Below are 72,089 nucleotides of genomic sequence, written 5' to 3' on the forward strand. Positions count from 1 at the left end.
TGCCTTCAACAAAAGCCCCAACCCACTGATTCCGATGTCGGTTCGGTAAACCGACACCACCAATGGACTCCCCTAGTTCAGGAGCACCTAACTCAGCCCTTCATCGATTGAAACGGACATGGCAAATAAAGACTCATTGATGACTCGATTTTGATGGGTATTAGAGATTTCGATTTGGGTTTTATTTGGATTTTCATGGGTATTTGAGATGTCGATTGGGGTTTTGTTTGGGTTTTCATGGGTATTTGAGATGAAACTATTGGTATGGTTTGAAATTTATTTTAGATGAAATTTTATGGGATTTTATGCTATGCGTTCATATTACATTTTGATTGTAATTAGTTATGTTGTCAATGTAATAACCCACTGATGAGTAAATTTGACATTGTTAGCTTATTTAATTTGGTAGGAGCTTATTACAATATCTATGTAAATGTTACGCTACCTATGTAATAAGACACTAATGATTAAACTTGGCATTGGTGGCTTAGTAAGTTTGGAAGGGACTTATTACAGTTTGAATATGATTAATTACATTGTCAATGTAATAAGTCATTAGTGAGTAAACTTGGCAATGTTGGCTTATTAGTTTGGTAGGGGTTTATTACAATTTATATGTAAATGTTACGCTATCAATGTAATAAAACTCTTGCGATTAAAAAACTTGGCATTGGTGGCTTAGTAAGCTTGACAGTGACTTATTACACTGTCAATGTAATAAGCCAATGGTGAACCAAATTCTTTCCAAATCAAAAGAATATTGTTTCTTTATTAAACAATAAAAAAGACAACCAAACATACTACAAGAACACCACAAAAAAATTGCGAACCCTAACTTGGCTGAACCATAATTTCTTCCACTGCCATTGCTATGGAATTTGATGCAGAATGGCCAAAAAATAGAACAAGGTCTACCAAACAAGAACAATACTCTATACGGAGCTCACAAAATAGAAAGAAGAAAGAGAAGAACATGAGAGAAGAAAGAGAGAGAGCAGAAAGAGAGAAAAAAGAGAGGAAAAGAGAGAAAAAAGATAGTGATGAAAGAGATTTTAAAGAGACAAAAAGAAAATCATGAGGCTAAAGAGGCGGGAAGAGGTTGAGAAAAGTGGGTATGATTTTAATTTTAATTTTTCAATTTCCTTATTTCAGTGTAGGTGGCATGTCACCTAGATTATGGACAATTATGTACACTAAAATTATGAACACGTATGATTTGATAACTTTAAAAGTTAAAAGTAAACCCTTCTAATAACTATATAATGTGTATTTTAATATAGAAATTATAGTTATTAATTGATAAAACGCTTATACAAGAGAACAATATTGATTGTACATAGTCATACATGATACTAGGTGATAGATGATTTCTATTCAATGAAAAATGTCTAACACAACTTAAATGATTTGTTTTTTGTCATCTTGAATATTTTTATATTTTAATTTGTGATGTGTAATTTAATGACTATCTAAATATTTACTTAATTTAATGAGTAAATAAATATTTACTTAATTTAATGATGATATAGATATGTACTTGTTTCCGGTCAATTTTCAATAAATAACCCTAAAAAACATTTTGGTGACGCTACTCCGAACCCTTGTCCACCTTTGGCCTCTCCTTATTAAATTACTCCATCATTAATCAAGCCCCTCAATTTATTTTCTGGATCCACCATTGCTTGTAGATGTAAGAATTTGGTTTATTCCTATGTGTCAGTTCAGTTTAATTCGACATTCTTTTTTTGCTTATTAGAAAAAAATGCAAAGAAACGATGAGAAGCTATGTTTATCAATTGCAATTGTAAAAAAAAAAGGCAAACAATTCGTGCAAGACATAAATCGCCTCAAATGTAGGTTCATCCTATATATAGGTTGTAACATGAGTAAGTAGTTGGGACATTAAACCACAATCTACAATGACAAACACCTCCCATGACAATCTGCAAGACTTTGTATAGAAACTATATATATAAAGAAGACAGAATTATATATTATTAGTATTAATTTGTTCCCTCCACGTAATTGCATGTGGACATGTCATGATCAATCCTCGACATATCAACAACAATTAAGTGTCATCTTGTTCACAACATTAAGTCATCCCAACTCCTTCGGCAACCACTTCAATATTGTTCTTTCTTATCCTTTCCACAATTGGCCTCAAATCCCTTGGATGCACATTCACTTTCAGACCATATTTCATGAACAATGCCAATGACATCTTCTGCTCCACACGGTGCCCCGGCACCACCGTTAGCCGGTGGCGGAGTAACACCGCCGCCACTATAGATTTCATCTGTAGGTAAGCTAAATCCTTGCCCAAACAGATCCTCGGACCGGCATTGAAAGCGACAAATTTGTAATTGACATCTTGTACCTCAATTTTTTTACCGTCTGGGGATATCCACCTATCTGGGTTGAATTCCTGGCAATCCTCTCCCCAGATTGATTTCATACGACCCATTGAATAAATTGAGTATGTGATCGAGGAGTTTGCCGGAACGAAAACTCCGGTGGGAAGAATATCGTCAGCGACAGCATGCTTAGAGTCTTGTGGGATTGAGGGGTAGAGCCTTAGGGTTTCTGTTAATGCTGCCTTCAAATATACCAAACGGTCAACTTCTTCGAACACTAGAGGTTCCTCCATCCACTTTGATGTGTCACTGCCACGTGTCTCCATCAAGACGGTACAAATTTCGATGAGGATTTTCTCCTCCACTCTTGGGCTCCGAATAACCAACCAGAAGAACCAGGTCAGCGCCACCGATGATGTGTCGCGTCCAGCTAGGATAAAATTGAGTGCCACGTGTTTCAAAAATTTGTCAGAATAACGCTCCTTTTTCTTCATGAACCTTGAAAGCAAGTCGTCGTGGGGGTTGGTTTTGACACCTGTCTGCTGACATAGCAACTCAAGCTTACGTGTATTGATGATGTCGGACAAGTACTGGTCTAAGTGTTCAAGGCTTCGGCTCATCTTGACTTCCATGCCAAGCCGAAGCCATTTCCTCAACTTCCATACAAATTCGGGCAAAATGAAGCGCTGGAGCGTGGCTTCAGTGGCTCGGTCAAAAGCCACCGCAAAGCCGTCCTCCGGTAAATCCGGGGAGAGCGTTTGCGGGTCCTTACCGAAAGTCAAGCCGCAAATATTATCGAAAGTGAGCCGAAGCATCAAGTCTTGGATATCAACCGGCTTGGCTTGGAGCTGAGCCGTTTGAAGAATCGGACAGAACCGATCCTTAATGGCGCGGCTAACCCATCGAGCCATGGCTTGGCGGAGAGTCCTGGTGGTGAATTCCAGTGCGGCAGTCTTACGCTGGAACAGCCACGTCTCACCGTCAGTGTTGAAGATTCCTTCACCGAGCAAATCATGGAACACAGATTGCCAATTAGGCCCCTTGGGGTAATTATCGAACCTGGTCTTGAGAATGTGCTCGACGTTCATGGGATCGCACGTGACAGTGGTCACGAGCCCGGAACCGCGGGACAGAAATGGAATTACACACGTAGAAGTCTGGTACGTGCCGCCGCAGGAGCGGAGATTCTCTGCAATCCAATCGTGCATGCGGTGGACATTCTGGACGAGACCAGGCAGACTACCCAATAGAGGCCAGACACGTGGACCGGTCAGTGACCGTCCGATGGATACAAACCAAATCAAATAAGCTATCAGAGCAGCTAACACCAACAACACCGTTGACACGTCCATTTGAAGAAAAGAAGAAGACCCAGATCAGATTTTGAGTGTTTGTGATGAGTGGAAGAGAAAGGGAAACAAAGGTGAATTTATACAGAGTGAATGATAGTGGAGGAAGCAAAAGCAATGAATGAATGAAGGGAAAGAGAAAGTGATCGATGTTGAAAATTTTAGTCTCTACAAAGTCTTATCTTATTAATGTGTGATTGCTTCATGGACTTAATAAGCCAGCTTATAATAAAACATTGCTCATTAATGCCTACATAGGTCGTTGGAGATTAAAGAAAAGGTAAAAATATATGTAGCTGTGGATGCCTATTTTAGCATATAGGTATATTGTCCACTTGGGGATACGGTGCTGGTTTTCTTACCCTCTCCTCACGGTTTTATCTCGAAAATATTCTTATTTTCCCATCATGTGCTCAGTCTCCATAACGAAAGAGATTATTGTTGACCATCGTTTTGGACGGCTGACCTACCGAACAAAGCTCTCAAACCTTTTCCGACCAACCAACGCTTGAATCACGTCGAAAAATGGATGAAAAATGAGCTTAAACCATGGCAGCATTGCCTCTTTCTGTCGTTGATCCGGCCAACTCCGACATCCTCTCTAGCCAATTATGGTACCATTCAACTCATCTCGACAAGGCACCTTCCCCAACCAATTTTCGAAAGAATAGTCATCAGAATTCGGAGACGCATGCACAACCTGACTGGGTAATTCTGTGAAATTTTAAAAAAAATTTCAACTTTCATCTTAGCCGTTGGTCAGATCCAACGGCTACGATTAGATACCCGTTAATTTCAATATATAGGGACATCCGAATGAGCGAATGTACGTACATTTATACAAACATACATACATATATACATACATTTATATATATATATATATATATATATATATGCTTAATTTGTGAGAAATTATATAACTGCATGTTGTGGGTAATTTAGCTACAGAATAAATAGTTGAAGGTGGATCCCTAATTAGAAAAATTTTATCGCCTGCCAACTCACTGAAATTGAACCAAACCAAAACCCATGAAGCATTAATACGAAGCTAATAACCATTAACCAACAAAACTAAATTAGGACTACAACGTTACATATATATATATATATATACACACACTATTTGCCTGCCTAAGTCGGTCCATGTAGCTCTCTCACTAGAAAGGGCAACCCAACCCTAAACAATCCCAACATTAAATGAAGAAGTGATTAGTTGAGGCTCTGTACCATTATATATAGTCATTCTCTCATACGGATTTTCATATTCATTGAAATTGACGGGTGTCTAATCTCAGTCATTGGATCTGACTAACAATTGAGATGAAAGTTGACAAAAAAAAAATTTCACATAAATCACCGCCAACATCCCGACACCAAAGATCGACGTTTGGCCATCGTTTCGGATGGCTAACCTACCGAACAAAGCTCTCAATTGCCACAAACCTTTTCCGACCAAACAATGCCTGACTCACGTCGAAAAATGGATGAAAAATGAGCTTAAACCATGGCGGCATTGCCTCTTTCCGTCATCAATCTGGCCAACTCCGACATCCTCTCGAACCAACAACGGTATCATTCAACTCATCTCGATAAGGCACATTTCCTAACCAGTTTTCAAAAGAATAGTCGTCGAAATTCGGAGACGTGTGCACAACCTAACCAGGTCATTCTTTGCAATTAAAAATAATCGATGTCCATTTTAACCGTTGGTCAGATCCAACGGTTACGTTTAGATACCTATTAATTTCAATTTATAGGGACGTCCGAATGAGAGAATTTACGTACATTTATATATATATATATATTTATTTATTTATTGAATATGCTTAATTTGTGAGAAATTATATAACTTCATGTTAACATACGCATCGTTTCACACTACTGAACGGTCTGGGTTTGTCTGGGTTTGGTGAGTGGCCGACCAGCCATTAAATATTTATATACTTCATACCTGTTTTTTACGGCACCGTTTTAATAATTCTTCTCCCACTTCTTCAAATGAAAACGATAGCATTTGTGACTTGTTTCTCAATATTTATACAATTTGTTTCTCAATGTATATGTAATATATATGTAGTTCATATATATAAATATATAAGTAGGAAGATATATAAGCGGCATATAGACTTATTATTAGCTATACAATGCAAGACAAAATGACACCCACTTCTAGACTCAAAACACATTTCAATTTTCAACCACATATTTATTGCACATGTCACACTTTTAATCTAACATATATTATTTAGCAAGAGTCAAATATATGTGTTTACTACGATAAAAAATAATTACGATAGGAATTCCAGCAACTGGTATTCTAGTTATTTCAGTTACTGAGTTGTATGTACGAGATTTTATGTGTATCATGTGGGATATGTGAAACCCGCGAATTCATTTGAATCTTCCAACTCAATAATTGGGATACTAATTACTGGAATCTTTATCATTTTCGTATAAAAATTACAAATGGTATCAAGCAACTCTTCATTATATAAATTAATTTAAATTGTCAAAAAATAATAAAAAAAAATGAATGATAGCCCTTGGAGTAATGCATGCATATAAGGCTCTAAATGGGAGGCTAGTAGGTGGGAATTAAGGAAATTAGGTTTCATAAAAGGAACATATCCTTGCATTTGGGTCTTTTCAAAGTGAATTAATTGATGGAGGAGAATTGAGGCTTGTCAACTTTATAAATATAACATTTTTTCCTAATATGAGAAAGGAAAATTTAAGGGACTAAATCATGTACTTGGGATATTGATTAATATATACTTTAAAAAGGATTACTTCCTTACCTTTCTTGTTGACTTTGTGAATTCTCACTTAATCAAAACTTTCACTAAGGGCAAGAACTTTAAAAGGAGAGAAAAAAAGAAGAGTAAGTTTTATTTTCTTCTTTCACATCCATTTATAGAGTAGTATTAAACTCTTGAGAAGTAGATCAAGTGCCAACATCAAGAAAATATATCTATGCATAGACAAGTTGGGTACTATAATTTAGAAGTTTACACATAAACTTGTGCATTTAATTACCCTCCACATATATATATATATATAGGAACTCTTTTATGAGATCTTAAAATGAGAAATTAAAATGAGGTCCTAACTTTTAATATTCACTTTTAGAGTTCAAAACTTTTTTTTTTGAAAATTTGAAAAAAATATATATTTGTATTTTAATTGGTTTTACGAATCCAGCGATATATTTGTTCAAAACGAAAATCAAATGCAACCTGAAAAGTGTATGAAATGTCTTTTGTTTTATATCCAACCACCCAAAATTATTTTGTACTTTTCACGTTGAATTTGAATTTTATTTTGAACAAAAAATATATCGTTGGATTCGTAAGACCGATCAAAATACAAATATATTTTTTCAAATAAAAAAATATATTTTGAAGCCTAAAAGTTAGGATTTCATGGGAGACTTCATATATATATATATATAGTAACCATTACCCAAATCCCATGTGAATGAAATTAATAAACGCATCAATCAAATAAACAATCTTGTACCATGCCTAACTCATGTAACGCTTCATATGTGCACATCTTATACAAGAAGGTGAATTATTTGCCGAAAATGCAAGGGGTGTAGTATAATCACGTCTTATTGAAAAAAAAAATCAAAGCGAAATTCTGTACAGAATCAATTTAGGGTTGGTCACATTACATCCACAAAACTAGTCGTTTTTGTTGTTGCTTTTCTTTTCCAGCATATATATATATAGAGGAATTATGAGATAAGAGTCTAAAGTAAGGATGTAAAGTAAGAGTTTTGAATGAGTGAGATGACAAGTGGAGTCCACTGCTTTGGTCTCACATGATTCAAATCAATGGTGTCACTTTTTAATGGTATAGATGAGTGAGATGACAAATGGGATCCACTATTTTGGGTCTCATATGTTTCAAATCAATGGTGTAAACATAAAACATTATCTTACACCCTTACATTGAACCCGAGAATTTGTGTGTGTATATATATGTTTGTGTGTGTGTGTTATATGACTTTATATCATATGTTTCAAATCAATGGTGTAAACATAAAAAAATATTTTACACCCTTACTTTGAACCCGAGAATTCATGTGTATATATATATATATAGGAATTCTCTCATGAGGTACAAAAATGAGGTCCTAACTTATAGAATTCACTTTTAAGGTTCAAAATATTTTTCAAAAATATGAAAAAAAATATATTTGTGTTTTGATCGATTTTACGAACCCAACGATATATTTTTTTGTTCGAAACAAAAATGAAATGCAATCTGAAAAGTGTATGAAATGTCTTTTGTTTTATATCCAACGATTCAAAATTATCATGTACTTTTCATGTTGAATTTGATTTTTGTTTCAAACAAAAAATATATCGTCGGGTTCGTAAGACCGATCAAAATACAAATATATTTTTTTCCAAATTTTTTTAAAAATGTTTTGATCTCTAAAATTTAGGACCTCATTTTAGGATCTCACTTTAGAATCTCACGAGAGAATTATATATATATGTCTGTGTGTGTTATATGACTTTATGTCATATAATGGTTGGTTGAAACTTAAATCCAACCAATTTAGTGGACACTAATTAGAGGTAGGCATGCTGTCTTATTCTTTCAAGATCGATAGATGAGAGAAAAAGATGGTGCAGTTGCTAACATTTGTAGACTTCCAAATAATTGGTCAATGGTACTTAAAGATAGAAAAAGAATCCACTTCTTCCTTTTTGTCTTCTTTCATGGAGCAATGAGTTTGACTACAGCTAATGCAAAAAGTCTTGTGGTATTAACACATTTAATTTACCGTTACGATAATGATCTCAATAACTGATATCCCAATTATCTTAATAATTGATATTTTAATTATCTCAATTGTAAAGTTATAAGCACAAAATTTTCATGTGCATCGTGTGAAACATTTGGAGCCCATAAATTCACTTAGATTCTATATGTTCAATACAATAACTGGGATAATTGAGATATACCAAAAATGTAAATAGAGAAATAATAAACCAAATCACTTAAGTATTTTAAGACACAAATAATTAGCAATAATGTAGAAATAATTAGAATCCTGTCAAACAAATTATCAATATATATATATATAATGGAGGATCCAAAAGGCTTCTCCTTGGTGCCACGTGGATACCTCTAAAAAAAGCCACAAAAAAACAAAAAATAACGGATAAAAGAAAAAATTAAATATATTGAATAACTTTAAGACCCACAAGCACATACAATTAATAATATACAAATAATTTTAAAATTATATTTAATAATACAACAAATAGTCATATCAATTATCACCTATTAATTGTATAAAAAACAAAAAGATAAAAGCTTAAATGAAATATATTCACAATATAGGTATAAAATAACACACAAAAACATACAAGATCACAATAAAGTTCTAAGAGATACTACAAAAACTTCATGGGAAAAATGAACAATTTCAATAAAATTCCTAACGATATGACCCTACAAATCATAGAATTAGTTGTCAAACAATAACCAAATTATATAATTCAATAAATTTTGATGATGAAAAAGATCAAGTTTAGGATGCATTCTTAGGAGATTTCATAGAGGATGATCCCAATGATCCCGTATAAGATAATCCCTTAGTGGATGATCGTACAAATGAGGAATTTAATCAAATGTGAGATACAGAGTACAACAAATTATATATTATATATGCTTATTGACATAGTATGAAAAATTGTGGTTTGCTGACATAAGAAGCAATAATAAATGAGATGTAAAAACTATGAGACAAAGGATATGCGCTATATTTTCTATAGAATTTAGAATTTATGAGATGTTTTTTAGTTATTTTACAACTTTGTTCAAAAAACCAACGCAAACAATAATTGTTAAACTCTGAGCATATTTTTTTCTTATACATCAAATTTTTAGCTCCCTCTTAGAAAATTATTTCTTAACATATTGAGAAAAATGTATTGTAGTTATTTGTTCATCTCACAATTATCTTCATTTTCTATAATTCAAGCTCTGTTGTTCATCATGGTAACAAAGTATGAAAAAATTATCAAAAATCTTCATTTTTTTAAATTAATTATGTGTGCGAGCATGCAACTAGTTATAGAAATAGATATGCTAACCAACAAAAAAGTTAGATTTTATTATATCATTTGTTCAATAAAGCCAAACTACTAAAGGAGACGACACCTCAATTAAAAAAAGACAAAAGTGGCTTAAGAGGATTTTCCATATAACCCAAACAGTGAACCTTTAAATTAGAAACACACTGCCATTCTCAGTGAAACACAAACAAAGACTAAAATTATTTCTTTATGATAACGTAATAACATAAATATAGATTCTTTACATGAACATTCTAATAGAATTTTGATCAAAAATTGGTGTAAAAGACAGAAGAAATTTGGACAGAGGTAACTCCGTCTGGACGGGCAGGGAAGTCGTTTAGACGACCTGATGTGAAACAGGAACAGGGGTAAATCCGTCCGAATGGGAGAGGTAGCCATCTGGATGGTTGATGGACATATGCAATTCTGGACGAGTTTTAATGCTATTAAGAGTCCGAGTTTTGACGAATCTCGATTTTCAAGTTGGTCTCTAGTTAGGAACGTGATTGTTGTCATATTTGTAACTAAAAAAATCTTGGGGAGGGGCTTCTAGGTAGAATTGAACTCTAAGTTTTTCTTCTACTATAAATACTAGTGGTTTATAAGTGCTTTTTGTAGAGAGAGAAACAAAGGGTTGTGTGCGGTGAGGATTGAGAGAGAGCAAAGGGGGATAACTTTGTGGTAAATCTCTCGGTTTTTCCTAGATTTCTTGGTGAGATATTTCAAGATATGGAGTGCTAAGGATATAAGCTGGAGTGGGGATATGATAATCTCTTGGGCTCTTCGGTTTCTTGAGTAGAGAGGTCACCAAGAATATGGTTGTACAAATTTTTCATAAAATGAGGTTTCTCTGGTTGTCTTTTGACAACACCCGTGTTTTTTTCTCTGGTTTTGGAGTTTTCCATGTAAATTGCTTGTGTTGTGATTATGTTGCTATTCTCAAGTTCAATTTCTCTTTTGTTCTTGATATTGTCGATGGAGGATCCTAGGGTAATTTCCCAACAACTTATATCAGAGCTTGATATCCTTGAGGCAGACATGTTAGGTGTTGAAATCGAAAAGTTTGATGGGAGATGGATCAATTTTGGCTTGTGGCAAGTTCAAGTCAAAGTTGTGAAAATTCAATCGGGGTTACAAAAGGGGCATTGGATGTAGGGAGTAAGCCGTGAATGGAAAATGTCGGGAGAGGTGCAATAAGAATGATGTGGTGCAACCAGAAAAGCACAGCAAGTTTGATGCTGTGAGACTATGGTGCTGAAAAATGTTGTACTAGTAGAGATAGTGGACAGGGTGTGCCAGAGATGGTGTGGAGGTGGAGCTCATGCATGGGTGGTAAAACTCATAAAGGAGATGTTGGTCAAATGTGATGTAGTCGTTATCAGGTAGAATTTTTTGGTGGTGAAGTTATCACCTGGAGGAGCTCTTATGGGGTAGCTAAAGTTGTCATCGGGACATGAGGTGTGGACACCTCAATCAAAAATATTCGAAGGAGCAGGTTTGGCTAAAAACTCCAAATCAATAGATGGAGATGTTGATATTGTCGTTGATGATAAGTATCTTTCCTCCATAAGAGGATGGTTATCCTTTTGGCATGTTGATTGATCTCTAGGTTGCCATGAAAGAGGATGAGTTACTACTAGCAGGTCCACAGGTTTACACCTAAGCATTGGTTTGGCGTTGATGCAAGGTGTGTGTTGGAAAAGGTATGTCGAGGATTGAGGAATTCTCAGGAAAGCCAAACATGGGGGGTTGCACCATAATTTTCAGCAGATTTTTTCGACATGAAACTGAAAAGGAAATCTTGGAATGATGAATTCTAAGTGCGTGTACTGTTGTGAATAATGATGGCTCAATTTGACGAAACGATAATGCGGAAACAAAATAGAGAAAAAGAGCAAGCACAAGTTTAACGAGGTTTGACAAATCATCTATTCCTCAGACGAAAACAATGAAAGTTCCACTAATATGAACGAAGGTTACAAAGAATTCCAAAAGAGACAAGCTCTCTATGCCAAGAATTACCCAAAATCTCACTCGGAACAATAATCAACTCTCTTACACTCTTCCCAAACAAAGCGAATCAACAAAATCCCAAAAATTGTCAAAGGGTTGCTGCAAAGAAAAGAATATGTCTAACTTTTGTTGTGTATCTAGGGTTTACAACATATAATCTATTTATACTATATGAGGAGTTCATTTTTCAACATGTACTTTTTATGGTGGAGTATGGTGATTCTTGGTGTAGAGAGTTGTGAAAGTCGATGAAGATAGCGTTATAGCGAAGGCCATGAAATTTTTTGATCAAGGTGGAGATTGTTAGGATTTTGATGAAAAATTGGTGTAAAAGACGGGAGAAATCTAGGCAAAGTTAAATTTGTTCGGACGGGCAGGAAAGTCGTCTGGACGGCCTGATGTGAAACAACAACTGAGGTAAATTCGTTCAGACATGCGGGGTAGCCGTCTAAATGGTTGACAAATAGATGTAATTCAGGACGAGTTTTGATGCTACGAAAAGTCCCAGTTTCGACAAATCTCATTTTTCAAATTGGTCTCTAGTTTGGAACGTAATTATTATCATATTTGTAACCAGAAACATCCTAGAAGGGACTCCTAGGTAGAATTGAACTCTAACTTTTTCTTCTACTATAAAAACTAGTAGTTCATGTGTTTTTTTGTAGAGAAAGAAACAAAGGGTTGTGTGCAATGAGCATTAAGAGAGATCAAAGGGGATAACTTTGCGGTAAATATCTCGAGTTTTGCCTTGGTTTCTTGGTGACAGATTTCAAGATGTAACGTGTTAGAGACATAAGATAGAGTGGGGCTTTATGACAACCTCTTGGGCTCTTGAGTATTCTTGGATTTCTTGTGTAGAGAGGTCACTGAGAATATGGTGGTATAAACTTTCCATATAGTGAAATTTCTTTGCTTGTCTTTTGACTACGCCCATAGTTTTTTTTCGACTTTGGAATTTTCCACGTAAATTGTTTGTGTTGTTATTCTCAAGTTTAATTTCTATTTTGTTCTTGATATTGTTGATGGAGAATCTTAGAGTAATTTCCTAACAAATTCAAATTAAAAGCTGATTAGACAAGGCACAAATTTAATCCAAGGTTGAATACTGCTGGTTAATGTTTGCAGAAGATACAAGCTTTAAATAAGGACTACTTCTAGGGGATTTCAAACTGATTGAAAGTTGGAATCCTCACACACTAAGGTCATGTTTGGTAGCACTTTCAAAAATAATGAAAACAAAAACAAAAAATAGAAAATAGAAAACAAAAACATAAATTTGACTACCTCTTTTGTTGCGTATTTAAAACATAAAATGAAACATAAATTTGATTTAATCTAAGATCGTCATGCGAGATGTCGTGAAGCTCTGCTCTTGATTCACAGAAAAAGTCAATCCTCCAAGCCCTGTCCGATACCCACTGGACCCCGAAGATCATCCCAAGATTGACCAGGGCCCATAGCCGGTTCCGAGCCATCCAACCCCGAAGACTGTCCCGATAACAACCTGACCCCCAAACCCACCTCGGGACACACTTGACCTCGAAGATCGTCCAAGGTTCGACCGAAGACTATCCGGGGATCGACCGAGGCCCAAAGCCAGTCCCGAACGATCCGACCCAGAAGATCTACCAGACCCCGAAGCTCGTCCCAGGATCGATCCTACCACAAAGCCCGTCCCTAGATCAACCTGACCTTGAAACCCGTCCAGAGCGATCTGACCCAGAAGATCGTCCCAAGATCTCCCCAACCCTGAAACCCATCCCGGGACTGACCCAACCTGACAGACCGATCAACCCCGTAGCCTGTCACGAGTGATCCGAACCCGAAGATTGTCTTGGCACCTACCCAACCCGAAAGACCGTCCCAGGATCGACCCAATCCTGAAGCCCGACCTAGGACCGACGGGACATCGAGTGTGTGGTGTTTTGAAAACCTTTTTTTTGTGTTTTTTAAAAATTTTGAAAACTTGTTGTAGGTTTTCATAAAAACAAGAACAAAAAATACAAACAAACACTACTTTTTATTTTTGTTTTCTATTTTTTGAAAACGAAAAACAAAAAACAGTAGTGATACCAAACAGGGCCTAAAAATCCAATTAATATAAAAAATGATATTATTCATTAAAAAAAAGTGTCCCAAATGACTTAAACCTCATAGTGCAATAAGGCAGTTCTCCTTTTATGTTGGGTTTATTTGAGGAGTTAATAGCACTTTTGGTCACTGAAAGATGACCAATGTTCCAACTCAGTCCCCCAATTTTAGATTATTTCAACTCAGTCACTGAAAGTTTCAAATTGTTTCAAATTGTTTCAAATCCATCACTCGGGTAGATTTAACCAAATCTGGGCAGTCAAACATCCTACATGGCACTTTGACCAGAGATGTCCAAAGCTGATGTGGACTTAAAATTGCTACATGAAAAAAAAAATGTAAAAATAAGGGGGATATACAGGGGACACCAAACTATAGTAGGTTTCATTACAATTTATCAAAATAAAAGTTCAGATTGTACCAAATTAGTCACTAAAAGTCCATATTTGTTCCAAAACCAAAAGAAAACATGTTAAAGGCATGGATTTTTGCAGCAGTTCATCAATCTTACATAAGGTCCAAAATGACAATGAAACCAAGACCTTTTGAAACAAAACCTATCAGATGCAATCCTACCTTATATCCAGAAGCTACTACTATATACTAACCTATTTATCAATACCAACATAGTAATAGCATGACTACTTCCTTGCATTGATCACTGACTCCTGGGTTGCATTCAATATTGCATTATACCTGGCGCTAGACGTCGCATGTTGAATTGTCGAGACTATGTTGGCATTCTTTTTGCACTTGATTTTGTCTGCTTCCCAGGAGTGATTGATCCATCAAAAGTTAACTCCATTGGCACTGGAATGCTCTCAGAAACGGCGCTATAGTCAGTGAGGTCTCGCGTTCTCGTCCTACACGCACAATCCATGAGGCAATTTCGTGATTTGAGTGGGTGAGTGATTAGGGAGAATTTTGAAGAAGCTAGGTTTAGGTTTTGTGTTTCGCGCAAGTGGTAAGGGTCGGGTAAGTGATTTTTTAGATTTTTGGGTTTACCACTAATGCCATGGTGTCACCGTTAGTTTGGTCAGTAAAACCGTCATGTCACATCATCACATTTAACGGATACTTAACGGTCAAAATGCCATGTAGAATGTTTGACTGCCCAGATTTGATTAAATATGACTAAGTGATGGATTTAAAACAATCTAAAACTTCCGATGACTGAGTTGAAATAATCTGAAATTGAGGGACTGAGTTGAAACATTGATCATCTTCCAATGGCCAAAAGTGCTATTAACTCTCAATTTGAGAGTACTATGTATCTTAGCCTTTCGAGGTGAGGTGAGATGAGGTACAAAAATGAGATGAGATAAGGTCAATTGAGCGGATAAAAAGTGTTTGGCAAGTCAATAAAAAAATTGTGGTTACATTGTATATTATTAAATACGATAGCACTTATCATCCATAAAATTACCATCCATAATCATCCATAAACATGTGGCATGCCACATATGAAAGCTAACATGGCTAATTCAACAAATTCAAAAATATTTGATAAAAAATCAGGCTCTCTCACAGATATCAAATAAATCGAAACATTTTATCTCACATGAATTGAAAATTAATGATATTTTATCTCTCAAAATTAATGTTAGATTTCGAACAAAATTATATATTCTGAATCAGCATGTAAAACTACAGCAATAAAGTGGTTCCATCAGCTTCCAAAAAACTCAGTTTCATCTTGGAAGAAGTTGGCACAGATCTTTGTGGCAAGGTTCATAGCAAACAGTAGAGATCTGACAACTTTGGATACTTTGTTTGCCTTGCACCTGAGGAAGGGAGAATCTCTCAGAGCCTACGCATCTAGGTACTCAAATACTTATGCAGATATTGAAGATTGTGATGAGAAGACTGTCATGACTACCTTCCGATTGGGGCTGCCACGGGATCATAAATTATGGGAGAGCTTGACTATGGTACCACCAAGGAATATGAGTGCAGTACAAGATAGGATAAAGCAGTATGTCAAGCTTGAGGAAGATAAGCAGGGGGTCATCAATTAGCCTACCCTTAGGGGTGTGAATCGGTCGGTTTGGTCGGTTATTTTACATTGGGACACCCGGGCCGAAATTTCGGTTTTTTTAGATATAGAAAACCGATAACTAACGATCACGCTTAACTTGACATGAAAACCACCCAACGGTTTTCGGTTATTATGGTCGGTTTTTCGGTTTTTTAGTTATTGGTCAAATATTTGGGCTTGATACACTAACTTAGTATACTAGCTAAATATGTGAAAAATTAAATAGTCATTTGGCCCTTGCCCATAAGGCATATGTTGCACATCCAATATCCATAATTCAAAGAAGTAAAGAAAGATTGAAAGACTAAAGTAAAAAACGAATTTAAGGTCTAAGGACCACACTTGGGCCATTGATTCAAAATTCAATGGTCCAAATTACAATTATCATTATAATATATTTAAGTCATTAGTAATAAGAAATTATTAAGAATAAAAGATTATAATTTTATAAGTAAACTTGTAAATTTGTACATTTGTAAAACTTTAACTTACTTAACTATATTATATATTTAATATTTATAAATATATAATTTCGGTCGGTTCGGTCGGTTCGGTCGGTTTGTCTTGATAAATAAAAAACCGACCGAATTTTCGGTTTTTTTAACCAAACATAACCGATCAATTCGGTTTTCACTTACATGTATTATATGAACCGCCCAATCGGTCGGTTCGGTCGGGCGGTTCGGCTTTTTCGGTTAATTTTCACAGCCCTACCTACCCTCAGGAAGGAGTCCAGAGAAATGATAACATAAAACCTGACAAAAGCGGACAAGGAAAGGAGTCATCCAAGGCGCCAAAACTTGATTCATATGAAGCTGGCAAAAATGTCCATGGAACTTGAAATATCTCCAACCTGAGGAAATTCTAAGTGTAATGCCTACTATGGCAATGCCTATGGGTTACGTATTTTCAATAAAATAATATGTTTTTCTTCATATGATCATGTTAATCTTTCTTTGATTGTCAAAGAGGTTTCAATTTACTAATTAAAGATATTTATAAAGGAAAAAGACTAAGTGGGTCTTAACTCTTGGTCAAATGGACTAATTTGTACTACTAATTAAAAAGACTAGTGTAAAAAGTCGAATAGGCTGAATCCTACTACTAGTTAAAGAGACTAGTACAAAAAGTCGAAGAGACTAAGTTCTACTAGTTAAAGAGACTAGTACAAAATGTCGAAGAGGCTAAGTTCTGCTACTAGTTAAACAGACTAGTACGAAATATCAAAGAGGCTAAATCCTACAAATACTGTATGAAAACAGAAAGACTACTTGCTGATAAACATGAAAAGCCTTTGAATTTATCCTAAAATTATTTAGGTAAATAAAATGCTGGGGGTATTTGTGGAGTAAATTATTACCTCCATATATATGTCAGTACGGTTATAGAATATTGGCAGCTCCCGGACAAAAGAGCTTTATCCAAAAGCAGTTCATCCGACAATTCAAACAGTTCCAAAACATATGTAACTGGAGGTCACCAGAGGCAGTTAAATTGTCTTAGGAACCGGCATAACTGCATCAACTGACAAACCCCCAAAGCCTATAAATACATATCGTTCCCACATTTATAAGGGGATATTGGACACTCTACTCTAATAAAAGATCAGACTCTGTGGACATAGGCAAATTGTTGAACCACGTAAATTTTGGGTCTTCAGTTTCTTAAAGCTTTCTACTTTATACGTATTTTATACTTCGGTGCAAATCTAGCATCGACAGTTATATTGTACCACATTGTTTCAAAAGAACAACCAATCACAATCAAAAGCCAATATTAAGAGAAGAGCCAATAAAAAAGAACAAACTATATACACTTGACGAAGTTAAAGCTCAAGGGAAACCCTACTAACAGAGTGTTGCAAAGCCCTTCCTCATTCACTATTCACTATAGGTTTGACATAGAATGTCCACAGATTATTCCATACTCTAATGGCAGTCAAAATCATCATCACTCGAAATGAACAAAAGAACGATACTTCCAACATACATAATCAATAAATAAATTAAATTGACTTCAGCTTTCAGAAACACAACAACAAATGTACGAGAGAGACTAAATAAGGTGTTGTTTAGGTTCCTACTACATGTTCCCTTGTTCGACAGACTGGGACAAACTCATGAGAGCTGGAGCTGAAATCTCTCATACATAATCTAGATCTGAGCCCACCGATGACGAGGGAGTGACTTTTCTTGCTACCTTCCTTTGTTCGCCAGACTGTGACAGATTCAAGAGAAGGGCTGGAACTGAACTCTCTCATAAATAGCCCAGATCTGAGCCCACCATACCATATCTACTCAAATACAGTTGTCATGAGCCAAACAATGGAGAAATCAACAATGGTGTTTCTGCAACGAAGAGAGGGTGGGGAGAGAGAGAGAGAGAAACGACGGGTAGAAGGAGTGATGGAGAGGATAGAGATAGGAGGGAGAGGGTAGAGAGCATAAAGAGATAGATTGGAGAGAGATACAATTCTAATAAAATTGAAACTTTTAAAATTGACATGTTGGAGAGTTGATGTGACTTGCCACATCAGTTATGGATAATTGTGTATATTTATTTTATGAAAGATAAAATTTTTAGTATTAAATATCATTCATTGTTAATTGTAATTAATTATTATCGTTAATACAAATAATAGCGTGACTCAGCTAGTCTAAACTATAAACTAAGGGCTAGTTTGGTAGAGCATTTATAAAGTAACAGATATGCCAGCAGAAATGGCGGTAACAGAAATGCTGGACAATTTTAGTAGCAGATATGCTGCTTGAATGCTGGTTAGGTGTTTGGTTGAATTTTTACTGTTAACATTTGTGTTGTGTAGCATATTTAAAAAATTACCTGCTAGGGTAGCATACATTTTAGTTGTATACCCTGTATCCAAACATACAAATTAATTCATAAAATTAATATAATGAATTTAAATTAATTAAAGATAATAATAAATTATAAATTAATTAATTAGTTAAAATTTTAATAACAGTTAATTAATTAATTAATTAGTTAATTATTTAATTTATTTAATAACAATTAATTAATTTATTAATTGATTTTTCGATGACATAACAGTGTAGAGTAGTGAGGATATAATCAAAATAAAGTAAAGACATGGGGACAATATCGACTTTTGTTACTGAAATGCTAGTGAGTGAAATTGTTCCAAAAAGTAACATCTCAAAACTAGTAAAAAATGTTGCATAAAATAGTCTCCGATTATGTGTCGAGAAAAGCTTATTTGGTTGGAAGTAGCATTTATACTACAAAGTAGTATAAATGCGACTAAAAAACCTCTACCAAACGAGACCTAAATAATTCCACTCCGATCATATTTTGTTAGGTCACCATCTCAATATCTTCACTAAAGTTTGACGGCTCCCAAACTTCAATCTCATTGGCACTGCCTTTGTTATTTACAATGATGACCAATTCGTGATGCATGCCCCAAATTAATCTGCATCCTCCCTTACGTACATTCACATAAAATTGGGCTAAACCGTACACGCCACTACAGTCTTCACTTGACTGGGAATAGGAGATGAGTACATCATCAATAGAATCAACCATTTTTTTTCCAATACAAATATACTTTGTGGAGATGAATATGCATCGTTGAATTCTTCCCGAGTACCGGAAATTTCCAGATCATTACAAAATACTTCAAGGTGATATCTCTCCACTTTATAGGGTTCAAGATATCCCCATTGATTTCGATAGCTGCATAGACCAAGTAATATTTCCTTACATGAAATGAAAATCGTAGTTAATAGTAAACAAACCATTGTTGGAAGTTTTTTATATTGACACGCCCAATAAAATGCTAACCTGATGGTGGGTGACGAAAATTACTATACTCATTTCCAAGAACCTCATGAAATACCCACGAATCATGAGCAAAACCTGCATCTTGATAATTTTAACTCCAGTTATCCTTCACTTTCACAGATGTTGAAATGAGGACACCTCCAAACATACGTAGGCAGAAACTAGAAGAACTTCTCCACGTGCTCAAGATGGCTAGAATATATTTAATGAGCATTCGGAAGGTACGAGCCTGAGCTGCACATTCTGTTTCAAAGATGCTTGTTCTGCCGTGCTGCTTTTCTTCTGAGTGCTCTTAGAAGTAGTTCTGCAACTCAAATTAATTATCAATCATTCTCTTATTGAAATAGGAAACATAAGTACCTTCCTTCGTAAAACTACAATTTAAAATATAAAAATTAAATCCTAACTTAAAAACAATAAAACTCCTCCTCTTCCGCAGCATTGTCCATCATTAAAAGAGCACAAGATATAAAGACATATGCTTGTTGAAGAAGATCCAGCAGGTAATTCTTAACACTTTCACATCTTGTGGATAATTTGGAGGTAAAGCAAATTCATGTTTCTCTTAAAATAACCTGGTTTAGAGAATTATACTCAAACAAAAGAGGGGAGATTCACTAATTTTAATAACCAAAATACATTCTGTTCACAAACAAGCTCCCTAAAATATAGCCGACTTTTTGGAAGAACAAAATCTCAATTATTTTCAAGGCTACGAGAATATAATTGAGAACACCCTGCTAATATAGCACGACATATTAGATCAATTTAGATTCAGGAAAATCTAGAAACAAAGTTTGATTAAATCAAGAAACATGATTGCCAGAATATTCATACTCTTTTACACTATCTTTTTTTGAATTTGAAAGAGGCAATTTATGAAAGGCGCGCCAAGGGGGTGCAACCCTTGCACAGAGGAAATAAAAGAAATTACACACATAAGGCTTCCAGGCAGTTGCTAATTCTCTAACTCTTAAGAATTAAGATTTGGGATCAAGAACTTTCGAAGAGCCCATTATTTTGCTCTTCAACTACCAGGGAAGCAAAGTATATGTAAAACTAGAAAGATAGAGATATAGCTACTCTGGCGAAACGTTATCATATCATGTAGCCATCAACGAAACAACTATGAATCATAATGGTCATCCCCAATGTTACTGTAAGATGTAGGTCTAGTAGAAAGGATAGTTACTAGCAAAAAGAAAAAAAAAAAAAAAAAGAGAATGTGATTAATAGATAACACATTGAGGTATAAAAATGAAACTAAGTAAAGTTATTTCGTCCCTAGAACGAAAAAGTTTCAATAACATGGCAAGTCCAGTGCAACTGTGCAAGGCAAGTCACTAATACAATTACTAAACCTGGGGCATGGATATGGAGAGTATGATAAATACTCTGAGAATTATGTCAAATCAAGTGAAAAAAAGAGCTAAGTTCATAGATGGACAGGCTGCAAATTGTGGTCGTAAATTACATCAAGCATTCTCTACATCAACCTCACTAATGTAGATCAAATGTAATCCACAATAGCATGATACATCTGATTTCCAGAACAAAAAAGAAAAGAAAAGAATAGGAAGTGAATTCATAGGAAAAGAAGTAAAATGTAGTAGTAAATTAAGCATTAAGTATACAAACAACATTGTACAAACTTGCATATCAACTTAGAAAGTTTTTATGACTATGATTAATGATTTAATATATCATAGGATAGGATATCCACTAACACGGCTTACTGCACGTATAGCTGAGAATCATTTACCAACCATTTTCCAAAGAAGTTGCTCTGCCATTGTTTTGAAGCTAACATTGTATTATTGTATTATAAGAGCACCTGCATAGTGGCATGCAACCATCGTCCTCCATTTGTCTGAAAAATTCATATGCTTCACTGCAGAACCCTTCCTTGCAAAGACCCTTAATCATTACTGCACATGCCTGAGCATTAGGCGGAAAACTTTGATAGAAAGGCTAGAGAAATACCTTCCTTGAAACATTAAGGGTATGTTTGATGTACTCGTTTTCCATGCATTTTCTATTTAAATAGAAAACAGTCCCAAAAACATGTTTGGTTGCCTATTTAAGAAAACACGGAAAAAAAATACTTGAAAACAGAAAATGAAATTACTTGAAAATGAAAATTATAAGAGCAACTCTCTGGCATGCAACCATCGTCTTTGATTTTCTGAACAGCTCATATGGTTCGCGGAAAAGCCCTTCCTTGCAAAGTCCTATAATTATCACTGAGTATGCACATGAATTAGGCCGTAAACCTTTGATAAAAGGTTAGAAAATACCTTCCTTGCAACATTAAGCTTCCTAATTCTGCTTCTTTATACCACTATCTTGCATTGTCTTGAATAGTGCAGTTGCCACATTCACACATTTAAACAAGCTATCAAGCAAAGCTGAGTAAGGAACCACATCAGGACACTGGCCAAGTGCAAACATCTCCTTATAAAGATCTTGGGCACGCCCAATTCTCTATTGTATGTAATGACATAAGCACATAATCCTCTTAAGTCATTTCATCAAAAAAGTTTGAATCCCTCATTACCTTTTTACTCTTACAATATCTAATAATTAGTATGTTATAGGCAAACACATCAATTGTTGGATATTGTAAGAGTAAAAAGGTTGTGTTTACAAGGGTATTGAGGGTTATGATATTGGGTGATAGACCGAGTTCAAAGATTTTACCTAAAACAGAGAAACCATAATCCACACATGTAAGCGACAGAAACAATTAATCAATATATTCAAACTATGAACATCATGTCAGATCCCAGGAGCTCCATATCTTTGGAAAGAGAAACTACAGTATTCCATTCTCACAATTGCACTCAATAGCTGACTAAACTCGACTATGGAAGGACGGGGATGAATATAAACCATTTGATTATACAAGGCAACAGCATCATCTCTAGTATTTAATTCAAGACATCGATTCTTTATAGCGGATTTGGGGGTGGAAGCTTGAAAAGAGGGAGAGAAAAATTTCATACAATTACCCGTTTCTCCAAGACAAAGAGCATGCTAACAAGAAACCATGGCGGCTTGACTGTCGTTTGTTTTTCTCTGATTCAAGCTTGCCATCGCATTCGTCTCTGTGCCCTATCTCAATTTCTCTAGTATACCTTTATCTTCTTTCATCCTGTTCTATTTGGGCTTTGGGTTAGTCACAAGTCAAGCTAGGCAGTGTTTGGGCTTTTTGGCTGTGGGTTTTGTTTGGGCTTTGCGGGTTGCGGTTGGGCTTTGGGGCCTTCTCTGCCTTTCTGGTTCGGAAAACTTTAGTCGCACCCTCAATATTTACTAAACAAACCTCTTGTTAAGTGCACCCTGAAAATTTTAAATTTTTATAAATACACTAAAATTACATAAAATCTTACATTTTACAAATGCACCCCAAACATAAAACAAAACAAAAAAATAGAGGATAGAGGGGATATGAGTTAGAACTGGGATTTCCACAACAACCATTTCTCCTTGCCCATTCAATAACCATTTCTTTACTATCAAACACCTCAGGCATCATGAACTAGCAAGATTTGTTCTATGAGTAAATGAAAGTAAACCTCTGCCTCACCATTTTATTGTTGAGTACAATGCATAGTAACTCCTAAGTTCTACATCACACACAGAGCACATGACAATATGACATTGCTAAACATTATCATCGAAGCTTTTTCCAAACCAACAAAACACTCAACAAGTGACGATATCCTTGCAATGATTCTCAAAATCCATAGCTCAAATGAAATTTTCAATAGTAGTGGAACAAAAAAAATGCATTTTCCCTCTTAGTTCTCAAGGAAAACAATTCCAATAGATTAGTACGAGCATTATTTATCAATGTGATTGAGATTCAGTGCCCCACACAGACTTTTGTCGATAACTCCAAAGTGAAATTGAACACAAACTTCAGTGCCCAACACAGATTCAGTACCCATTGAGTGCCTTTTAATAGTTAGAAGTAAAATTGAACTAACAAAAAACCTATAACAAGAAGGAGAAGATGCGGGTCACGTATTCTTGCTGCTCGCGAAACCGGCACTTAAGGTAGGACTCGAGAATGTCCATGACGGTGACGAAACGCTTCATCTCATCAAGGCGGTGGCTAAGCTCGACTTCCCGGGCCCTCGCAGGCTCGAGCCGAGTTTCAGTCCCGTAGATCCTCTACCATAGACGCATTGTCATTTAGGAACCGGTGGCTCTGTGATGGGCTCCTCCGCTTGTCAGGTGACAATGAACGATGGTTACCTCCTATGCACTCTGTTCTTTGAAGAGGTTGGGGTTGGGTGTTATAAGCCAAGATTTAAAAAATCCCAAAGTCAATGTAAGTCAGGGTGTGTTTAGTAAACATAGGGGAGTGACTAAAGTTTTCCCTCTGGTTTTTGATTTTCTTTTGTTGGTGATTCCATTTATGTTTGTAATGTATTTTTTTTGCGCTTTGACATTAAAAAACATTAAATTTTGAATTTGTTGTTGTGTAATATAAAAATAATTTTATTTTTATTAGCGTTCAGCCAGCGCGTTGCACATGTTTTATTGCAACTATAAACAAAGGTAAATATACTTGGGATAATTCCAAGCCGGTATTAACTTAGAGACTTTTGAATATCTAAGTTCACCAAAAAAACTTATGGACACTTAAGTACTCTGTACTCATAGAATGATCATTTTTACCGCCTATCATTATTTCTCTCACGAATCTCTTTTTTCTTCTTCTTCCCTTTCTTCTTTGTCTCTTTCTTCTCTCTCTAGATATGTGTATATAAATAAAACCATACAGGTATACATATGTAGTTATTTGTCATTTTCTATAGTTACATCGTTTAAACTTGGACTTGTGACCATAGATGGGCGTTCCAATGACTGGATGGACACTGAAGGGTTAGAGTTCTCTCTACTCTCCACCCTAGATCCTGATGAATGCTCTGTTTGGTGAAGCGCCCGCTTCACCAAACAACCCTATACCGTTGGACGTGGACCCGACCTGTTTTAAGTATTTTTTATTTTTCATGTGGGACCCATGTGGATCCCACATGCTTAAGGTTAAATTTTGTATTTTTTATTTAAAAATTGTGGGACCACCTGCTTTAAAGATCTAAATAATATTTATATAAATTAAATCATTAATAAACTACAAAATATACTATTATTGTATTTAATTTTTAATAAATGTTGTATTAAATTAATAACACTAATGAATTATTATTTCTTATAATAATTTATGTTTATCCATTTATAATTATATTAAACTATATTTATTCATTAATATATTTATATAATATATATTATATTACAATTTAAATATTAAATTAAAGTAATTATAATTTTTACTTAATAAATTATACTTATAAATTAATGATAATGCAAATAAATATACTTTACATAATCTAACCGCTAGCAATAGTTAACAGCTTCACCAAACACCTCACAACTTATTTTAAAGCTTTAAGCTCAGCATTTTTTTCACAGCTTAATAGTTAGTATTGAAAATCAATACAACCGCTCTCCCAAACATACACGAAAATAAAAGAGTACGAAGGCAGTACATTGATCGTTAAAGTACGTGTGGGAAATCTCGTGCAATTTCATTTGTATTTGATTGAATTTTAATTTATTGTGTATTTTATGACTCGTTGAGGTCATATTGTGTGGATGATGATTGTTGCAGGCTTTACATAACGGCAAGGATGTCTTCTTCTTGTTATTTTTAATTTTCCCTTCTAAGCGTCACTCTCCCGTCAAAGAATTTATTAATTTTTTTAACTTGTTAGAAGACAGTGCACCAAAGAGACAAGCAATCTAGAATACGCTACCAAAGATATTATAATGTTACACTTCAAAACAGTAACATTATAAATTTGTCACTCCATGTGTGTATAATATTAATATTTTACATTTTTATTGATATTGTGTGATACAGGTAAATATAGGGGATTTAATTAAGAACAACAAAATTTAGAGAAAGAAAGCAAGTCAAAATATTTGATTGTATAATGTTGTTGTTTCAAAATATTTGATTGTAGAATATTACAGCAACATCATAACAATACCATTGTCATATTTTCTATTGAAGTAAATGACTTTAAAAAACATAATGTTATCGTGTGATACAAGTTGTTCTAATTTTACTATTTCAAAACAGTACAATAGGTAAATGTTAGTCTAAAAATTCATGCATCTCTATCTCGCGAGTCTATACGTGAGTAAATAGTAGGCCCACTTTTTATTTTCACTTACCAAAAAAATTGTCACGCACGTGTCCCCCTAATATATATATATATCTTCTATATTAAGCACAAGTGGACCAAAAATATTGGATCAATTAATTTTCTAAAGTTTCAATTTAGATTAATAAAATTATCAAAAAAATTAGATTAATAAGAATACCAAATATTCTAAAATTATTAAGTCAATTAATTACCTAATTTTCTTCATTTCAATAATATCTATGGATATATAAATTCAAAAGAAAATGAAAATAAGTAAATAACCACTTCATGACTATAAGACTCAAGATTGAGAGTATTTGCTAACAGATCAAGCACTCTAAATTTTGGACCAAAAACTTTAAAAGAAAAGTTGAGCTTAAAAGAAATATATAAACGGTAAAAATTAAGTTAAGATTTGATTTATTATACGATTATTATTATTCATAGCTTAATTAAAAAATTATTCAAAAAATGTGCGATTTAATCCTTGACCCTTCGGGCTAATCGGTTCAATCTTCAAAAATAATTGTCACAATCGATGTGCGGTTCGGTTCTTCTTACCATAACTCATTTTTTAATTTTTGTTTTGTCTATTTTGTATCTCATAACTCTACTTTGTGTCCAATAACTCAAAGTCATTTTTTGTTTTTTATTTTGTCTCTTTTGTGTCTCATAAATCTATTTTGTGTTTTATAACTCATAATTCTTTTTTTTTTTTTTTTATCTTGTCTATTTTGTGTCTCATAACCCTAGCTTTGTTAGAGTACAAATTAATTAATTGAATCGTTAATCAGATGAAAAACAACTCACATTTTATCTTTAGAGTAGAGCAATCCTTGGGGGCCATGTGCTTTATGTGTGCATTTACAAGGTTGTATAGCATGAGCATATGTGCTTTTCGTTTTGTTTGCCTTGTGTAATACTCTTGAGGGTATTAATTAATAACTCCAAGAGCGACTATTGTAATAAATAATAGACAAAGATAAGGAAGATCTATGAGAACAATCTCAGGCTTTTATTACTTAAGAAGAAGAACTGGTGTATGTAACCAGTCAGTACAATCTAATTTATAGAAAATAGTTTCTAAACTATCTCAACAGACCAGAGTGTGTTGAGAATTTTATGCCTACAAATCTGGAAGAGAAATCCTCTCCTGAAGACTAGTTCAAACATAACAAATAACAAACTTAGACTCAATACGCCTAAGACTTATTCAGCAACTCCTAAAAGTAAAAAAAACACAATAAAGTAAGTTGCACTAATGTTGACAACTATGTGCATATGTTCTTCAGGAATATGCTCTGCTTCCTAAACTTTTTTGTATTGTGACATAAATTATGGTCTCAATGCTTCTCTCAATTACCCCACATAACGGCAAACATATCTTATATCATCCTTTGAGAAAAAAGAGTGATCACGGTCTTCATCTTCTTGCATATGTTTAGCACATAAGGGATCTTTAGAAACCTCCTACAAGCAGTTTATAATAACTCATTTTTAATTTTTAATTTTGACTATTTTGTGTCTCATAACTCATTTTTTAAAATTTAACCCAAATTAAGAGAAAAATAATAGTTCAATTAATTTCTTAATATTAAAAATAAATATTTTAAGGGAGAAACTGAATAAAAAATAGAAAAAGAAATAAGGGATTCAATTTAAAGTTTTTCAATCTTATCTAAACTGACAGTTATAAGATTTTTATTTATAGAATTGTTTTTTGAAATATACGATTGGGAGTAGTGCATAAAGACCATCCTCATAGGGCTGGTGAAGGCAGTGCCCCAATTGGTAGGAAAAAATTTGTTATCCCCTGGGGTTATCCCACACTTGGAAGAAGAAGTAGACAAAATGAATAAATATTGAGTCCAACAAACGTAAGTCACAATATTGAGTCCAACAAATCAAACTTAATCATTAGCAAACTTAACCACGTGCCTCATATTTTGGTATAGAGAAATTTTATTTGCACACCAATAAAATACTAAATTGACACCACTTTTAATTTTTTTTTCTTTTACATAAATATCCTTGTTTAAAATGACATATTAATCATTAACTAAAAATAAAAAATAAATTTTTAACATTCAATTTCAGTTTGAACAGATATCCTCCCCTAACTACAACCGCTCACGAATTCACCTGCTTTCCTTCTATTTCTTCCTTACATAGGGTAGAATCTTCTCCCTATTCATAGTGATATGGCGAGGTGAAAGGCTTTGCTCTCCTCTTTCGAGTTAGTGGATCAAACTGCCTATTATGATGAAAGAATTATGGCAAAACTTTGCCAGGGGGATTTCACCAAGAAGATCAACTCCTACTACTCGCCCATTAAGGGGAAAGACTCAACTTCAAAGATTAGGTTATCGAGGAGAGTAATTGAAACAATAAGTAAACTCTAATCATGACATATAGCAAACAACATTGGTTAGAAACAGAGAACAGCTTTCGATTCCTCCTCCTCTGCTTTTAATCCTCATAAGCCTACAAGTAATTTTGTTTCTCTTTTGTTTATGTAAAACTATTATTGAAATCGACGAGGACCGGAGCAAGGAGAGACGACTAGTTCGATAGATGGAGGAGATGAGAAACCATCATCAACCATTAGTCCAATACAATAACAAGGAAAGTGGATTTGTTCGTGAGTTACAAACCTTTTTGATGAACCTTATTTGCACCCCATTTAAGGATGTACATGAGGCCCGAAAACTCGATCCAACTTGGTTCTTATCTTATTGGCACGATAATAATTTAATTGGGTCAGGCCTAACCCGATCCGAAACCTATTTTATTGGACCAGGTCTCGGGTTTATTTTTTGTGACTTCCTGAGTTATTGGGTCCGGTTAAAAAATGAAAGTCAAAAATATCTCACTTCTTTCTGGATCTCACGAGTTCACTATGTTGTAGACTTAAAAGCAATCGATTAACTGATTAAGCTTCATGATTATGAGATTTCCATGGTTTGAAGATCCTCATCACCGATTAAAGCTTCATGATTCCTTGCTTGGCATGTAGTATACTATAACCTCTCTTTGTTTGATTGCTGGGACGCATCATTTCTGGATCTCGCGACTTCTCCTTATCCTTAATTGTTGCTTGATTTTCGTGTGTCTCTCTCAGGCTGCTAGATTTTCCGATTATCTTCGTGTTTTCTTCTCAAGTGTGTTTGCTTTGCTCTATTGGTTCTTCTTCTAAAGCTTGATAGTGGGATTCTGGTCAACATTAGTTCGTTGTGGTTTTGAAGAGAAGTGGGTTTCATCTTCTTTGTTATTTATTTTCTTTATTTTTATGGCAGAAAAATCTTCTTTGTCATCACATCAATCTTGTTTTTATCTTTTTGGGCCGTGAGGGTTTTGTGGGATGGTGCATGTTAAGGGTTATCCGATAACCCGGGATCCGAACCCGATAACCCGGTAATTCTTAACAAGGTTACCAGATCGGGTTTTCATCCCATAAAAAATACCGGGTCGAGTCGGACCCGGTTCGATAGCCTAGAACCCGACCCGATATTCACCCCTAACCCCATTATTTACCGAGGGCACTCCACTCTAAATAAACTCCACCTAAAAATGTAACAATTATGAGTTCACCCCATTTCTTGTTTTTTCTACAAAACACAATCTACACCCCTAGAACCCTAATTCCCAATTCATCTTGATCCAAAGCCTCTCACTCTTATCTCCCTCTCTCTGAAATCACAAGACACAAATCAACACAGAACACAAATCGATATATGCAGGTGGAAGCTGAGACCAGATCAGTCGGAATATGGTGTTGTGATGAAGTTGACAGTAGCTTCCTCTTGATTTGCTTTGTGTCGGGTCCCTCGCCAACAGGGCTTGATACAAGTTTGTAGGAATCTGGATAAGCATCTCCATCTGATCTTTCACAGTTGAGAGGCAAAGGAGTTGTTTCGTCTTCTAAATCGTTCCTTTCATTTCTTAAACCCATCAAAACTCCATTGTTTTTTCACGGATTTTGGTGCTTTCTCATCATTTCTGGTACCAGATCCACCCGCACCACCATCACCCTGTCCCTCTCTCTACTATCTTTGAAACAGAGTCTTACAAGGTTTCCTCTTAGCCCTGTTAGTGCTTCCACTCTCCTTCAAGATCTCCATTGGTGAGCTCTCTGGCATAAGAATTGAAGAGGGAGAGAAGGATTTGGGGCTGAGAATGGTAGGGTCAGTGGGGGTGCTGATAGATTAGGTTCTATTAAAGGGCAATTTTGTCTATTCATTAAAATTTACGTGTAAACTTATAAAATTTTGATGTAAACTTATCATGTTGATGTAAGTAGTGTAAACTTAATATTTTAATAATGTGTAAATAAAATTTCCCTTTGGCATATCATGTGGACTTGTGCAAAATGATGGGTTTTGTTGCATGATGGATCACGGTTGGGCTTGAAAAGGAACTTGCTTATTTGGCTTCACATGGGTTTAACAAAAGCTTTGAGGATGAGGACTGGAGATCTAAGCATGGTCTTTTTGGGCTTGAAAATATAATAAACTAGGTGTATTACATTAGTGTATACAACGGTATCACCGCCACTATGCGAGTCATGTATGAATGTTGAATAATAAGGTTTGAGATGGCGATTCATGTAAATACAAATATTTTAAAAAATATCACTTGCATTTGAGTATCTTTTACAGTTACAGTCTCTATGACTCAAAGAATAATCTTCAAACAACTGTGACAGAGAAGTGCATTTTAAAAAGAAGCATATATTCAGGTATTGGATGTCCCCGAAGGGACCATATATTCAGCTATGATTTTACTCGCACGGCATAATTTTCCCAAATTAAGATTGCAGTGTACCCTCATCGTTTCTTTCCAATGTGAGTAGGAAGAACTTTGAAAAAAATTATTTAATTATAATACATGGGAACAACCTACAACCACCACCAATGGTGAACTATTCCATCAAAGAATGCACAAAAACTTGATGGTAGGAAAAAAAAAATCCCTTCTGTGAGCCCAGCACTTGAACATTGATTGAACCGACAGAAACATTATTTAAAATCTTCTTTTCATTGAATATAAATGTGGAGCCAACAAACATGCACAGGGAGAAAGTCTTAAGTCTGAATCAGAAAGGGTCCACATTTTTACTGACATTGGAACACAGGAAAATTCCATATTTGATATTCCATCAAATGACATTCAAGACTTGTGTGCCCAAGAAATAATGCTATGAAACTCTCTTCAAAGACAGTGATGCAATACGGATACAGTTATTTTAACAAACCTCACCAAAACTACTTTTGCAATTAATTTTTAATCAATTAAAGCCCATAGATGCCAATGAAATTGTCAGACAGCGAATTCTCAAAATGAAGCAGACAGAAGTGAATACGGAATATGAATCTCATTGAGATGACATCTTCCACCCCTGGACAAAATCCGATGAAATCTTGTCCTAGTCTAGTAGTGTACTTCCCCTTATTTCCACCACCTTGAGCCTCTAGCACTTTCTGTTAATGGAATGTTAGAAGCTACATACAGGTCAATGGCTTTTTTCTTTGTATGTGCTCCAATATTAACATGGACCCTACTATTAATAATGCCTTCACTATTTTGCACTAAAACAAACCTATCATTCAGTTTCACCACATGACTAAAGAAGATTGCTGCTCTGACATTGCTTGGGGCTAACACAGTAACTGATGTAAACATCGTTCGTGAATCCCACATCGGTGGATTCAGGTTCCAAGTTGTAGTATATAAGTGGGCCAAACCTAACATTGGATAACCGGTTTTCTAGTGGCTAGTTAGGGTCTGTTTGTGGCTGGGCTTGGGCCTGGATTTACATCAGAGCAGGTTTCGAAAACACGTGTCAACCGGGGCCCGGAGGGGTAGCAGCGGCGTGTCGTAGAGGGTGTGAATGATGTAAACATCGTTCGTGAATCCCACATCGGTGGATTCAGGTTCCAAGTTGTAGTATATAAGTGGGCCAAACCTAACATTGGATAACCGGTTTTCTAGTGGCTAGTTAGGGTCTGCTTGTGGCTGGGCTTGGGCCTGGATTTACATCAGTAACACTCCAACCTCTGCTCATTTTCAGGGCATCCAAAGCCTTATGTATCTCCATAGTCATAGCACTATCCAAACTTCATGATGATAGCTTTTTTGTGCGGTTTTCGCAAATGAAGATTGAGAGAACTACCTCTCAAACCAGCATTCTTCCTATAAATGGGACAGGCCTTCATCACTGGCTTCCGCTGTTGCCAATACATGGACACCTTCCTATGTGGTCACTTGTCAAGATCGAACAGTATCCATGCAAATCCATCGTTGGGCTGGTGCTCGGCGGTGTAATCTTTTCAGTCTATTCCATGCTTCTAACAGAGTGAAGTTCCTACACCATAAACCAACTTTAGTAACAAACACCAAACATCACATACCTCTGTAATCATTTTCAACACCAGAAAGTTAAATGATCTTTAGTGTAGATGATATTATGATGCGAAAGTTGTATTCACCATGTAGCTAACTCAACGAATGTGGTGCAAGCTAGTTTTATTAGCATTTCGTAATTAATAATTCCCACTTACTACCTTAGCATTAGACAGGCAAGCACTATTGTTGCACTTCTACTCCTTCCCTCAAAGAAATGAACCAGAACCCCCTACCATCTATCTGTTCAACACGATCTATGAATTCCGAAGCTTCTTCAAAGATACTGCTGATGTTAGCGTCTTCAATGTCGCATATCTGTTCGAAAAGAACATATCTGCAGAGGCGCAGAGTTAAGAAAAAAAAATCCAACCTTTTCAATTGTGTCTAGTTATCGAATGCTTTGCAAAATGAGCATGAAAAAGCGATCAAGAACAACAATGAAGAGATATATCTTATTTCTAGTCATCCAATATCCGGGCCTCAAGTGTCCAAAACACATTATACATAGTCCCGGATATATCAATAATCCACCACCTCCACAATTAAAAGAAAGCAAAAGCATCTCCAAATGGTGGTTGTGTAAAACCAAGATCATTCGTCACAAAAGTTATTGAATGAATCATCAAAGTGCAAAGTTTTATTTAGGAGTGGAGCATTTCTGCTTGGCTCATATGGCTAACTCGAAACTTCACACGGATGGTTAGCTCGAAATCTCAAAAAGACACCATCTCTTTCCAGAGTATGTGTAGTCAGAGTGTTTGAGAGAGGAGAGCTACTCTCTGAGTGTAGAAGTATGTGATGTGGCTAAGAGGAGGGGGTATATATAGGTTATTGGTTATGTGATGTGGTTATGATGAGTGGTTATGATGAGTGGTTTAGGAGTGTAGAAATATTGGTTATGATGAGTGGGAATTGAATGAATTGCTCGTAATCTTCGTTCTTCAATCAAATTCAACTGTTCATATCGCATTCGAGTCCATTCTGACTCTTCCAATCCTGCCTCCAGAACTACTCGAAGGGATGGAATCTCCACTTCGATAGGCAAAACCGCTTCCATACCATACACCAAGGAGAAAGGAGTTTCCCCGGTAGATGTGCGCATTAATGTCCGATAACCATATAAAGCAAAAGGGATCTTCTCATGCCAATCTTTGTAATTCTCTGTCATCTTCCCAATGATCTTCTTGATATTCTTATTCGCCGCTTCGACAGCCCCATTCATCTTCGGACGGTAAGGAGCCGAATTATGGTGACTAATTTTGAACTGGTCACAAAAATCCTTCACCATTTTGCTATTGAAATTCGTGTCATTATCAGTGATAATTCTTTCTGGGACTCCATATCGACAAACAATCTCTTTTCTCAAGAACCGAACAACCACGCTACTTGTCACATTAGAATACGAAGCAGCCTCCACCCATTTGGTAAAATAATCAATAGCAACCAGAATAAACCGATGCCCATTAGAAGCCTTCGGCTCAATTGGACCGATGACATCTAATCCCCACATTGAGAAAGGCCATGGTGATGTCAACACATGCAATGGATTAACTGGAACATGTGTTCTGTCTGCATAAATCTGACACTTGTGGCATCTGTTTGCATAACTTATACAGTCCCTCTCCATGGTTAACCAATAATACCCTGCACGTATAATCTTCCGTGCCATTGCATATCCACTGGAATGAGTCCCACATATTTCTTCATGAATTTCCTCCATTATTTGTTTAGCCTCAGCAACATCAACACAACGCAAGAAAACTATCCCATCATTCCTTATATAAAGAACATTTCCACTCAAGAAGAAAGATCCCACCAATCTCCTGAAGGTGCGCTTATCATTCTCTGATGCCCCTGATGGATATGCTTTCTTTTCAATGTACTGTTGAATATCATGATACCACGGTTTACCATCAGGCTCTCTCTCCAAATTTGAACAGTAACCTCGAACTTCTCGTTTCTCAATTTTAATTAGCTGCACTTCCCCTTTTGGGTCTACATCAAACATTGCCGCCAAAGTTGCCAAAGCATCTGCTCTTTGATTTTCTTCCCTGGGGATATGATCAAACTCAACCCAATCAAAAAACTTGACTAACTTTTTGATATGTTGGTAAAATGGAATGAGCTTGTCATCTTTAGTTTCCCACTCATCATTCAATTGCCTAATCACCAACTGTGAGTCACCATAAACCTGTAGCCTCCTAATCCCCATATCGATAGCAGCTTGAATTCCCATCGTACATGCTTCATACTCAGCCACATTGTTAGTACATTCGAAATACAACTTAGCTGTAAACGGGATAATATTCTCATCAGGTGATATTAACACTGCACCAATTCCACATCCCATGATATTAGAAGCCCCATCGAACAACATAGTCCATTTTGCCAAATCCTTCTGATTCCCCTCTTCTATCGACACAGTCATGACATCAATGTCTGGAAACTTCAAATCCATAGACTGAGTATCATCAATTGCTCCATCTGCCAAATAATCTGCTATTGCACTCCCTTTGATTGCCTTCTGTGTGACATACAAAATATCATATTCTGATAACAACATCTGCCATTTAGCTATCCTCCCTGAAAGAGAAGGTTTCTCAAAAATGTATTTGATAGGATCCATCCTGGAAATCAACCACGTCGTATGATAAAGCATGTACTGTCTAAGTCGATGTGCAGCCCAAACCAAAGAGCAACAAGTCTTCTCCAACATCGAATAATTTGCTTCACAACTAGTAAACTTCTTGCTTAAGTAATAAATGGCATGCTCTATTCTTCCCGATGAATCATGTTGTCCAAGCACACATCCCATCGAACTATCTGAGACAATCAAATAGAGAATAAGCGGCCTGCCAGCCACGGGAGGCATCCACACTGGAGGACTTTTCAAATATTGCTTGATCTTTTCGAATGCTATCTGACAATCTTCGTTCCACTCAGTAGAGTTACTCTTACGCTATAATTTAAAGATAGGTTCACAAGTAGCCGTCAACTGTGAAATGAATCTGGCAATGTAATTCAACCTTCCCAAGAAACCCCTAACTTCCTTTTCTGTCCGAGGGGGTGGCATCTCCAAGATCGCTTTCACTTTATCAGGATCTACCTCAATTCCTTTCCTGCTTACAATAAAACCTAACAACTTCCCCAAGGTTGCCCCAAATGTGCACTTAGCTGGATTCAACTTCAATTGATGCCTCCTTAATCGATCAAACAACTTCTGGAGATTCACAATATGATCTTCACCTTCTTTAGATTTTGCTATCATATCATCGACATATACTTCAACTTCTCTATGCATCATGTCATGAAACAAAGTGACCATGGCTCGTTGATAAGTAGCACCGGCATTCTTCAGACCAAACGGCATGACTTTATAGCAAAAGGTTCCCCAGAGGGTAATAAAAGTCATTTTCTCACGATCCTCTGGTGCCATCTTGATCTGATTGTAACCCGAAAATTCATCCATGAAAGAGAAAGTTGAATGTCTAGCTGTATTATCCACTAAAACATCAATATGGGGAAGTGGAAAATTATCCTTCGGGCTTGCACGATTGAGATCTCTATAATCGACACACATCCGCACTTTCCCATCCTTCTTGGGAACAGGTACAATATTTGTCACCCATTCAGGGTATCTAGCCACTGCTAAAAGACCAGCATCGAACTGCTTCTTCACTTCATCTCTTATCTTCAAAAGCATATCTGCTTTCAAAATCTCCTTAGCTTTTGTTTCACTGGGGTACATTCTGGAATCAATGGCAACTTGTGAACAACAATACTTGTATCAAGACCGGGCATGTCCTGATAAGACCATGCAAAGACATCCTGGTAATTATGCAATAAATCTATCAACTTCTTCTTGTTTTCTCCTTCGAAGGCAGCTCCTACCTTAACCACCTTTTTCTCCGTTTCAGTTCCCAAATTAACAACTTCAGTTATCTCTTGGTGCGACTTTATTAGTTTCTCTTCTTGATTGACTTGTCTTAACATTTCAGGTAAAATCTCAATTTCTTCCTCTATTTCATAGTCAGATTCAACATTGCTAATGGGTGCATCAAAATCTGGTTCATTAAGTTCGTCATCTTCGTTATCATCATTTTCAATCCTGTGAAAGAAATGAATAAAAATGGTTTTGAGAAAGGAGAACAAAACTTAAATGAAAATGGAGAAACATGAATATGGATGACTGTCAAAAGATTTTCATTTTATGGAAAAGGGAATATGTACAAAGATTGAACATGCAATCGCCATACTATAAGATTTATTGAAAGCAAAGTAAAGCATGCTCATTACAAAAGACCCAAACGAAGGCCGTGAGCTGGGCCCACGATGGTAATGCACTCGGGAATACTCTTGCAGGTTCTTGAGAGATACTGGGAGCTCCAGAATGGTCCAATTGCCTAATTTGAAATTTGAAGGACGCGAGATGACAAAGCAAGGTCTAGCAGCCGAACTCTGTTCCTCTTCCACCACAGCAACTTGGAAGTCTTCAAACTGAACACATATATTTGCCAAAATTGCCCCAGTTTTATCTGTCGAGTTTCCAAATGGCAGTTTTCCAAAAACTGCCCCACTATCAGCCAAATTTATCTTGTTCTGCATCCCTCCATACACAAAACTGTCATAAAGCCAAGGAATCGGTTTCTTTTCAACTTCCAGCTCTTTTCCTTCCAGACGAGCAAACCTCTTCGCCTGCTTTTCTCCTTGTGCACGGTTCCTGTCAACCCTAGTTGGCTTATAACCCAAACCCCAACGTTCTGGATGTTTCACCATTTCTACTAGCTTCTTAATTCCTTGTCGATTCTTACCAAGTCCTTCTTCCGGGCGAAACCCATTTTTCAACATAAATTTTGCTACATTCTTCGTAACCTTGGATACTTATGGCTTTAAGGGAGAAAGTTCTTCCTTCACATAGCTAGCACTAGCAATTTCAAAAGATTGGAATGAACTCTCAATCCCTTCTGTCGGAGCATCAATAGGAGAATTATTAGACAAACTAGCAACCATCCATTCTGACTGGCCCTTTACTATATAAACCCTTCCATTATGAACAAACTTGAGCATCTGATGCAATGATGAGGGAACGGCTCCTGCAGTGTGAATCCAAGGTCGTCCCAACAGGCAACTATAGGTTGGTGAGATATCCTTTACCACAAATGGTACATTGAAAGTTACGCTTGCAACCTGTAAAGGTATTTCAATTTCTCCCATAATCTCTCTACGTGTTCCGTCGAATGCCCTTACTACCATCGGCACTGGTCTTAAATAAGATCTGTCAATCGGCAGCTTTTCAAAAGTCTCCTTTGGTAAAATATTGAGCGATGACCCATTATCCACCAAAATACTTGCTAATTCCTTTCCACGACACATGGCTGAAATATGCAAAGCTTAGTTGTGCCCCATCCCTTCAGGCGGAATATCATCCTCAGTAAAGGACAACAAATGGGACGCCAATACATTTCCCACAATGCCATTAAAATAGTCTGTAGGAATCTTGTCTGATACATACGCCTGATTTAACATTTTCATCAAGACTTGTCGATACGGTTCAGAACTCATTATCAACTCTAAGATCGAAATCTTTGCATGGGTTTTCTTCAATTGATCCACTATCATGTACTCACTCTGTCGAATAATTTTCAGGAACTTCTGGACTTCCACATCAGTTACAACTTTCTTTTTCTCCTCTGAGCGTACGAAAAGACCCTCTTCTGGAATAGAACCTGATCTTTCAACTTCAGGTATTGCTTTCCCTTTTCTTTTACGTTCAGCTTCAAGATCCACTACCGGATTCCCTTCTGGCTCATTTCTTATGTAATATCTCCCACTCCGGGTAACTCCACTGACACCAGAAATATTATCTACCATTTCTCCTTGCTTTCCCCTAACTTCAACCTCATAATTCCACGGCACAGCCTTGTCATTCTTGTACAAAGGATCTATCTTTGGTTTGAGTGGCCCAACTGGTGGCGCATCGTCCACATAATACTGCAAGACAAATTGCGGAGCGTGATTCGGCCTAGGCCCTTGATAATATCCTCCTATGACACTGACTTCATTTGATTGGCCTTTCACCTCAAACTTTATTATCTTCAAATCCATCAACTCTTGTACCTTCTCCTGAAAGCCACAACAATTCTCAATAGCATGTCCCCTTTGTCCTCTATGGAACTCACAAGTCTTCTTGTCATCAAAAAGTCCACGTTGAACGGGTGTATCCACTGCCACTTCCTCAACTAATCCTTCTTTCCTCAACACCATAAACAACTGGCCCAACGGCATTGCAATTTCTGATACCCATCTTTTTGTAGTACAAAATTCTTCAATGGCATTCACCCCCTCCTTCTCATGATTAGGCAATGGATTGTTGTTGACATTTGGTTTATTGATTGCACTAAGATCCAGCCATTTCGCTTCAATCATCCCCTGGACTATCCTTTTGAATTGTAAACATCCTTCAGTTGAGTGCCCGAGTGTACCTCCATGATATAAGCATGTGGCATTAGGATCATACCAATGGGATACGGAGGTTTGTGGACCCGTCCCGGAACAGGAGCCACTGCTCCTTGCGCTTGAAGTTTCGTGAAACATTCAGCATAGGTTATGGGCAAAGGATCGAAATGCTCAACGGGCCTTCTGGGTCTTTGGTTTTGGAAATTTGGACGAGGGTTTTGGTAAGTGTTTGGGTTTTGCGAGTATTGATTGGGTGATGGTGCATTGAATCGGGGTGGATAAGGATTTTGGGTGTGGTTATGATTATAGTAAGCCCCTGGGCTTGACATCCTTAGGGCATTGCTTCTAGGGCGATAATCTGAAGTAGGCGCACCATAAACAGCTGGATTTGAATCAAAATTCACAGAATGCACTTCAGCCTTCTTGCCTTTACTTGCTTTAGCTGGGTCTGATTTATCAAGGGTGGAATAATACAGAGTACCTCTCTTCATACACCGTTCAACTCGTTCTCCTGCCTGTATCATATCAGCTAAGTTATTATGGCCACCTCCCGCCAGATTGGAAGTATAAGGCTCCTGGAGAGCATTAATGAAAGTGTTCAGCAAATCCTTTTCTGAAAGGGGTGGAATTATCTGGGCTGCCAAATCCCTCCATCGATGGGCAAATTCCCTAAAGCTTTCCCCACTCTTCATTGTTGTGTTCTGCAGATCGTAAATGGTAGGGATCTTCTCTTCATTATGCTTATACTGCTTCATAAACATTTCAGCCAAATCCTCCCACGAAGCTACTGATGAAGGATTAAGGGTATTGAACCACCTTCGAGCTGCCCCAGTCAGACTATCTTGGAAATAATGCATCAATACTTTCTCATCGCTTCCATATGGCTGCATGCGCCGACAATACATCGTTAAATGATCCAAAGGGACTCCAGTGCCATCAAACAAACTGAATTTTGGTAGTACAAAGTCGTGTGGAACATTCAAACTCTTCACCAAGCATAAATTGGCTGGGTTCAGCATCCCTGCAGCATTGAAACCCTCCATGGCTCTTAATCTCTTCTCTAACTTCCTGATAGCATCCATTGAACTATTCTCTTCATACTGAACTCCCTCAGTCACTACTCCACCAGTGACAGCTCCTGCAATATCAACACCGACTGGGAAGGGATTCTCATGCCCATAAGGATCAACTTGATGAATGTACGTTGGGTTCTGAGTCGTTGCCTGTTGAGAAACATACTGATGCTGGTGCAAACCAAGCAAAGATTGGTTACGCGCATGAGTGAACCCGGGTGGGTAAACTGGTACTTCTTGGTGCAAATGATTCTCAGGAACCTCTGGTGTTTCAGAATTTTCAGCTACTCCCATTCCTTTCATTAGCAATGCCATATTCTTCATCAATAAGGTCATCTGCTCTTTCAATTCAGCTATATCTTGATTCTGACTATGCTCACCCATTTCCTGCTCCATATTCTCAATAATTCTTGATTGTCGGCGAGTCTGATAGGGGGTCGATGGTGCTTCTTGGACGCTATGATTATTTATGATTTTCTCTGCATTTTGAAAACAATGACATTAGTCATCATTTATTTTATTTTAAGAACATGCATGCATGTGGTTATTATTTGTGCAAATCCTAAGTACTCCTTACAATTAACAAGATGATTTAAAAAATTGATCTATTATATGTGCAATAGTTATGTATATGTATGGATGATTAATGCGTGTGCAAGCATATATGGACAAGTATGGATAATTAACAGGCATGCACATGGGTACAACCTAGGCTAACATATACATGACAAATGTATAAACATGTGTGGTTCAATAAATGTGTATATACAAGTGTAATCTAACTAATACATTAAGTACATATGAATATGTAAATAAGGGATAAAGATACATGGTATATAAATGTACAAGAATATAACATAATATAAGCATGTGAAATAAATAGTTAGGGATAGGAATGGCCCCTTTGTTCCTAAAATGGGTAATACCGCCTAAAAATTTCTGAAGGTCTAGAACCATGACTACGGTTTATCTATGGTACATATGGGTGGTTTAACTAACTAATCACGAGGTCTCTGGATCATGTGGCTTTTGCTCCATTGGATCATAAAAGCCCATCCCTTAATGTCATAAGAGGACGTCAATCCAGGAAGGTGTCTTCCCCCACCCATACAGGGAAGTGAATCCCATGAAAGTGGTAGGTCAACCTTCACTAATCACTAAGTAACCCGGGTATAGGGTTATGTGTGTGCAATGATAAGTGAATGTGTGTGCGGGGGGCATACAAACCAATATCCCTAACATTTAAATCTCACAAAGCCCATTTATGATGAAGATATCTACAACATTGAACAAATCCATCAAATTCTTCAAATTTAACATACAAATACAAATAGGAACTTACATAAAAACTATACAAGAAAACCACAAAATCAATCACATAGGCTCAACCCCTTTGGTATAAAAACCAATGTCCCCAGCAGAGTCGCCAATTGTCGCAACAGGGGTCACGACACGGACCGGCGATGAAAGGATAAAAAATGTTTAGAGTCGCCACCAATTGATTTAAGTGCAATTGGACACTAAAGAATGGTCTACGAACCAGAAAATGAGTAAGGAGGTCTATTGAGTGTGTGGAAGGTGTTAGGCACCCCACAACTCCTTAAAAGGTTACCTAGATTGATCTATGTGCTTTTTCTTGAAAAGTTGTTTGTCCAATATAAATAGTATTTTGATTTGAAAAGATAACATTAATTAAAGCATAGGCAGGAGCTGAATGTCATCAAGCCCTCCTCCTAATTAACTTTAATTTAGGTATCTATTATTTTTACGAGTACAAATGATTCCTTAATTTGAAGAGATAACATAATTAAAGCCTAGGCAGGAGCTGAATGTCATCAAATCCTCCTCCTAATGAACTTTAATTTAAGTATCTAGTAAATCAATTTATCATTGTGTTTAGAAGTACAAATGACACTTTAATTTGAAGAGATAACATAATTAAAGCCTAGGCAGGAGTTGAATGTCATCAAGTCCTCCTCCTAAGGAACTTTAATTTGGATATCTAATAAATTAATTTATCATTTGTTTTTCGTTTAAATAAAGATAACATAATTAAAGTCTAGACAGGAGCTGAATGTCATCAAGTCCTCCTCCTAATTGACGTGGTTGTTGAAAATGACGGATTTGCGGAAAATGATCTATGTATACAATTCTAATATACATTCTAAATATGCATCCTAAACTAATAACCCCTAACATGCATACTAATCAATTTAAATATGCATAAATATAAATTACACTACTCTACACTATTTTCATTATTTTTCCACTATCCTATAACATGGCTTACATTTACAAGGATATACATGCCAAATAAAAATAAGACAAAAAATATATACAAATAATAAAATATAAAGGTAAAAATACAAATATAAATATGGCCCATGGAGCCCATTAATTGCTCAAACCCGGTCTAATCTCCAAATGAACTCTCCGACCCCAAACAAAGTCAAGTCCGGCCCAAGTAGAGTCAAGCCCGATCCAAACCCAACAAACCAAACACAAAAATAATGGGGTCAAATGGGTACTCAAATGCCATAGAAATTCAAATTAAATTAAGCATACATACTCATATACATTATAAACATATAGACACACATATACAAACATACAAACAGGTATATATACAAACACATATACCACATACACCCTGCATGTATACATACGCACTGTACTGCACACATATACACACACACCTTGCACACATATACACACACACTATATATATATACACACACACATTATATATATATACACACCATATACTGTATATATATATATATATACACACACACAAAACCTATACATACAAGAACACATTGTACACACACACCGTATATACATATACAAACACATATGAACACATATATACAAGCACACATAAACCGGTATATATACAAACACATACATACAAATATCAAAAACCCAGTATATATACATATACATACACACACACACACATATATATACATAAACCCAAACCGTATATATATCACCCATATACACACATAGCACATATAAACACATATATCATATACTTATATACAATCCTAAACAGTGCTTATATACACACATACATATTCGGATCAAAGAATAACAAAGACCATATTTCATTTATAAACTTCGACACACTCAGACATAGTTAAGATCAAACTCAAATTAATATATCACAAACAGGAGGCAGAGTTTCAAACATTCATCATCACTAGATAACAAACACATACTCACGATATGAACCCGACTTAAGCACAAGGGCATAGAACGGCACACACGGGTATAGCAAATATATTTCCAGAAATTTACAGAAATGAACTCACAAATTTCCTCCGAAACATGAAGTCAAAGAAAGGATGGACATATGGGCAAGCTTTTTACTACCTCAGATATGAAAGCCAACCAGTGCAAACTAGAAGCAGGGCACAACAAAGAAATGAAATCAAATTCAGGGGAATGGATTACTACCTTCCCAGGGGATAAATCCCGATTTCCGTCTTAGCTCCTTCCGTCGGCCTTTTTCTCTCAGCGGTCTCTCTCTATGGCAGATTCCTTCTCTGCGATTTCTCTCCTTTTGTTTTGTTTCCCCGTTGTGCAGCTCCTCTGTTTTGCTCTCTCTTCTTTCTTTTTCCTCTCCTTTTCTTTTCCTTTGTTTTTCTTCTTTCTGGCCCTCTTGCGGCCACCTTAGTCTCTCCTTTTTGTTTTTGTGTTATGCGGCTGCTTCCCTCCTCCTATTGTTGGCTCCCCCTTTACAAAAATCTCTCACTTATCTTTATATAATGACCACATAAAACCCTACTCTCTCTTTTTACCAAAATGTCCCTACAAACCCTACTTCTTCTCTCCTTAAAAATACTAAGAAACTAATATTTTGATATTTTCCAATGTTTTTTTGCAAAACCCTAAAAAGGTGTCACCTTTCCTTTTTTAAGGTTTTATTTACTATTTATTTAATTTTCCTATTTTTTAGATATTTTCTAGGGTTTAGTTATATTGGGTTTGGGTTGGAATTTTTATGGGCTTATGGTCCAAGAAATAGGCTTTAGGATTTTTGCATGCTTGTGGGTCCAAGAAATAGGCTTTGAATTTTTTGTGAGCTTACAGGTTCTAGAACGGGCTTTTGAATTATTATTATTATTGTATTTTTTAATTTTTCTATTTTTTCTATTTTTTTTTTTTGGGGCGGACGAAAACCGGGTACTACAGGTGGGCTGGAGTAAATTGGCTTGTGCAGTTACAGCATAATGGGTTCATAACGGCCTTCCACCATAAACCCACGCAATTAGGTGTATGTGTAGTAAGAGTGTTTGCATCCGTGTAGGCAAACCATCCTACTGTGTGATCCTTATGCACGGAAATTGTTTACCTTTTATCAAATTGTTATTTGACTATAATTTTTAAATAGACACTTCAAATCAAAATGGTCAACTAGAATCTAATTAAGCATCAATTTGTGATTTGACTATATTTTTTAAATTCATTTTGAAAAACATTTGGTTCTGCCATTGGATTGACAGAAATAATCTAACAAAAGATTTGGGGAATTTATAGAAACACTAAGCTGTTTTCAAAAGCAGTGTAAAGGAAAGAAAAACCTCAATGCAAAGTCCTTGTTTTCACAAACTCCATTGAAATTCTTCTCCATTCAGCCCTTCCAAGTTGCTTCAAACCAGCCCAAAACGCTTGGTGTTTCTCCAGTTTCCATGGAATCCCTGTAATATTCATAACAAATAATCAGTACTTACAATAAGATTAAGCTATAGTGTAAATTGCATTACACAAAAGAAATTTTTCAAGAGTTTTATTAGCTAATAGCACCTCTAGATACATATTTGGATGTTGAAATCCATCAGAGATACAATTACCCCAGCATTGTCACTGTTGCTGCTGTTGTTGGTGCCTCTAGAGATGAACTGACACCAGAAAATCAAAATAACATATGGGGAATTTTTCTTTCTCCATTAAAGAGAACATACACCAAAATGAAAATTTTACTTCAAAAACCCTTGTTCTGATATTATCTTGTATACATAAGAAGACATTTGAAGAAATTCTCTAATACCTCAAAATCGTTCTGATATATGATGAGCTTCTCAGAAGTTCCGGCGATTGATTCAAACCAGCTGCCAAAAGGAATTTGATGCGCTTCAATAGTCCATGGTGTCCCTGTCAAAGGAAATTAACAGTTTGTATATATTTCAACTTTCAATACCTACTGCTTCCTTGCATATTGCCTCCTTGAATCATTTCGAATGGTAGCATTGTTCATACCCATGTTTACATAACCCACCAGGCACAAGTCTCCCTACCCCCATAATTTCTCTTGTAAGAGAAATGTATGTTACAATGTCAGCACATAATCCCTTTTATCATGCAAAACTTGTAAATAAATAAAGAATAATTAGAAATTTGATGAATAAGCAGCACATGCAACTAAGAACAGTTATAAACGAGCTTAATATTAGGCCCGAGCTCGGCCCCTTTTTCCTACGAGCCGAGCTCAGGCCGAGCCTAACTAGGGCCGCCCATGAGCTGCCCGCGGGCGGCCCGGCTCATTTTCATCCCTACAGTTATTTACTTATTTTTCTCCATAGTCCATACACCGATAAGATGCAATTGAAACAAGTTCAAAAATATTATAAATACTAGCCAACTATTGCTAAAGATTATCAACTTCTTCAGAATTTTGCATCAGCTAGAAAACTTGTAAGGATGGAATGCATAAAATAAGTAAAGTGATGTTCTTTTCTACAAAACCAATGAGAGAAGATCAGAAGAAACCCCCCTCCTTTTTTTCCTTTGCTCCAACTTCAACAACAAAGGCTAGTTTCTATTTCACATGCAAAATCAACAATGTAGGCTTCAGATTTTTGAAAAGCTAACTTTTCAGACTGTATAGAAAGAAAAAAATAATCAACAACTATTGACAGTAGATAAGAAAAGACCATAATGTGGCAATGTAGAAGGAAAAAGGAAACAAGTTTCCTTAAAGACATTTTTAATCAAAAGGGTCAACCAGAAGTAGAACTGTTTAACACAAACAGTATATCAATATGTTATTTGACTATAGTTTTTCAATTGATTTCTTATCATCTATGGCAAATATTTGCTGGCAGTGCCTTTGGATCAACAGAGGAATAATAATCCAAACACAGATAGGGGACTCGGTTGAATGTTTTCATAGCCTGCAAGTTTATCAATATGATCAATAACAATTTGAGCTCAAACTAACCAACAAAGTTCATTCAACTTTTGTTTTCATGCAGCAATCTAAGTGTTGGTTAGCCTCTATTTCAGAAGGAGCTACAGGCCTTAACATGGCTTAATTCTTGAAGAGCATGATTTCGGCCATGATTTTCTTATTGTGTTAGAATGATCAACATTCATATCAGAAACATTACTACAATTTCAATTAAATGGCCTTGTCTGCAATAACATTGCAAGTCCAGTGCAACTGCGCAAGGCCACATGGATAAGGAGAGTCTACGACTCAACGTTAAAGCAACGGACAATTACATTGAATCAAGTTAGAGAAAAGGAGCAAGGTTCATAGATAGAAAAGCTGCAAAATTTGTTGAAAATTACAGCAAGCATTCTGTACATAAGCGACACCAATGTCTGTCAGTTAATAGATACAATGAAATCCACAATAACAAGATACATTTGATTTCCAAAACAAAATAGGAATTGTGTACATAGATGGAAAAGATTTGAAACATACAAAGTGTTCATGACTATGATTCTAATATATCATTGGATAGGAGATCTACTAACATGGTTGCAGTACATGCATTAGCTGAGAATCCTTTACAAACCATTTCCCCCAAGAAGTTGCTTCGCCGTTGTGTCGTATCATTATTTCGGAGATAACGTTGATTTATTGTATTAATCTTATAACAACAACCAACCTCTTCCGTTTTTCTGAACAATTCATATTCTTCACAGCAAACCCTTGCTTACAAAATCCATTTAATCATTACTGCATATGCTTGTGCATTAGATTGCAAGCCTTTGATAAAAAGGATAGAAAATACCAAAATTGAGCTTTCCCATTCTTCACATGCCGTCATTAACGGTGGTATATATTGTGATATTAGGCTCTATACTACTTTCTTGCCTTGTCTTGAGTAGTGCAACTACCTCATTGAAATATCCATGTTTACACAAGCCATCGAGCAAAGCTGAGTAAGTAACCACATTAGGACTTCGGCCATGAGCAAGCATCTCCCTAACAAGAACTTGAACAAGCCCAAGTCTCCCTACTTGGCATAAGCCACTTATGCTAGTGTTGTACATAACAATTTCAGCACACAATCTTCTTCGAAATATTTCATCATTAAGTCTAAAAAGCCTCATCTACCTTTTTTACTCTTACAATATCCATTAATTAATATGTTGTAAGTAAATACGTCGGATTCACAACCTTCCGAATCATCAAATTGAACAATTTCAATGCCTCTTCAATTTTGCCTAAGAAAATATATCCATCCATCAAGCCACTGCAAACATCATGCAACCCAAAATCAATCATACTTTCAAATCAGCCTCGAAAGCCTTTCCTTTTTTACAAAGCATATCAACCAAAATACCCTACCCAACATATCATTCCACAATCTCATTGCCTCCTTCCAATGGCCTGAATTGCAGGCACCTTGAATTAAGGAGGTAAAATTCTTACTGCATCATTTTAAAATACAAATGTCAGTAATTGCACTATATGTAACAACATCAAGCAATGTATCCTCTGTTTTCCATCATCTCAAGCAAGCAAATAGCATCATTGTTCATTTAACGATTTTACTCGAGACAGAGAAACCATGATGTAGGCGGCAGAAACAATTAATCAACATACTCAAACTACCAACATCATGTCGGATTCACAGAAGTTCGATATCTTTGAAAAGAGAAACCACAGTACAATAATGTCTTATTCTCACAATTGCACTCAATAGCTGACTAAACTCGACTATGGAAGGACGAGGATGCATATCAACCATTTGACTATACAAAGCAACGGCATCATCTCTAGTTTTTAGTTCACAACTCTTTATAGCCGATTTGGGGGTTAAAATTTGAGAAGAGAAGTAGACAAATTTCGTACAATTACCAGTTTCTCTAAGGCGAAGAGCATGAAAATTACTTCTCCTTCGCATCATCGTCGCCGCGGTCAGCACTTCCCTTATCCTTGCTTGCACAATGGTGTTTATAGGGTTTGGGTGCTGGGCTGTGTTTGGGCTTTTAGGTTTTGAAGTGGCCGAATTATAGTACTATCTGTAGTTAGCTAATCCTTGTTTCGATTTTTTTTATTTAAAAAAAAAAGAGATTTTGAGGATTTAATAATTTTTTCATGAAATGGAATATTATTTGAAGCTTGTGCACAACAAATTGATATATCTTAAAGTGCAACCTTAACAAAGTTGAAGAGACATAGGAAACGAAAGCGTGAAGAGGGGTAGGATAAGAGGGGAAAACGCCGCCGTATTTGCAAGAATCGGCGTTGACGGGAAGCGCAAAGCAGCTGCACACCTGACTAATTATTTCTTAATATTAATCGGGGAAAAAAAGTAAGTAAGTTTTAACGGCGGGACTATATGGACCCCCTTTTTTACTTTCTTCACCCCCTATTATGTATAGGCCATAACTTTATAAGGATAATGCAGAAAATTAGATAAAAAAGGTATAAGTGATCATAACACAAATGACCTTCTTTCATTCAATTTTTCCCTTTTTTTGGGTCCTAATGTTGACTAAACGTCATCTAGTCATCTTTCACGTGGGTCTGCTGTTTGTAACTATTTACTAAAGATTGGGAGCATATACACCATTCATTTAAAAGATTTGAAATTTTTATAATTGTTAATGTATTTTTTCAATATAATAATTTTTTTATACATATATATGTTTTAATGCAGTCACTGATTTTCAATTGTTTCACTTATAGGCTAACTATATTTGTCAAATATTCAACTAAAATACAGACAAATAACATTTCAATACTCTTACAATTATGTAAATTATAATACAATGGTTTCAGAAGGAAATGTAGAACGTCTACTTTGAATGTATGATGCAAGTTGTTCCGTGTATGGTGTAACTCATGCAGCTGTGCAATCATATCTATATGTAAACCATTAAATCATAATGGGAGGCATTGGGTAACCATCTGTTAAGGCAATCTGGACAAAGTGATTACTATTAACAAACCCGATAGTGATAGTAACATGTTCATGCTGCGGGGGAGGCATTGTAATTAGACGATACTTAGTTGTTCCACGATTGAATTTCTAAGATAAATTAAATAATAAATAAATGAAATTCAAATAAATTGATAATTTATTAAGTAATTTATAATTTATTATTATCTTTAATTAATTTAAAAGTCATTATATTATTTTTAATAATTAAATTGTTTGTTTGGATACAGCGTATACAACAAATATGCATAATACCCCTGCACGTAATTTATCACAAAATGCTACACAGCACAAATGTTAATAGCAAAAGTACAACCAAACACCTACTCAGCATTCAGCCAGCATTTCTGTTACCACCATTTCTGCTGGCATATCTGCTACTTTATAAATGTTCTACCAAACTAGCCCAATGTATATGAATTAAGTTTTTAGATAATTTACATAGTGGATATTTCCAATTATATATATATGTATATATTAAACAATTGATAATTCCCTCTCTCTTGATCTTTCTCTCTCTTAGTCATTGTCTGTCAATCTCCAATCTTGTCTGTCTCCATAATTATTACCTTTACTTTATATTTCTAAATAACACACATAGATGAGACAATCAACCATCAACACGACTCCAATACTGAGAATTGTCTAATCAATGGGGGTCTGTTAAAACTTTGATGTGTCTTATTCTTCTTCTCACATGAGAAGGCATAATATATAGTTATAATAATTCCACAATTAGTGGGATACTGAATCATCGTCCACTATATCAAAGCAAGTACTAACAATTAGGAATATCAATTACATAATATAAATATTCTATTTCCTTAGTTAACATAAATAGCAAAAATAGGGGTCTAAATAGCAGCACCCAAGTTTTAATTAGAACAAATTCATTTGCTGCGGTTCACACTTGAAATAATATTAGAAGATAAACGTAACTTGAACCCAACAAATAATAGGCAAACTGATTGGCCTATTATTCAGACTTAAAGTCAATTAATCTGACCACCGTTCATAAAAATTCATTTTGTCTACCGCTCACACTTAAAAGTCTTAACGTCTTGCATTCTCATATAGTTAAATCCATTAATCTATATCATTAAAGTGTGTTTTGTAGAACATAAAATTGATATGTATAACCTCTGTTTGTGTTAATATTTATGAGCCCTTTCAGTTCTCCTGTTTTGAAGGCATATAAATGTTTTAGAATTTGAGAATGGGAGATAACCTGGTTGGTCAGGTTGTTTGTCCAAGACCCTAAGGTCCAGGGTTCCATTCTCACCAGGGGTTTGGGATTTGGGTAGTTTTTCATCCGCTGTAGTGACCTTCATGCCCCTCGGGTATGGTTTAGCGTGTGTGGCCTGTGAGCCTTTCAAAAAAAAAAATGTTTTAGAATTTAATATAAAAAAAATCTGCTATAATTAGAGACGCAAGACACTCTCAATGTTCCAGAAACAATTGAGTTATTTTATCTATGAGTGAACATGTGGTCAATAAAATGCTTCTTTCAATTTAAACACCAAAAGAATAAAGAATTTTTGGACTGCATGGATCTATACAAGAAAAAAAAATCAATGGTGTTTAAAGAAACTACGATATTAATTTTTAAAAAAATTGCAATTCACAGTTACTAAAACTGTCTAGGTGATCTTGCTTTAGAATATCTTTCATGCAAATTTGCGTTTAAAATCACTATTAAATTATATTTTTTAAAAAACAACGATAAGCATTAAAAGTTTCAAATTACAATTAGGATCATCAATTTGTAATATAAACTAACAATGCAAAATTATTAATCAATTGTTACTTTAAAAGCTTCATATTCAAAAAAAAGAATCTGCTGACGCAATGCACGGGTTCACCGCTAGTACATTCTTAAAATTTGAATAACGTTATGGAAGTAGTTTTACAATCTCTTTAAGTTTGGAGAGATCGATCTATGCTCATATAAACTTTCAACAAACAAATAAATCAAATTTCTCGTCTTGATTTTCTTCTGTTGATGGTTCCATTTTTTTTTTTTTGGAATATATATTTGTGTATGAAATAATAGAAACCTAAGGAAGTATAGAGTCGTTATAAGAATCAAGTTTTAACCTAATTTGTTGGAGGGAGTCTTACCCTCTTTGAGAACGTGGGCTTAATTCTTATCAAGCTCATACATGAAATTATTATGTGCTAACTTGATTTGCATCATTTGTAGGCTATTGCACAAGCCCGTGAGTTTACTCAATAGAACCAATGAATCAATGATAGTCGTTGCGGGTCCATTTTATTGTGAAGCTTAAAAAAAGAAGGTGTCAACAGAATAATAGTGATCATATATAATTGTGAAGCTTAAAAAAAAAAAAGAATAATCTAGCAATTGGAGATATTGTATAATAAGACAAAATAACAATTCTATTTTTCTCAAGTTTGATGATGACAAAAATAACAATGTGTTCATTGTGCCAAGAAAGCAAATGCCCAAGAGGACTGTATTTCATCAAACTATGTTGAAATGTTGCTTCACCAATAATGTTTCTTCCACAACAGTTTAAGCAATAGGTAAAAACAACAATTTGCAGAGACATGAATGTCAAACCAACTAGAAGATTTTCTTGACGTCAAACCACTCCATTGATGTAGTTACTCTAAAAGTCCTAAATCCAAGGTTTCTCTCCACTGCAGACTGCAGAGCCCTAACATTGACAAGCAAATTTGTTTTGCCTTCTTTTGTTGTCCATTCAACTACAACGACAAAAAAAAATTCCCAAAAGCAAATAATATTTCAGCAGTTCTGCATACCTCAACCTTTTGCATCGAGTGGGTAGTAGTAATCTGTGCATAGAAATAAATGAAACTACAGAAAACACTAGTCTCAGCTCATCTCCTTATCAATTTGCCGGTTGATTTGGCTAAAACAACTAAACTAACTGAAACTTCAATGGCAAACAGAGGATTATTGATCCACTGCCAACCTGCTTCTGGACATTCTCTTCTCTAAGTACACTTAACTTCTCCAAGTCCTTGTTTGCCTTTATGGTTCCTTCCAGCAACACTACAGTCATTCAACTAAAATGGCAGTTGGAGCTCAGATGACAACAAGATAGGAAAATTTCACCAAAGATCACATTCAACCAACGGTATACTAAAATTCACCTCCGCCACTAGTATCAACTAAATCTAAGAGCCACCAGGTAGGACTAACACCCATGACCAAACAAGTTTATAGATGTTTAAGCTTATGATAGCAAAAAGAACCAACATTTCTACCTTTACATTACCATACACTTTTTTTGATAACCGATAATTTCTCAGCCTAACATGCCCACCAGACAATTGGGCCAGCTCTAAACTCGGGCCACCAACCCAATCCACTCTACACCGACTGATAATAGAGTCTACGACTCTGCGCTTAAACAACGAAGAATTACATCGAATCAAGTTAGAAAAAGGAGCAAGGTTCATACATAGAAAAGCTGCAAAATTTGATGAAAATTACAGCAAGCATTCTATACATAAGCGACGTCAATATCTGTCAGTTCATAGATACAATGAAATCAACAATAACCAGATACATTTGATTTCCAAAACAAAATGGGAACTGTGTACATAGATGGAAAAAGATGTGAAACGTACAAAGTGTTCATGATCATGATTTTAATATATCATTGGATTAGGAGATCTACTAACATGGCTGCAGTACATGATTGGACCTTTATTTTGAGGTTCCAATGTCCTTTAATTAGGATGTTCTAGCACTTAGCTAATGTATTTGATTGCATTTTAGCTTAGTTTTACACTTACAAATGTTTCCCCTTGGTTTTGTAGGAATCGGACCTTGTTCGGGCAAGTTGGAGCACTTTTTGGGCACTTTTTGTTGTGAGGTGTCGGGACACCTCTCAAGGTGTCCGGACACTTAACTGTCTAATGTGGGTGTCCGGAAACTTCTTTTGAAAAATGAGACAGAGCCTATAACGAAGACTTGATGAAACCCAGGTGTCCGGACACCTTCCGAAGCCGTCCGGACACCTACCGCGGAACTGCAATTTTCTGCACCAAAATTTCAAGGGCATTTGGGGTAAATCATGTATGTAACCAATGGGGAACGATTTTATAAGGGTAGTTAGGTATTTTCTATTGTAAAAAGAGGGAAAAACCCTAAGATTGGGGTTTTCTTTCTCATTGATGGACTACACAACATCTAGCCTCCACAGTTTTTCTCTCTCTATTTCTCTCTAGGGTTTTACTTAGTTCTTGTGATCTTGCTTGGTAACATTGGTTTTCATCTATAAAATTGATGTTTCTTTTCATTATGATGAGTGACTAAGTTCCCTTTCTAGTTTCTAGTCCCAAACAGTGGATGCAAGGTTTCGATTACTCAAGGTATGTTCAAAGAATCGTAGCTTCGATTCTTCTCTTTTAATTTCGTGATAGTTGTGTGAGTGGATATATGAGAATGACATATTTGATTGTATTCTTGGATTGTCTAGTCTAGGGATTGCATCTAATGTGTTTGATTGAGAATTGTTAAATCCATTGCATGATTTCCTTAATTAATTGAGTTTTCCATTGCATAGCTATTAATTATGTGTATTGATGATGGGGTTTTTGGTTAATTTAGGAATGTGCATGGGAGAGTTATGGTTAATTGATCTTTGAGTGTGAAACTAGGGTGTTAGCCAAGCCGAGCCCCAAGGGGGAACATTAATCCATAATATTAGGTGCTTATCCCTTTGTGTTCATCGTAGATTAAGAGACCCGATGACCTACATGTATGAATTGAAGTCTTATATCCTAATTCTCTTTGCATATGCATGATTGATAGTATCACACAATGCATTGTGTATGGTTGTGTGTGTTTGCAATGATACCTTGAGTATGAGAACCGAGTAGCCACCGGGACGGATTAGAGACTAGGTTTTTAACTAATTGTTTTAAATCCATTTCGTGCTTACTTTGATTACAAAATCGCTCATGCTACCGAGTCATTCGGCCCATTTCATTTACTCGCTTTTATTTGACATTCATTGCGTTTATTAGTGTTAGCAAATCATTTGCATATCATTCACTTCAAATTTGCATTGCTTCCTCGTGGATCGATACCGGACTCACCGGTTTATTACTTGCCGATACCCTACACTTGGGGTAAGTACACACACACACTTTGGTGTCGGTCAGTACACACATCAGCTGAGAATCCTTTACAAACCATTTCCCCCAAGAAGTTGCTTTGTTGTTGTGTTGTATCATTGTTTCGGAGAAAACCATGATTTATTGTATTAATATTATAACAGCAACCAACCTCTTCCATTTTTCTGAACAATTCATATTCTTCACAACAATGCTTACAAAACACATTTAATCATTACTATAACTGCATATGCTTGTGCATTAGACTGCAAGCCTTCGATAAAAAGGCTAGAAAATACCAAAATTAAGCTTTCCCATTCAGCACATACCGTCAATAACGATGGTATATATTGTGATATCAGGCTCTCTACTACTTTCTTGCCTTGTCTTGAGTAGTGCAACTGCCTCATCAAAATATCAATGTTTACACAAGCCCTCGAGCAAGGATGAGTAAGTAACCACATTAGGACTTTGGCCATGGGCAAGCATATCCCTAACAAGATCTTGAACAAGCCCAAGTCTCCCTACTTGGCATAATCCACTTATGCTAGTGTTGTCATAACGATTTCAGCACACGATCACCTTTGAAATATTTCATCATTAAGTCTAAAAAGCCTCATCTACCATTTTACTCTTACAATATCCATTAATTAATAAATTGTAGATAAATACATCGGGTTCACAACCTTTCCAGATCATCAAGTTGAACCATTTCAATGCCTCCTCAATTTTGTCTAAGAAAATATATCCATCCATCAAGTCATTATAAACACCATGACCATGTAACCCAAAATCAATCATACTTTCAAATGAGCCTCGAAAGTCTTTCCTTTTTTACAAAGCATATCAACCAAAATACTAAAGGTCACCGTGTTTGGACTAATGTCCCTACCCAACATTTCATTCCATAATCTCGCAGCTCCTTCCAATGGCCTGAATTGCAGGCAAGGAGTTGTTACAATTATAGGTAAAATTCCTTATGCATCATTTTAAAATACAAATTCAAAGCTTTATATGAAATTTATCCTTGCACAAGGTGTTCGTGATTGCACTATATGTAACAACATCAGGCAATATATCCTCTATCTTCCATCGTCTCAAGCAAGCGAATAGCATCGTTGTTCATTTAACGATTTTACTCAAGACAGAGAAATCACGATGTAGGCGGCAGAAACAATTAATCAATATACTCAAGCTAGCAACATCATGTTGGATTCGCAGAAGTTCCATATCTTTGAAAAGAGAAACCACAGTACAATAATGTCTTATTCTCACAATTGCACTCAATAGCTGACAAAACTCAACTACGGAAGGACGGGAATGCATATCAACCATTTGACTATACAAAGCAATGACATCATCTCTAGTTTTTAATTAACGATTCTTTATAGCCGACTCGGGGGCTAAAGCTTGAGAAGAGAAATAGAAAATTTTCGTAGAATTACCAGTTTCTCCGAGGCGAAGAGCATCAGAAATACATCTCCTCCTTCGCATCGTCATCACCACTGTCGACACTTCCCCCTTCTTGCTTTGCACTTGTTTTCAGTAACAGTAACAGCGGTGTTTTCTAGGGTTTGGGCGTTGGGGCTTTGTTTGGGCTTTTAGACTTTGTGGCCTTTTTTCTTTGTACAGTCGATCTTCCAACTTCCAAGCAGATTGAACGGGCCAAATTATAGTATTATCTCTTATTTCCTTGTTCTGCTTAATACGTAGTTAATACTAGCTAATTCCTTTCCTTGTTTGGATTTTTTTTTAAGAGACAGATTTTGAGTTTTAATCATTTTTACATGAAATGGAATATTATTTTCATTTTGTGATAAATACATTGTTACCAAACTCTGTCCTCACATCATCTCTTCAAGAATGGAGAGAGAGATATATCATATATGTATAAATGAACTAAATAAAATAAAATCAAATTTCTCTTGTCTTTTACTTTCTTTTGTTGATGGTTCTAATTTATGTTTGGAATGTATATAAATATATGTGTGTATAATGTAAGTATTGAAACCAGAAGAACAAGTATAGACATCAACTTTTAGTCTAACTGGTTAGTGTTGTTTTGAGACTTAAGTCTTGCTCTTTATTGTGTTTGACTTGGTCTTTGGCTAACCAAGAGTTATATTTTGTATTACTAAAGTTGACTGCCATGTTACTTGTTTTTACTATTATTTTTATCTTGTGTAAGTTGTGTTGCCAGGTAAGCTACTAGGAATATATTTAGTTTGTCTTGATCTGGTTGTTGTACTGAAAATCGTATGAACTAAGAAAAAAGCTCTCTTTTGTCTAGTTTTTCTCTCTTATGTCTTTGTCTGATGTATGAGACTTGAAAAGCTTCTGTGTACGATCTGTGTTATTGAAGGAGCTTTCAGTTTATTGGTTTGGTAATGGAATAAGCTGCTTGTGTACTGAGTTGTGTTGGTTTCAGTTTTTTATCTCTTTGTCTCAAGGTCAGATCAAGACAAGTTATGTGTTGCTACAGTAAGGAGGGAGTCTTATCTCTTTAGAAGACATGGGCTCCATACATGAAATTACCATGTTTTAACTTGATATGTGTGATTTGTGACTAATTGTGTGCGAACCCGTGAGTTTACCCAATACAAAACACCAATCATAGTAAATGTCCCCATGTTAATAAAAATAATAATAATATTGATTGATCATATATAATTGTGAAGCTTTAAAAAAAAAAGAGATTTATAGCTATTTCATCGTTTCTTTTTTTTGAAAACAGATATTTATAGGCATTTCATAGTTATTTTTTTTTTGAAATACTACCGATTATAGCCATTTCATAGATACAATGAAATCCACAATAACAAGATACATTTGATTTCCAAAACAAAATATTAATTGTGTACATAGATGGAAAAGATGTTAGACATACAAAGTGTTCATGACTATGATTTTAATATATCATTGGATAGGAGATCTACTAACATGTCAGTTTTACTAATAATATTACTAAGTATATATTTTTTTTAAAAATTTCAAGGTGGGCTCAAGCCCACACTGAGATGACTGTAGACCCACGACTACCTAAAACGGACATCCAAGGCCTAGGTTATGGCCATTTCAGTGAGCATAGGTCAAAGACCCTTGCTTTTGCAAGCCTTATAGAACACATCCGCAATCTGTTCTACATCAGAAGTATAGGAGCTTGTGGGTTTAGGTTGTACGTTTTTTGAGGAAGAAGTTGAGAGTTTTAGGAGACAATATAGGATTTCTTTCCCTTGCAGAGCCCTTTTTGTTGGAGAATCTCCCTTTTATCCTCGGCATGGAGAATTTAATATTTCAGTCCCCGTGCTTAGTACGGTGCTCAGATTCCTTTTCCAGGTGCTTTGACTAGCTTCTTCCATCATTTTGACATGAATCCTTCTGTCTTAGCCCCAAATTCGTGGATTTTCCTCGACCAATTATGTATCTCTATGACCGAGATAACATTAACTTTTATTCGACTGTTATTCCTCATCTTCTTTCTCTTTGTCACTTACTCAATTTTCCCGAGTCATGTTATTTGAAATTCAAAAAGGGGTATGTGTCCTCGATATATGCATCTTCCAATCATGATTGTAAAAAAAGCTATATTTTTGTTCAGATTCCTCTTAAGAAGGGTGAGCACATTCCTTTTCGTACCAATTGGCGCCTAGCCAAGTTTACTAAGTTTTCTCGGATGCCCGCGATGAGTGTTTATGACATGGATATTTTTACTGCGCTTAAGAGAGTTTCAAAGCTTCTGACATTCCTCAAATCTGTTCCCCAGAGAATTTTACCCAGGCTTCTCGATCTGCGAAGGTTGTCCAAAGTGTGCATGGTCTTATTTGAAATATTAAGTTCTTCGTCTTTTTTCTCGGAGATTCTTAACTTGGTTTTTATTTATCTTTGCAGCCAACGGGGATGAATATTTGGATATGCAGGTGGCTCATCCTCGGGCACCGAAGAGAAAGACCATTGCTGCTGCTGGGACGAGCAAGAGGGCTCGTGGTGGTAAGAAGAACACTACTTCCACTCGAGCTGAGGTTGTTCCTGTTGATGACGTGAGGTTATGTGGCCCCGGCCGCCATAACCTTTACATTTACAATTGTTCAAACTAAACAATACACTACAAGAATTTCACTGATTATCAATCGATATTTTCCAACCGACGTTTCAACCGATCATGCGCGGTTGGAAAAAAAAATGTTTTGTTTATTTTCTTAAAAACATTTCCTACCGATTATTCTGTTGGAAAATAAACTTTTTTATTTTTTTAACTAAAGGATTATCTTCTAACCGATTATTTCGGTGGGAAAATAATTTTTTTATTTTTTTAACTAGTGGATTATATTCCAACCGATTATTTCGGTTGGAAAATAATTTTTTCTTTTCATAGTTTTTGGATTATTTTCCAACCAATGTCATCAGTTGGAAATTGGTTTATATTTTATTTTATTTTATGTTTCCTACCAAATATTCGATTGAAAATTACTTTTTTTTTTATTTTTTTAACATTCAGTTGGAAACTAAATTTTTTATGTTTCTATATTTTATTTTCCAACCGATGTTATCAATGGAAATTGATTTGTTATTTGGTTAAAAATAAATTAATATCAACCCTTGATTTGCTTATGAAATCCATTTCAACCATTAGATTAAACACTTAAAATTAAAACAGAAATCCCTACAAGCCTAAAACACATCTGCATCTCTGTGCTTCTCACTGGCCTTTCGAGTTTAGTACAAATCGATAGTGCTATTTCATGTGCAGTAGTGCATCTCTTTCATCGTCATCATCTTCTTCTCAGACACCAAAAGCCCTTCCTCTTCCTTCGCCTTTGCCCCACACCCACTTCGCAATCACTATCAAAATTCCTCTTTCCTTATTCTCAGACATTAAAAATCAATAATCAATTTGTCATCTCTTTGTGTTTGCACCAAACCCACTTCCAACGTCAGTTTGCATAGATCGTCTGGTAAGCTTTCTTATATACTTCGTTTGTAGTTATCTTCATATTTGCGAACTAAAAGCTTATTTTAGGGTTTGTGTTTTTGATACCTTCAATTCAAAATCAAACTCTGCGAGTTTCTGTTTAGCCCACAAGATTGTCATCTTCAACGCATCGCGCATTGCCAGCATGCCTTTCCAACCGCTATTTCGATTGGTAAATATCTCTACCTACCGATTAAGTTGTAGCTCATTTTTCCAGTAATCTAATTTTCCAACTGTTTTTTCAATTGGTAATGAATATTTTCAGAATATAAATATTTACCAACCGATATAGTGGATGGTATTAATTACTGTAAGAAAATAATTCTGACCGAAAATAAAATTGTTAAAACCGATTTTTCGATTTCAAATTACCAACCGATTGTGAAACAGTTGGAAAAAAATATTTCCAACGAAATATTTTCCTTACCCACCAAAAAATTCTAACGGCATGTAAAACGTTTGCAACGAAAATATCGGTTGTAAATTACCGACCGATTTAAGCAACAGTTCGAAAAAAAATTCCCGACGAGGGATTTACCAACCGATAAATATCGGTTGAAAAATAAGATTTCCAACTGATTTTCCCCCAATTTCCAACCGGTGCAGCGGTTGAAAAATCGCTAATTTCTTGTAGTGATAACAGTTCATTCAACTTTTCTTAGTGCAGTAATATAATCCTGAAAATAATGGCAGTTAGCTTGCGTTTCAGGAGCTACAAAGTGGTAGTTACCTTGTGTTTCAGAAGGAGCTACCTGCTTTAACCATGGTTGCAAAAATCGCTAGTCGGCTACTAGGCGGTTCGCAGGGACTAGGGATTAATCGGGGACTAGTCGGAGATTAATCGGATTAATCGTTTTGAGTTTTTTTAATTATATATATATATATATATATATATATATATATATATATATGTAAAAACACAATATAAATGAAAGTAATACCTTGAACACATATAGATTAATGACAAATTCTTACATACAATTATATATATACAATATATAATTTATTCATCATTTTTAGAAAATGAATTGCAATTGAATATATACAAAACATTTTCGTGGTTGGAATTCATGTAATGCCAGTAATGGAACCGGGACTACTAAACAATATTAGATTTTGTGGTTGGAATTCATGTTAGAACAAGTGGCAGTGTATGTTAAAAAAACATTTTTGTTTGGTTGTTCTGTAAGCACGAGGATATCACACTGCACATATATTAATATATTATTATATCACAATTCACAAACATTAATTAAACAGAGGCGTCAACCTGTGACTAGCTATAGAGACGCGCGTCATCGACAAACTAGAGAGACAAGTCGTCGACGAGAGAACCCAGAGAGACGCGCATCATCGACAAACCAGAGAGGCAGAGTCGTCGACGAGAGAGAACCCAGAGAGGCAAAAAGCCGACGACGAGAGAGAACCCAGAGAGGAGAGAGCCGTCGACGAGTGAGAACCCATAGAGGAGAGAGCTATCGACAGGACCAGATTCATTTATATCATTAGGTTTTCTTCATCAGAAAAGGTGTCATACTGATACAAGGAAGACAAAATCTCAATTGGTATTTTACAAGGCTAAGAAATTTTTCAAGAGTTTGATTAACTAATAGCACCTCTAGAGACATTTGGATGTTGAAATCCATCAGAGACAATTACCCCAGCATTGTCACTGTCGCTGTTGTGGTTGTTGGTCCCTCTAGAGATGAACTTACACCAGAAAATCAAAATTTGACTCATTTTAGCCATAATAACATAGGGAGAATTTTGCTTTCTCCATTAAAGATTAACATACACCAGACTGATATTAACTTATATACATAAGAAGACATTTGAATTACTTCTCTAATACCTCAAAACTCGTTCTGATATATGATGAGCTTCTCAGAAGTTACGGCGATTGATTCAAACCAGCTGCCAAAAGGAATTTGACGCGCTTCAATAGTCCATGGTGTCCCTGTCAAAGGAAATTAACAGTTTGTATATGTTTCAACTTTCAACACCTACTGCTTCCTTGTACACTACCTCCTAGAATCGTTTCGAATAGTATCATTGCTCATACCCATGTTTACATAACCCATCAAGTGATGTCAACTAGACTCCAGTGATGCATGCACAACTACTTAACAAGATCTTAAGCAGACACAAGTCTCCCCCTACCCCTACCCCTATAATTTCTCTTGTAAGAGAAATGCAAGTGACAAATGTCAGCACATAATCCCTTTGATCAAGCAAAACTTGTCAATAAATAAATAAAAATAATTAGAAATTTTGATGAATAAGCAGCACATGCAACTAAGTACACTTATTTACTTATTTTCTCTATACACCGAAAAATATAATAAATACTAGCCAACTCTTGATCATTGGAAAGTGCCTTTGGATCAAAAGAGGAGTAACAATCCAAACACAGATAGGGAACTCAGATTGAATGTTTTCATAGCCTCAAAGTTAAACTTGAAATCAATATGACCCATAATAATTTGAGCCCAAACTAACCAACAAAGTTCATTCATTCATGCAACAATCTAACTGTTGGTTAGCCTCTGTTTCAGAAGGAGCTACAGGCCTTAACATGCCTTAATTCTTGAAGAGCATGATTTCGTCCATGATTTTCTTATTGTGTCAGAATGATCAACTTTAATATCTGGAAAATTACTACAATTTCAATAAGATGACCTTGTCTGCAATAACATTGCAAGTCCAGTGCAACTGCGCAAGGCATGTCACTAATCCAATCACTAAACCCGGGGCATGGATAAGGAGAGTCTAATCAAGTTAGAAAAAGGAGCAAGGTCCATAGATAGAAAAGCTGCAAAATTTGTTGAAAATTACAGCAAGCATTTCGTACATAAGCGACAATATTGTCTGACAGTTCATAGATGCAATGAAATCTACAATAACAAGATACATTTGATCTCCAAAACAAAATAGAAATTGTGTACATAGATTGAAAAGATGCGAAACATACAAAGTGTTCATGACTATGATTTTAATATATCATTGGATAGAAAATCTACTAACATGGCCGCAGTGCACGCATCAGTTGAGATAACAAGCCTAACAACAACCAACCTCTTCCATTTTTCTGAACAATTCATATTCTTCACAGCAAACCCTTGCTTACAAAACCCATTTAATCATTACTGTACGTGCATAAGCTTTTGCATTAGACTGCATATCTTTGATAAAAAGGCTAGAAAATACCAAAATAAGCTTTCCCATTCGGCACATACCGTCAATAATGATAGTACATATTGTGATATCAAGCTCTATACTGCTTTCTTGCCTTGTCTTGAGTAGTGCAACTGCCTCACTGAAATATCCATGTTTACACAAGCTATCGAGTAAAGTTGAGTAAGTGACCACATTAGAACTTTGGCCATGAGCAAGCATCTCCCTAACAAGTCTCCCTACTTGGCATAATCCACTTATGCTAGTATTGTACATAACGATTAAGCACACGATCACCTTTGAAAACCTCCTCAACCCTTTTACTCTTACAATATCCATTAATTAATATGTTGCAGGTAAATATGTCAGGTTCACAACCTTTCCGAATCATCAAATTGAACAATTTCAATGCCTCTTCAATTTTGCCTAGGAAAATATATGCATCCATCAAGCCATTGTACACATCATGCAACCCAAAATCCATCATACTTTCAAATGAGCCTCCAAAGCCTTTCCTTTTTTACAAAGCATATCAACCAAATTACCAAAATACTAAAAGTCACCATGTTTGGGCTAATGTCCCTACCAAACATTTCATTCCACAATCTCGCAGTCTCCTTCCAATGGCTTAAATTGCAAGCACCTTGAATTAAGGAGTTGTAAACAATTATAGGTAAAATTCTTTATGCATCATTTTAAAATACATATCCAAAGCTTCCATACGGAATTTATCCTTGCACAAGGTGTCAGTGATTGCACTATATGTAGCAACATCAGGCAATATATCATATATCTTCCATCGTCTCAAGCAAACCAATAGCATCATTGTTCATTTAACGATTTTACTCAAGATAGAGAATCCACAATGTAGGCGGCAGAAACAATTAATCAACATACTCAAACTACAAACATCGTGTTGGATTCCCAGAAGCTCGATATCTTTGTAAAGAGAAACCACAGTACAATAATGTCTTATTTTCACAATTGCACTCAATAGCTGACTAAACTCAACTACGGAAGGACGGGAATGCATATCAACCATTTGACTATACAGAGCAATGGCATCATCTCTAGTTTTTAATCGACGATTCTTCATAGCCGATTCGGGGGTTAAAACTTGACAAGAAGAGTAGAAAAATTTCGTAGGATTGCCAATTTCTCCAAGGCGAAGAGCATGAGAAATACATCTCCAACTTCGCATCTTTGTCGTCGCGGTCGCTGCTTCTCGCTTTTCTTGCTTTGCACTTATTTTCAGGGACAGTAACAACGGTGTTTTCAAGGGTTTGGGTGTTGGGGCTTTGTTTGGGCTTTTAGGCTTTTGTGGCCTTTTTTCTTTATACAGTTGATCTTCCAACTACCAATCAGATTGAATGGGCCGAATTACACTATTCTCTCTTATTTCCTTGTCCTGCTTAATTAATACTAGCTAATCCTTGTTTGGAATTTTTTTTTTAAAAAAAAGACAGGTTTTGAGTTTTTAATAATTTTTATATAGATACATTGTTAAATCCATAGTTTTACCAAACTTTATCTTCACGAATGGAGTGATCGATATATCATATATGTATATATGAACTTTCAATCAACAAATAAATAAAATCAAATCAAATTTCTCTCGTCTTTTACTGTCTTTTGTTGATGGCTCTATTTTATGTTTGGAATGTATTAAAAGACTCGATAATACAGTAATGATTTGTATTATATTTCATAGAGTTACAATGCTCACTCTTTATACAGTGAGAAGTCAATGCTAAATATACACAACATTTAATGAGAATAATACAAATGAATATTACACATCAATGCTAGGCTATTGACTTGTGTCTGTCTCATGATATTCGTGAAGACTATATCAAGCATAAATGCGGATCAATCAGATGGAGATTTGTGCTTGATTGGTGGAGAGGATATTGCTGCTGACTTGTCTGATTTGTGCATGATTCTTGGAGGAGAAGATAGAAATGACTTATCATGACCCCGCAAGATTGACTGTCCGTTAAGGACACCAATCTTGGTTCGATGAGTAATGAAGTGTTGTCGAGAGAGTGGTTTGGTGAGAGAGTCCGCAAGCTGGTCTGAAGTGTGGACATGGGATACTCGTAGGCGCTTGGTAGCAATTTGATCACGAACAAAGTGGAAGTCGATTGCAATATGCTTCATGCGAGAGTGAAAAACTGGGTTAGTGCAGACATAAGTGGCACTTACATTGTCACAATAAATGACTGGTGTGGTCTTTTGAGGAACACAAAGTTCTTGAAGGAGGTTCATAATCCAATTAACTTCAGCTGCTGTGGAAGCAATGGCCCGATACTCTGCTTCGGTGGAAGAGCGAGCCACTGTCTTTTGCTTTTTGGAGCTCCAAGAGATGGGATTTGAGCCAAGAAAAATGACATAAGCAGAGGTGGATGTGCGATCGTTTGGGTCTCCTGCCCAATCAGCATCGACAAATGCATGAAGATTGGGAGAAGTATTTTTACGTATCATTAAGCCATAGTCGATAGTGCCCACAAGATATCTTTGAGGAGTCGTTTGACAGCAGACCAATGATTTATGGAGGGACAATGCATGAACTGGGAGAGTTTGTTGATGGCAAAGGACATATCTGGACGAGTGAGGGACAAATACTGGAGTGAGCCGAGTGTTTGGCGGTATAGAGTGGCATCAGCTGGTGCAAATCCATCATGTAGTCGAAGTGGGCTAGTAGTAGCTAGTGGTGTGGAAACTGACTTGGCAGTGGCCATGTTAACACGATTTAAGAGATCACCAATATACTTCTTCTGAGATAAGAACAAACCAGTAGAGACCATTGTGGCTTCTACTCCAAGGAAATAGGAGAGGTTGTCGAGGTCTTTGAGTGAGAACCGCCTGGAGAGTATAGAGATAAATCGCGTAACGGACAATGAAGAATATCCGGTGATGATGATGTCGTCGACATAAACCAAAAGATAGATGACCGAGTTGTTTGCGTAATGCAATGAATAGTGATGTATCCGAGTGAGAAGCCATGAAGCCTTCTGATATAAGGAAGTTATGGAGTTCATGGTACCATGCACGGGGAGCTTGACGAAGACCATATATGGCTTTGCGCAATTTGCAAACATGTGTGGGATGGTCTGTATTAGAAAATCCTGGTGGTTGATCCATGAAGACTTCATCTGTGAGAGACCCTTGTAAAAAGGCATTATTCACATCGAGTTGACGCAATGACCAATCATTAGTGACAGCAAGAGTGAGTAATAAGCGAACTGTAGCGGGCTTAACCACGGGACTGTATGTTTCTTTGAAATCAATGCCCGATCGTTAATGAAAACCTTTGGCCACTAGACGAGCTTTGTAACGAGCAATGGATCCATCTGAATGTCTCTTTATCCTATAAACCCATTTACAATCAATAACATTTTGTGTGGAGGTTTTGGGAACAAGGGTCCATGTATGGTTAGCAAGGAGAGCGTCATACTCATCACTCATGGCTTTTCGCCATTCCTGATGATGTTGAGCTTGTTTAAAGGTTGAAGGTTCAATGATAGCAGGAGAGTTTTTAGTGGCATGAAGATCAAGAATTTGTCTGGGTTTGACAATATTATTGTGGAGGCGTGTGTTATATGGATGAGTGTTTGGGTTTTACGAGGGAGATGGAGCTGATAAGTGTACTGGGGATGAGAGATGTACCTGTGAGGATGAAGAGGCATCATGGCGGAGCTGCTGAGAGTGAGAGCCCGATAATGAGGAGTCCAAGTTCAGTGATTCAGAACTGCATGAAGGAGGTAAATTGGCATCTGGAGAGGTGGAAGGTGAGGTTTGGACATTGTCGGAGATTGGTGTTGTAGGAGCAGTGTGTGGAATGGGTAGTTGCTGGTGGATAGGTGTGGGTACGGTGGAAGAGGGAGAACATGTGTCTAAAGAGGATTTAGAAGACCAGTTGGTAATAGTAGGGACAAAAGATTGAGGAGATGTGATTTGTGTAAACAGGAAGATAGTTTCAATAAAGATAACGTGACGAGAGGTAAAAATTTTGTTGGTGGTGGGGTCAAGACATAGATAGGCATGGTGGGAGAGAGAGTAACCTACAAAGATACATGGTCGGGAACGAGATTCGAGTTTGTGGGAGGTGTATGGTCGTAACCATGGGTAACAAAGACAGCCAAAGACTTTGAGTGATAGATAGTTAGGAGAGTGGCGAAACAAATGAAAAAATGGGGATTTAAGATGTGTGGTTGCGGATGGCATTCGATTAATTAGACAAACAGCAGCTTGAAAGGCTGAGGTCCAATATTTAATGGGGAGGGCAGCATGGTGAAGTAAGGTGAGTGCAGTTTCGACTATATGTCGATGTTTGCATTCAGCTGTGCCAATATGTTCAGGTGTGTGAGGGGGGGATTTTAGGTGTTGAATGCCAGATTTGGATAGAAGGTGTCCAAGACTAGTAGCTTCACCACTCCCATTAGTGTATAAGGTTTGAATTTTGGTGGAGAAATACCGTTCAACAAGAGGTTGAAACCGAGCAAAAATGATGGAGACATCAGATTTGTTTTTGATGGGATAAAGCCAGGTGTATTTGGTGAAGTAATCCACAAAAATGACATAATAACGAAAATTATCAAAAGAGAGTAAGGGAGCAGGACCCCAGACATCCATAAAAATAATTTCTAATGGACGTGAACATTTCAAGGAAGAAATACCAAATGGAAGTTTATGGCTTTTATTACATAAGCATGCATTGCAGGAGTGATGAAGTAAATTGGACTTAGATAAGGGTAAAGCATTTTTGGTAACCATGTGATGAAGAATCTTGGATGATGGATGACCAAGACGATTGTGCCAGAGATGAAGTGATGGAGAGGACGAATTGGATTGAATTGCGGGCATGGCCGAGTAAGTTGGAGAAGAAAAATGACTGATCACTGAAGTTGGCCATTCATACACGTGACCTCTACTCCGGCCTCGTACCAAGGATGCCCCCGTAGTTAGATCTTCACAAGAAAAAAATCAGGAAAGAATTCAATAGATGTGTGATTTTGAGAACAAAATTGGGAGACAGAAAGTAAATTTTTCTTGATTTTAGGGGCACACAAAACATTATTTAGTTGAAAAATGGTATTATTGGACTTAAGAGCAGTAGAACCAGTATGAGTAATAGGAATATTCTTACCATCGTCAACAATTATGTCATCATTACCGCCATATTCGGAATGAATGGAGAGATTTTGTAGGTCCGATGTAATATGATGGGAAGCGCCGGAGTCAACAAGCCATCCCGATTGATTGACGGACATGTCATGAGCAGTGTAATTGGCTTGAGGCCAATTCGATGGTAATGGCTTGGAGCGGCAGAATTTTGCAACATGACCAATTTTGTCACATAATTGACAAACTGGCCGGGATTGGGATCCATTGGCAGAGTGCTTCCAATTGTGAGAGCCATGACTAACATTACCTCGATTTCCAGAGTGATGAAATTGATTGCCACGAGACCCAGTATTACCATATTGTCCATGTCCTCCACGATAGCTATTGTTGGTGAAAGTGTTGGTTCGTCCCTTTTTGTAGTTCTGTTTTTGTGAAAATTGAGCAGTAATAGGGTGATCATCCTTTGTTGAATCCAAGGTCTTGAGACTGGTCTCATAGTCAAGTTAATTTTCCACTAATTCTTCAAAAGAAATTGGAGTTTCCCGGCACGCAAAGTCGCTTTAATTTCCTTGTAGTCATTTGTGAGACCATTGAGTGTATAGACTACTATTTCTCCATCACTCAGATCATGACCAATCACAGCAAGATCGTCAATAATGGTTTTGACTGATTGCATGTAATCTGAGATACTTTTACCTTCTTGACTGACTTTGGTGAGTGCATCAATAAGGCTCACCATTCGAGTGTTAGACTTGTTGGCATATGCTGTCTTTAGAGAACTCCAAGCTTCTTTGGCCTTTTTGCACCATGACACAAGTGGGCCTGCTGGTCCATGGACAGTAGTTTGAATAGCAAGAAGGAGTAGACGATCTTGACGGTTCCAAGTCGCACGCTGAGGATCATTTTCTTGTGGACAGGGTCGTGTTCCATCTATGTAACCCATAAGGTCATTTTAGTGAGATGACTTGAGAAATAGAAGAATAAGAGGATGAGGATGAGGATGAGGAGAGATCTTTGTTGGTGGGTAAAACCGTGACCTCAGGATTTGCAGCCATGGTTGAAGAGGTAAAGACAGAGTTATGATGAAGATGAAGTTAGGAAATGGAAGGGCTCCGATACCATAAAAGACTCGATAATACAGTAATGATTTGTATTATATTTCATAGAGTTACAATGCTCACTCTTTATACAGTGAGAAGTCAATGCTAAATATACACAGCATTTAATGAGAATAATACAAATGAATAATACACATCAATGCTAGGCTATTGACTTGTGTCTGTCTCGTGATATTCGTGAAGACTATATCAAGCATAAGTGTGGATCAATCAGATGGAGATTTGTGCTTGATTGGTGGAGAGGATATTGCTGCTGACTTGTCTGATTTGTGCATGATTCTTGGAGGAGAAGATAGAGATGACTTATCATGTATGTATGTGTATAGCATAAGTATTGAAACCAAAAGATCAAGTATAGAGTGGTTTTAGGAATAAACTTCTAGCCTAATTGGTTAGGAGGGAGCTTTATGTCTTTGGAAGAAGTGGGTTCGATACATGAAATTACCATGTGTTAACTTGATGGACAATGTTAGAGACCCTCAAAATTTGACCCCCAAAACTCCCCCAAATCTATGTGGCATTAAAATAATCATTGATTAAAAACACACATATAGGGCCCAATTCACATCCAACACTCCACATTAAATGGGGGTATTTTTGAGGGTCACTTTTTAAGGGTCTCAAGTATTATTCTAACTTAATAAGTGTGAATCGTGTGATTTGTGGATTATTACGCGAGGCCATAAGTTTACCCAATACAAAACACCAATGATTGTGATTGCGGGTCCATGTTATTTGGAAAAAAGAAGAAGAAAGTACTGAGTGATCATATATAATTGTGAAGCTTAAAGAAAAGAACTAACATATATTTATAGCGATTTCATAGTTAATCAGCCTGGCAATTGGAGATATTACATGTACTCTATTTTATAATAAGATACTGAAAATTTGAACGATTCTCTTTTTCTTAAATGTTGATGATGACAAAGATAGCAATGTGTTCTTTATGTCAAGCAAGCAAATGCCCAAGAGGACTGTATTTCATCAAATTATGTTGAAATGTTACTTCACCAATAATGTTACTTCCACAACAGTTTAAGCAACAGGTATAAACAACAATTTACAGAGACATGAATGCCTAGGTTATACAAACCAAATAGATGATTTTCTTGATGTCAAACCACTCCATTGAAATAGTTACTATAACATCTCAAAGAGTCCTAAATCCAAGGTTTCTCTCCATTGCAGACTGCAAAGCCCTAACACTGACTGCAACAAGAGGGAGAAAGTATCACAGGATCAAGATGGCTTGCACCAAGCAACGGGATACATTGGTTGACAAGCAAACATGTTCTACCTTCTTTTGTTGTCCATTCAAGTACGACGGCCACAAAAAAAGCGAACATTATTTCTGCAGTTCTGCATACCTCAACCTTTTGCATCAAGTGGGTAGTAGTAACCTGCGAACAAAAATAAAAACGTGGAACGTTGTCTGCAAATGAAACTACAGAGAACACTACTCAGCTCATCTCCTTATCAATTTGCCGGTTGATTTGTCTAAAATAACAAAACTAACCGAAATTTCAATGGCAAGGAGAGGATTATTGACTCGACTGCCAACCTGCTTGAGGAGATTATCTTCTTCAAGTCCTTATTTGGCTTTGTGGTACCATCCAGCAACACTACAGTCATTCAACTAAAAAATAGCAGTTGGTGATCAGATCACATTCTTTGGCTTGTGCATCTAAACAAGATTGAGGCAAATTTCACCAGAGACTACATTCAACCAACTGTTTACTAAAATTCACCTCCAGCTATCAACTAAATCCAAGATGCACCAGCTAGGACTAACACCCATGGCCACATAAGTTTATAGATGTTTAAGCTTATGACAGCAAAAAAGGGAGCCAATATTTCTTCCTTTCCATTACCAAATGTTTTCTTTTGGTAACCGAAAATTTCTCTGCCAAACATGCGTTTGGCTCACCAAACAACTGGGCCAACTCTAAACTCAGACCGCCAACCCAATCCGCTCTACGCTGACTTTTATTCTGTAGTTCCCTGTTTCTGCAAAGGTACAAACATCATGACTGAACTGGGATTGCAAATAATAAAAACAAAATAATACAGTCAACACAACCGAATGTCAAGAGAGATTCAGAAGACATTTTCTTCAATTGAAAAAGTAATCTTATAGATTATGTCTTTCATCTTAGCGCATGATCAATAGGATAAGCGAACCAGAGGACATAAGGATAGTAAAATAAATATGATGTATCATCCATGCAGAAGGCAAGTGCCTCAAACAAAAAGCTATATGAATGGCAACAAAAACTTGAGATGTGGCAGTCTATATCATACATGATGTAGAGCAAATTCTTTCAAGATTCCAACCAGTGTAAAACGGAGATCTTTTAACAAGTAGCACACTGACTTTCAACAATTTCCTTTGGATTGATGAATACAATGCTTTACAGAATACAAGGCACTTTCAGGGGCGGCCCTGGGCCTGGGCAAGCTGGGCCCTCGCCTAGGGCCCCTAAAAAAAATTTTAGTTAGAATAACACCAACCTATTTAAAAAACCCATAAGTCTACTTACTTATAAAGCCCATAAAAAAGCAAGTAAGAGTCAAAACAATCTAATAAAAGTGAGGGCCTGAGGGCCCAAGCCAAAGTAAGAAAAGTTTTAGCCCATGAATAACAGCCTCTTCTCCAATTCTCCCCATCCATCATATTCCACTATTCTGTATTCGTATCTCATCATTCTCAGTCTCACGGTCTGTCGATCTCACCTCTCACGACTCTCCCCCATTCTCTAATCGAGCGATTGATTGATTCTCTTCTTGTGTTTGTTGACTGGCGAGACTCGAGAGAAAGCTTTAGGGCCGACTAGGTTGCAGCCTTGCAGGTAATGTTTTCAATTTTCTAAGGTTTTTTTTGTTTATCAATTTATCTTCATGAATCATGATTTCTTTTTCCCAATTTTCATAATAGCTAATCTTTTGCAGATTATTATTAAAATCTAAATATTATATGAATAGTTGCCTACTTGGTGTCTTGGTGTTGGTGTTATTTGGAATTGGTGATTTGGTGTATTATTGTATTTGCCGTGCAACTGTGCAAGTGCTTGGTGAGTGGTGGTGCCGTGCTTGGTGACTCAGAACTTTGCTCATTCTGCTCTCCATGACCCAGCTTCATATCTTATCAGGACTCAGCCACTCAGGTGTATTCTATTCTGATTTCAATTTTGATAATCTCTTTGTGTGGTGTATTTACTGCTCCTGTCCTGCTTCCTGCCATTTGTTTGTTTTATTTTTCTTGTATTGTTGTTGAAAATACAAGTCAGGTTATGAAAAAAGAAAACAGAAAAAAGAAGAAGAATTAGTTCGATCTTTAGTAGGATCTCTTGATAAATTTTTACCTAGTAAACAAAGAGGTGGCTCAACATCTAATGTTGAAGAAGAAACAAATCCACCGATGATGAGTGATGTAGTTGAAAATGAACAAGATAAAGAAGAAGAAACA

At 36.3% G+C, this 72,089-nt stretch overlaps 3 protein-coding genes, 1 long non-coding RNA gene and 2 pseudogenes across 5 annotated transcripts in view; 1 reads left to right on the plus strand and 5 right to left on the minus strand.

The window, feature by feature from the left end:
- Positions 1-1,842: 1,842 nt before the first annotated feature.
- Positions 1,843-3,879, minus strand: LOC119986778 (cytochrome P450 86A22-like). Its single transcript, XM_038831461.1, has one exon. It carries the CDS (start codon positions 3,707-3,709, stop codon positions 2,096-2,098), a length of 1,614 nt encoding a protein of 537 aa, XP_038687389.1. The 5' UTR covers positions 3,710-3,879; the 3' UTR covers positions 1,843-2,095.
- A 15,457-nt stretch (positions 3,880-19,336) lies between these two features.
- Positions 19,337-22,900, minus strand: LOC119987113. 2 transcript variants are annotated; one of them, XR_005465372.1, is made up of 3 exons: positions 21,544-22,900; positions 19,778-20,081; positions 19,337-19,669 (listed from the first exon to the last, which is right to left on the minus strand). It is a non-coding gene; the product is annotated as an uncharacterized LOC119987113 (long non-coding RNA). The 2 variants fall into 2 exon arrangements; XR_005465371.1 differs by having other exon boundaries at positions 19,778-22,900.
- Positions 22,901-32,298: 9,398 nt separating this feature from the next.
- Positions 32,299-55,852, minus strand: LOC119986879 (annotated as a pseudogene).
- LOC119986878 (pentatricopeptide repeat-containing protein At1g62670, mitochondrial-like) lies at positions 46,339-47,150 on the minus strand. Its single transcript, XM_038831570.1, has 4 exons — positions 46,987-47,150; positions 46,742-46,847; positions 46,512-46,544; positions 46,339-46,380 (listed from the first exon to the last, which is right to left on the minus strand). The coding sequence occupies exons 1-4, from the start codon at positions 47,148-47,150 to the stop codon at positions 46,339-46,341; spliced, it is 345 nt and encodes a 114-aa protein (XP_038687498.1).
- A 15,069-nt stretch (positions 55,853-70,921) lies between the features above and the next one.
- Positions 70,922-72,089, minus strand: part of LOC119987182 — an 8,737-nt pseudogene continuing 7,569 nt past the window's right edge.
- The window catches only part of LOC119987183 (zinc finger MYM-type protein 1-like), a 4,427-nt gene continuing 3,440 nt past the window's right edge, over positions 71,103-72,089 (plus strand). Inside the window, exons 1-2 of the mRNA XM_038831989.1 lie at positions 71,103-71,472; positions 71,573-72,089. The exon at positions 71,573-72,089 is cut by the window's right edge and continues 3,440 nt beyond it. The gene's annotated coding sequence lies outside the window, so the exon portion shown is untranslated. The remainder of the gene's footprint in view (positions 71,473-71,572) is intronic.

The sequence above is a fragment of the Tripterygium wilfordii genome, chromosome 20 (genome assembly GCF_013401445.1).
Source record: "Tripterygium wilfordii isolate XIE 37 chromosome 20, ASM1340144v1, whole genome shotgun sequence".
Lineage (NCBI taxonomy): Eukaryota > Viridiplantae > Streptophyta > Magnoliopsida > Celastrales > Celastraceae > Tripterygium > Tripterygium wilfordii.

Excerpts from the sequence above, each read along its gene's own strand:
- LOC119986778 (XM_038831461.1), bottom strand. The coding sequence starts at position 3,709 with ATGGACGTGTCAACGGTGTTGTTGGTGTTAGCTGCTCTGATAGCTTAT.
- LOC119986878 (XM_038831570.1), bottom strand. The coding sequence starts at position 47,150 with ATGCTTGCTCATGGCCGAAGTCCTAATGTGGTTACTTACTCAGCTTTG. Across the intron at positions 46,545-46,741 it reads GCAACTTCTTGGGGGAAATG|ACATTGGTGTCGCTTATGTA; the intron begins GTTTGTAAAGGA and ends ATTAACTGACAG. Across the intron at positions 46,381-46,511 it reads TTATGTACAGAATGCTTGCT|TTGCACTGGACTTGCAATGT; the intron begins GTAATTTTCAAC and ends GGCCTTGCGCAG.